The sequence below is a fragment of the Tyto alba genome, unplaced genomic scaffold, assembly GCF_018691265.1.
Source record: "Tyto alba isolate M040663 unplaced genomic scaffold, T.alba_DEE_v4.0 Super-Scaffold_42, whole genome shotgun sequence".
In the NCBI taxonomy this organism is placed as follows: Eukaryota; Metazoa; Chordata; class Aves; order Strigiformes; family Tytonidae; genus Tyto; species Tyto alba.
In genome coordinates, this window is record NW_024881318.1 from 22,165,796 (window position 1) to 22,237,884 (window position 72,089).

A 72,089-nucleotide genomic window follows, 5' to 3' on the forward strand; every position below is an offset into this window, starting at 1 on the left:
ACAGCATGTAACCTGACTGGGGGTTATTTTGAGGAGGGCATAGTGTTCCTTCACCACTGTATTGAGTAAAACTATCACATTCTTTAACATCTTCTAACAACTCCGATTTTTTTGGTTTTTGGACATTTTCTAAATATTCTATTTAGAAAATACTCTGCCAATATATATTTCAGTAATTTACTTCCATGGAAACAGAATCATTAATCCTTAAGAATTCCAACAGCTGTTTTATAGAATTCATGTTATTTTCCTGGCACCACAATCCTTTTTGCAGAAACTAATTGTGTCACCAAAACCAGCATTCCTGGTGTAGTTAATGCAGTGATGGTCACAATCAAAATTTAAAATACTATGTAGCAGGCTGCATTTTAGTAGAAGATTTGATGTCTTCCTTCCAAATACAGAAGGTGCAGAAATACATGCGGTCTCTTCCAGATCCAGTATGCCAGTGCATAAGGCAAACAGATACAGAACTTGTAATTCCTTATCCAAAGTACTCAGCGCCAAAGCAAGCATAACCCAACTGGGTTGTTTCAATCTCTTGATTTCAGATTCCAGTTGCTATAGGGACATCGATCTTTCATTTCTATATGGACAGTCACAGATACTGCAGACTTTTTGGCAGCTCTCATGAATCTTAGACTCTCAAGCTGTGCACTTAAGAGAAAACTTAATTTTCATTTTACCACAATGATCCAAAATAATGTTCATGGTTCTGCAAGGTAATCTGAATATGCAAACTGGGTAAACCAGAAAGGCCCAAATGTCTGGAGGCAACCCATTTTTATTTTTAATTTTTTTAATTTTTTAACAAACTCATGACATTTGGGGCCAACTTCTCATTTCTGAACAGACCGGTTTTGCAATGCTAGGTCTATAACAAATGAATCAATCCTCACACAAGGTATACCATGGTCAGCCTTATGACCTGATGGAGACCTGGGGATTTCCATGGCAGGGGAATCCCAAAACTGCACAGTGCTGAACATATACTGTCCTCTCCCAGATCACGCTAGATAGACAAGCTGTTTGTGGTGTGCTGCTAGTACGACAACCTGAACACCAGCATGCTTGGAGCAACACATGAACTCCAGCACAAAGACAGCTAGAAGTAGCACTTTCTTCAGCCTGGTCAAGAAAATAGAAGCACAAGGGCAAATCACATACAGATTGCTGCAGCCAGGATTAAAAGCAAAATCACTCTTTAAAACCTCTTGCAAATTTTATAGCACAGCAGTTAGATTCCTAATCTTGTCTGTGGTTTTGAACTGCAGAAGTCCAGGGTCCAGTTCGTGCTTCAGTTTGTATGAGGTGGAAGCAAGCAGTTGGCCTTGAAAGTCTCACTTATATGAAAGTGAGGTGGGGCTTATTCAAAATTAGTACAATAATTTAAATAACCCCACACAATACATGACTGGTTTATGGTGTTTACTGCCACAGAATATTATCAAGATCAAAAAAATGCATCTTTAAAAGAACTTTTATGAGTAGGAAAAACCCTAATGTTTAAGGATATTACTTAGGATGAGAACTCCAGTGTGGAAGACTCAGTGTCATTCTTGCCTGCAGTGTCCTCAGAAGCATCTAGTAGTGGTAACTACTAGGGACTACCTTCGTGCTAACATGAAAGGACCTCAGTCTGATATAGTACTGTACTCTTAATATATTTCTGTTCTATACTTTCTCATAAGGCTAAAGCAAATTTTTTTCAAATGTATTTTAATGGACAGCCCCATTACTTCATCAAAATACATTTTTTTTTACATATGTTCGACTATTTCCTGCTAATCTCTCAAAAACATTAAAAAGCCTCTTCAATGAAGCTGGTGCCACTTGGTACCTATCTGTAGTTGATGCTATTCAAAAAATAGGCAAGCTGAATAAGTGAGGGACTATTTTAAGCAATCAAATTTCTCTTAAAGAGCAATGGTTCTCTGAATAGTACCTCTTGTGAAATCTGAACTCTAAAATGAGTTTATGCACCCAGATGAAGATTAGAACAGTGAGAAAATAGCTTCAAATTGCACAGAGCAAAGAAAAAGAAAATAAAGTCACAAATCAGAAAAAAAAAATGTTTCAATACTATTCTATATATTTAACAATTAACCAAGTAATCTTTCTCAGAATTTATTTTCCTAAATTCCAAAATGCATGTATTTGTTTTAGCTTGCCTATGTTCACTGTTTTCATAAGGAATTAGAATACATTAGATATCAATATTTGGGAAAAAAAATCACTATTTTTCAATAATATATGAAGAAACATTTCCAAATTTTGAATAAGAGGGAAATAGAGTTCAGAAAAATGGTACCTTTATTGCACTACATATTATTATTATACATTGTTTTCAGCAACATTAAAGACTGCCAGTTTTAAATACTTTTATTCCATATTAATCACTTCAGGGTTTTTTATCCCAAATCCTATGTATTATTTCACAAAGCTCCTAAAATCTCACCATCTGACTTTAGGGTTCAAAAACTATCCAAAAAGTCAGGTATAGATTTCTACAACGGTTGGCTAGAGAGGAGCCTTCTGATTTTTGCAGCATGAATTGGAAGACCAACCACCAGCCAGAGTCATACTCTGTCAGGACTGGAGAGAAACATTTACTGAAGTCTTAAAGTTCCAGGAACCTCTGGAAAAAGCAAAGAACTAAGAATGAGTATCATTAGCATTATCAATCAAGGACCTGGACAGCTAAAAGGATTAGAATCTCTAGAATAGCTCTCCTTTTATTATTCTAAGACTCTCCCACTAACAAATACTCAGGCACACCCAGGATCTTTCAAAAATCATATGAGAAAGCAGATGGCTATAAAAATTCAAAGACTAAAATCTGATTTACCTCCAGTTTAAAAAAAAAAAAAAAAAAAAAAAAAAGAAGTAGAAATTACCCTACAGATGTTAATAATTGTCTGGGGTGGGAGTTGGGGAAGGGGGAGGCTGGCTTCTAAGTAAACAATGCAGAAAAAGACAAAGAGGTCCCTGCTGATGTAAAACAATAAAAGCAGTTTTCTCAGCAGTGTCAGCTTAGCAAGCCTGTGGGTCTGTATTTTAAAACCCAGTGGCCTGACGTCACTCACCCTGATGGTGTGTGTGAAGGAAGCTATCTCTCTGCGATGACCGACCTGAAAAGTGTTTTCAAAGCCCAGTGGGCTAATGTCACTCACACCGACGGTGGATGGTGGGATCTCTCAGGGTGGCAGCCTGGGGGAAGTGAGCTGCAACACCAGCAGCCGACCATCACTCACTCTGATGGCAGGGGGTCAGCTGGGATTCTTTGGTGGCCTCCCGGGCAATAGCTAAAAAGAAGATTTTGGTTCACATGTCAATGTCTAGCTTGAAAGCAGAGAGTATAAAAAGTGATTTTTTTTTAAAATTGTGGTTCACCAGTGGCAGCAGTAGTGTAGCCAGGAAGGGGAGTTTCCCTGCGAGGCCATTTGATTGCATGTGAAGCTTACAATGGGGCTGGCTCTGCCTGGTTTTAATTTTTTTCTCCTGTATGAGCTGAGATGTTTTATTCCCCCATACTAAAAGGGGGGGAAAAAATTAAATCCAGACAGCTCCAACTGCACTTTAAATTTCATATGCAGTCACACAGACTTTGAGAATATTGTCAGCTTCCTTACCAACCTGGCTGCCATATAGAGAATGTAAATAAATACTAAAATCCCAAAACACCATGTTCTTATGCTAACTCATCTTTTAATGCAGAAATTGACATTTGGGAAAAAAAAATATCCCATTAAATTTATCTTCACGCCTAAAGTATGGTAAGGTTTGCAAAGGACTGTATAAGAGGAATAGCCTTTGTCCCATTGCAAATACTCAAAAAAACCTCAAGTATAACTGCAGCTGATACTGCATGAGCAAAAGAAATTATTTTGGACAGAATGGAGTCAAAAGAGTCGCTACTTACAGAGTAAGCTCTTATAAAGATAAAAATTTCAAAATAAAAGTATTTTAAAAACCAAGTTCTGGTCCTATAAAACTTAATTAATGTGAATTACTTAATGTATGCTAAGCTGTCATGCTTTGATCTCTGAAAGGTCAGAAACTGAGACTTATCCAACACTGAAATCATAGTTTCTGTATGTAAAAGCAATATAACCGTCAAACAAAATGGAACTGGGAATACATACAGCTAGAGCCAGCATAACTGGTTTTCTTGTAGGTTGTAGCCCTTTTCTACCAGTTCTTTGCCACATTAGACTGTCAAGATCCTTGAGACTGATGCTATCGTTTCCTACATAGTTCCTCTATATCACCCAGAAGAAAACAGATCAATTCAAAGCAACAATACATTAAGGAATAGCTCTAGAATTCTACTTGTCACTGTTAACTGTGGTTTATTCAAGACTATGAAATTATTTGTAGAAGAATTGATTTGCTTGGGCACAGAGTAAAGCTGTGCAATCACTGTCTCACTGGAAAAAAGTAAAAAGTTAAATTTTCCTCTCCATTTCTCACAATGTGAGCAGCTCACATATGTGAAAATACGACTCTCACATATGTGAAGAGAAAATACGACTCTACTCTGCACAGTTAAGCTAATAAGCTTTCTCATAGAGTGAGACAATAGGAACTGTGAGCATACTGTACAGCACAATAAGTGCTGGCACATGAACTGTTTCAGTCTTGAGGGACAGTGTTTCACAGTGTATCAGTGACAGAAGACCAGCTTGCAGCCAGAATTATGAATGAAAAGTTTAAGCCTTCATGAAAGTATGGACTTGGAATGATTATTCTGCAGTCACCTCAAAAATTGATGCATTGAATTATTTTGGGGAATATGGCACTTAACACTTCATTTTCTAAGACTGTTACGCACACTGATTCACGATTTTAACTTAAGACATCACGGTTTTAAAAGGTGTTGCATTGCATGTGTGAATACATTTACACAAATTTAAGACAATCAGATAAAACAGTATATGATCAATTTAAATGTATGTAGGAGTATCTTACAGGTCTACTTCTAAACCTGGGGAAGTAGTGGGAAACATAAAAATTCGTATCTCTGCCTTTCTCAGGCACCAGACTGCAAGGGACTGTTGGTGCATATTAATTTCACCATAAACTGTGTACTTGGAATTGCCACACGTGCTGTCTCTGGAGAGCTATGGTTATTTGTCTTGAAATAGTCTCTCATGTGTTTGTGACTACTATACAATACTTCAGCAACAAATGCTATGGTTACATTTATATTAGTAAATAAACTGTTCAAGGACCCTTTTGTACCGCTGATGCAGCTCAGCTTACGTGGCACAGCTCGCATCCATGGAGCTAAACTCTCTCCTCTCTTCTCCCCTGCTCCAAAAAAACAATCCAAAACCCAGAATGGCCTCATCCACGCAGCTTATTAGGAACAGTCCCAAGCCCATGCTAGTTTCCAGACTGTGCTCAGACATTGTTTGGGATGGTGCTAATTGGCCAGGGCCAAAATGGTTCCAGAGACTGTGCTAGCAATTAGCAGCACGTTCACTTGTGCACATGCTCAAGCCCATCAGTCGTCGTGATCTAGCACAAGATGGTCCTGTCTCTGCAGCTGCCAAAGGCAGCTCCTGAACTTGGCATCCTCCTTTGACAGATTAATTTAGTAAGGTGGCAGCTTCAAATTCCAGCTGCCTTGTACTACCTCCATCCTTTTCCCACCCAAAGAAGAGGTAGCAGGGAGAGCAGGAGTTCAAAGTGACCCATGTGAAGCACAGGAGCCATCACGTGCTGCCCAAGCCATCAGCTCCATCCCTGACAGCGAAACAAGACACCAGATACAAACCTGGATCTACCCCAAAAGTCTTCAGCTGAGCTATGATGATCTGCCAGCTGATGCAAAGTAGACAGACTCAAACAATTTGCCTCAGTGTAGAGTGGAGCCCTCAAGGGCAACTAGCCTCACCAAACCACAGGTGCCTTTGAATGGTTATAAAATCTTCCTCTGCTTCTAGAAACAACAGAATACTTCTCCTATATGAAGCACCACAAAATAAACAAATTTAGATTAGCTGAAGAAATCTGAATTGGTGTGAATTCCTCCTCTAACCTACCATCACTCATGCACGTGAAAAAGATTTTGGAAGAGAGCAAAAGTCAAGAATTTCCTGAGATGCAAATATTCTGTCAATCTGCATGTGACTGAAAATTTGGTGCAAGAAGTAACATGCATTATTAGGCTCATAACTGATACAGTTGAAAAAAAAATCTCAAAAAACTTTGGGGAAAAGTTTTTTAAGTCTTTTTTCTCAAAATCCCTGAAGAAAAACTGATAAGGTCAGAAGCCTGGGGTATTTTCCCACCTGCATTTAACCAAGGATATCACCTCCCCACATATACCATTTCAATTCATCACTGGTACAGAATTACTCCTTCTGTCTGTCTTACTACATCTGGCTTTGAACACACTCACTAATGATTAAAAAATTAATTTTAAATATTCCTATCTGAAAATCACCAAATTTATAAATCACTGTCCTTACTGTGTCTCCGTATTATGCTGCCTTGAAAGATTTTTCATCTTTCTTTTTCTGCAGCGTTGTTGCTCTTTTGAAAGGGAAAATGGGTCTATGTTTTCATTTTCCCATATCTCAGAAGTGTTTGATGGGAAGAAAGCACAGAAAATTACATATTTGAGAGTGGAAAGTTCTAATACGATGACTTACAATACAAAGTCTTTTGCAACCTTTGCCTAAGACAATGACTATGAAATAATGGCTCTAGGTCTGACATTTAATTAGGATTATATAATACAAGGGTGTTGCTTCTTTGTTCTCATTGAAAATTAATGCTCTGTTGATTTGATAACTGCAGAAGTCACTCGTTGAAAGTTTAACTTTTCATCAGAACTATTCTTCTTTTGTCTTCCTTTATTTGGGGCAGGAAAACACTGAGGCTACTTGATTGTGCAGAATTTTTGTATCTGGCCCTGTCAAACTGTGCTGTCAAAATCGAAAGTGAGGCTGGCTTCTGGAGCAACACAGAAACATTTAGTCAAAACCAGCATCTCCTCCTGTAGGAATTTCATCACTTTCCTGTTTAACAAACTTCTAAATATTTTTTCAGTTTTACAGTAGAATTGAAGCTGAGACTTTAGCCTTTTTCAAAATGTCAACAGATTTTTAATATAAAGGCAATTAGAATAATTTTAAGAATACCGCCTTTTTTTTTTTTTTTTTCCCCTAGAACCAAAAACTTTTCAGTCCTTCACAGTATTACAGATCCTGCTGTAACACCATGCTTTTGCATCACGGATTTTTGAAAACTTTGTTGTCTTAGCTTTCGGCACTGAACACTATCGTATTTGACTAGATTTAGAGCAACCTGTCTTCTTTAACCACGAACACCGCACGATGATGCTTCCAGGGCATAAGTACTTTTATCTACTTCCCTTTTAATGTATTAAAAACGACTCTACTTCAAGAGAACAGGGCTCTTGCCCATCTTTCTTGAATATAGGAAACAAGGCTGGAATTGATCTAGGAGCTAGACAGAGCTCCTGAAAGCACTACAGTATGTTGGAGAGGTACTTCAGTGGTCCAAGAATGTGGATGCGTTTTAGTGAAACTAATAAATATTTTTTTAAAAAAGGGACAGGAAGATGTATCAAGGCTTTGATGCCTTTGTGCAGTGTGCACCATTTTGTCCGTGAAACAGAATGGGAAAGAATGGGGCCAAAAATACCCATCCCACGGCTGTGGCGCCCAAGCCAGAGGAGCTGCCGGAGCAGGGGAGCCGAGGGCTGGGAGCCCGCCATTCCTCGCCACCCCGCCGGCGGGCACACACACCGGCCCGCTCGGCCGCCCTACCAAGGGGACGGCCAGGCCCGCGCCAGCCCTCGCTCAGGCGCTCGTCCCCTGACACTGAGAAGATGGCGTCCAAACCGGAGCTGCCAGGAGACGTTTCAGGACCGAACGCGCAGCTGGGGAAGGGGCGCCGGTGCCCCAGACGCCGGCACGCTTCCTCCCCGGGGCTCCGGGTACCAGGCCCGGCCTTCCCCGGCACCGGCCCCCACGCCTTCCCCGCTGCCCGCCGCGCCCCGTTCCCCTCCTCCCTCTTCCCGCCCTCGCCCTCGCCTTCGCGTTTCCTGTCTGGGCGGAGGAGGTTTGGCCGTGTGACGCCGCCGTCTCGCAGCGGCTGCGGCGAGCGTCATGGCGGCGGCTCTCTCAATGTCAGCGGCTCTGAGGCAGCTCGTCGCGAGGACCGGGGCCGCCGCGGCCCGCCTGCGGCCGGCCAGGTAACGGGCACCGCGGGCCGCTGGCCGGCCGGGCGGCACCGCCGCAGCCAGGGACCCGCCGCCGGCGGCCCGCGGGGGGAGGCCGCGCTGCCGAGGAGGCTGACCCGGGCCTAGGGCTTCGCCGCGGCCGCCTGGGGCGCTGGGCCGGGGGCGCCGCGCAGGGCCCCGCCGCGAACGGGGGGCGGCCGGGCTGCCAGCCACCGCCCGGCCCGAGGCCCTTACCCGGGGCTGTGCGTGTCTGTCCGTGTCTGTCCTTGCTGCCTTCCCCGCTGTCACCGCCCGGCCGGCGTCCTTGCGGCGCCCGGAGGTCGGGAGCTGGTCGGAACGGCAGAGGAGCCCCGCCGCGCCCGGCGCGGAGGGCAGCGTTTGCCTCGCTGCCAGGGAGCCGGAGCGGGCGATGGTTCCTTCCGTCGCCAGCACGGCCTTCCCAGAGACTCGCACCCCTCTGCCCTGTTCGGGACCCTGTAGCTTTTCCTGTCTGTCCCCACCCCAGGGTCTCTTACTTTTTTCGGGGGGTACATAGCTACTTATGACTCATCACTGGGAGGAATTTCACTCACAGAATTCCACTAATGCTAGAAATTACTTTATCATTTTGGTGGCACTTTGCTAGTTGTTTCTTTAGTGCAGAGACCTGTATTGAAAGTCCAGTACATGACCAACCTCTAGTTGAACATGTGTGCATGTGTTTACTTCAGTGTCACAGGGCTCAGACTCACTTCTAGTCAGGAATAAAAAATATAGTTCAGTGTCATTAACTGTGACTTAAGGGATTTGCTTTTCCATGCTATTTAAGTCTTTACAGATAAGCATACATTCAATATGGTTTCAGTAATGTATTAAAATCTGTGTGGTCTTTTTATATATATATATATATATATATGTATATATATATATATATATGAAAGCACACACAGAAAGCTATATTTGCATACATAGAGAAAGAAGGACTATGACCATACTACTTTCCTCCCACTTTTTATGCTCTTACTGTTCATCCTGTCAGTTACTGCTTCCTTTCTCTTAAAATGGCACCTGCTTTACAATGCTGAAGATTAATCCTCAGTCTCATAAAAATGCTTTGCAAGCTGTGAATATGAATTTAAGAATTTCACTATGCTAATGCAGAAACTTACTGTTCATGTTTGACTGCTTGTTTCTACCCTTCGTTTAGTCCTCTGTGGTGTTGACGCAACTGTTGCCAGTGCCATGTGGTAAATTGAATCAGTCAACTGATAAATTTAAAAATAACTTTTTTTGCTTTAAACTTTTGCCACTCTACCTTTTAAACAGTTACTCCAGAACAAATAGTAGTATGTAGTGGGGTGGGAATGAACAACATGGAAATGTGAGGTAGGGACTCTTAAATTGGCACGTCTTCTGGGAAGTTTCTTCTTTGAAATAGTGCTGTAGGTTCCTTCCCTGACACAGAGGGAGACTGAAGAATTAGCATTCCTTAATATTTTCATTAAGAGGGAGGTTGAAGATATTTGCCTGAGGGGGCCTGGAGCTTACACTTCACATCCCAAATGAGAGTGGCCTGATCATAAATCTGCAGGTTTTTTGGAGAAGAGGCAGGGAAGAGCACTATGAATTTCAAGTTTTACACATCTTTGCAGCCATTACATGTTGGAAGAGTGAGAACAAAATTTTCCTTGGAACAAGGAAAAGATGTTTCAGAATAAGAAATTTGGCACTGCGAAGAAATGGTTGAGGCTGTCATTCATTGCATAATTTTTGTAAAGTAATTAATTATTGATGGAGTAGGCACTGAAACTTACATATTTCCTATTCTCAGTTACTATTTTATGCAAAAAAAATCATTAAGCAGTTTCTACAGTCTTCCTACTTGGAAAGGAGAATCAAGGTAGATAATTACAGAAGGGGATTCAGGACTCTAAATTTTGAGTTTGAACTGTCTTCATCCAGCACATAGTGAGGTAATAAAATTAGGTAGAGATGCTTCAGGGAAGGTGTGTCTTTTGCCTCTGTACTTTCTATCGCTTCTTGAAAGCAGCTGTTTGGTTTGTTTTCCTTTGTGGATACCTTTCCTATATACCATATAATCCTTTGTATTTCAGTAGAAATCTAGATCACTCCAATATCATAAATTTCAGTATGGAGGTAGGTGCCTCACAGCTTGGCAGTATACAAGTCCCATTTCTAGCTTTAGTATCTCACATCTCATTTTGTAAAAAGAGGATAAAGAAACTTCCCAGTCTCACAGAATTGTAAATGGTCTTATAATACAAAGCACTTCAGTTTATTTTCTGGTTATAATGATCAGCAGGTATCCAAAAGTGTACTTCTTGGAGAAGCCAATGGTTTGCAGCATATATTGCAGTTGGATATACAGATCCTGCAACACTGGTTTCCTTTCAGAAAAGTATTTTGACAGGTAGAGTTTGGTGCAAGTAGCTTATTTGTTACAACAGATTCAGAATATATTTAAAATCTTTGTCTATCTAATTTGTTACTGGAGTAATCTGTGTATTTGTCAGTCAGTAGAAATACTGCATTATACCAATATGCCAGATGTGTGCATCAAAGTAAAGATAGGTGTTAGAATTGCTAACCATAACAGTTAACACTGTTCTTAGGAGACGACTGAAGGAGATGCTGGAATTGTCAACTCTGAGGGCATTTGAATGATTCTTCCGTCACTTCAGCACTATGATTTTGTTTACTCAGATTCAGAGTAAGGTTTGGTCAAATTTGGTACAACTTGGTTAAATTACAGTTTCATGTTATTTGCCTAAATTAGGTTATGTGAGTAATATAGTTAATTGTTGGAGCACTGTAGAACTAAAGTGAAAACCTTCAAGCAGTAGTTTTATTTGCAGTTTTTTGGAGATTTTTACATGTGACACTTCTGATAGTTCTCCAGTTTTCAGAACTTCAATTACAGAATAGAATAGCTACCCTCTGGTTTTGCAAAAATTTGCAAGATCACTTCCCAATAGTGGCAAGAGAGATTTTATTCTGATTTCCATGAGTTATATTTGGTTCTTACAAATATTATGACATCATCAGATGCAAAGATTGAATTTATCAGTCCTTGTTTAAGCACTACAAAATACGGATGCCCAAGCTGCTTGATGATTCTGAACTGGTTGCTGGTAACACAAGGAAATAAGTGTTTGGGCCGCAGTTAAGAGAACATGCCACAACATTCCTTATATCTTTATGAAGTTCTGTGTGCCAGTTTAAATCACTGAAGCAGTGGTCCATCATTATTCTGTCTGCTGATGAGCCTAGTAGACCAGCAGGTGTCTTGAGCTGATATAAAAGGTAGAAGTGCCTCCTTTGCTTAGATCACAGTTCTGAAGCTTTCATGCTGTGAGATTTGTCAAGGTTTCAGGAACTTGAAATTGCATTGAGCATGCTCTTCTGAGTTTGATCTCATCAGGAGGAAAGTTGTACCTTGTTTGTCTGTCTTACCTAATTATTTCAAATTTTACCTCTTAGTTATATGCAGCCAAAATTTGATTAAGAGGTATAGTTTAGATAGTACAGTTACATTTCTTTAAGTTTCTTGTGAATTGGAGGAAAGCAGAGGAGGGATTCTTATATGTCTTGGGAAAGATTACAGTGTCTCCTTGTATTAGGAAATATGGGCAGGTGGAGCTGGGGAAAGAAAACTTCAAATTTCTACTGAACTGGAAATCAGCATAGTATTTCAGTGAGTTCCTTTAGTTCACAAGGTATTGAAGTGAGGATATAAAGATACTAATTTCTGTTGCAGAAGCAGAGTATTTTGTGTGTGCAGGTGTAATACCTGGCCACACAGTCCCTACATTTCATGATAATGGATTGTTCATGTCACTTTTCAGTGATAGATGGTGGTTCTTCAAAATGTATTACCTGCCTTTTGTAATTCTGTTGTAAAGACTGAGCATGATAGCAAATGTTTTGCTAGTTCATCATAAATGGATACCTGAGGTTATAAAAGTGAAGAATTACGGACATTTGTGTAGTAGAAAGCCTGTTACTCAATTAATGCTATATGTTCAAGAGAACAGGGAAACCTGGGGTGCCATTTAAATCGTGTTCTTCAGTTGTTGGATACATAAGCAAGCTTCCCTCTCAGTAAAAAGAGAGGAGGCCATTTTTATGGGAAAATAAAGAACTAGAAGAAACTAGAAGAAATCTAATTAATTTTCTATCTGGCTCTGTCATAAATAATTGAGAAAATGTTTATTAACTTTTCAAAAAAAGTTTGGTTTTCTTTTTCCCCACAAGATAACTAGTTTACTCTTTTGTGTTATTATTTGCTATGTTGTTTTTTTTTTCTTTCTTTAGAATAGTGTTGGATTTTTTGTTGCATGTTCGTATTAGATCATATGTTAAAATAGGGCTTAGTAGACTTTCCAGATCTAGATCTGGGTAGACCAGAGTCTACCAAAGATTCAGAAAGCTCTGACTGTGTTTTGTTAATAGAAACACTGTTTAGACAGTGTTAATGCTAGCCAGTATGACATTTTTGTCAAGTTTGGAATAAGTAGCATGTTGCAGCAGTTGTATTACTTACTTCATCCAGCTGTAATGTTTGTCTGCTACTTGCACTCATATACTTTATGGGATAATGTACATGTGGTGTTGACAGGTTCACACATAAGAAGCTTTGGTTTTCGTTAATAGAAAAAATAGTTATGCAGAATTTAACTTCATCAAAATTAATTCCAATGGGTAACTGCATCTGCCGTCAGTACCTGGAATAAAATTTCAAGATAAGACCAAGGGAGAAAGTTTTTTGAGGACTTGCGCTTGCTGTATAAATGGTGTTTTTACGTAGTTTTATTTTGGTTAGTCATAGGGGAAAAAGATCTTTTAACATATTTCTTTAACTTGAATTCTACATTTTTATCGTGAATATCTATTTTGGTTTTGATACATATCAGAGAAAGTACACTGAATCAGTCTATCTTACAGCACAACAGTACAACTGTAAACTGAAATGCGGAATAAAACTTCAGGGAGTTTTTTGGTCATCAGGTTGTGATGGTGTGGAGGTTTGGTGCATGCTCCAGGTGAAAGATATGGAGAGGCAAATGGACATAGGAAGGGGAGAAAAAAATGAAAAACACTGCAGTTTCTACACTTAATGAGCATAAGTTTTTTTGAAAAAAGACTCCAGACAGCACCTGATCTTGCAGACAGCCTGAAGCAGTAGTCTGGGAGAAGTAGATATTACCTTCATCTAAGTGTATAATTCATTTAAAACCCATTGCATTTGACTCTGTCCACACACAGTTCAAATAATGATTGTATGGGTAAGAGAGGGTGTAGCAGCCGAATCTTGCATATTCACTGAAAATGTGACTGAAAGCAACATCAGTGGTTATTTTTTATAGTCATATGTCCTTTGATGATGATATGGTGTTTGGGTCTTGTGAAGGAAGGTCCTCTTTCCCCAGAAGCTTCACATGCTTTTGAGGGAGAGAGGAGGAGACTTCTGACAAGTAGGATGACTTGAGTTCTTTTGCAGTACTTTACGTAGAGTCTCAGTTGCTGAGCCATCACCACTTGCTTCTATCCTGTAAGAGTTGACAGGACAACATACTGTTCTATTCATGACTGATACATTGTTCATGGATATGCACCTTTATTATGAGGTCAGAGTGGCTCTGGTGAAGCAGAATGATGCTTTAGATTTCCTCCTCCTCTATTTGGCATTATGGGAAGTAGGGTGTTGGAGTGCTTCCTATTTCCTTTAAAATGGAAGGAGGAAACTTTGGAAAGCCTCCATGAAGGAATGAAGATGTTGGATGTAGTGAACCATTAGAATAGTAGAATGTTGCTGTCAAAGTGAGTAATTCTGTCACAGGTTAGAGAAGTTAAGAAGTGAAAAGTGCCATGTATCATGTAGTTTAGCCTTTTTCTAATGCACTATGTGTCTCTTGGTAAGCTAAGATCAAGATCATTCTTCTTCTTAAAGTTGTATGGGATTCCCATGATGTTTCTTGAAGTTCAAGGACTTTCAGTGTTGGTCTAGGTGAGGAAGAGGATGGGTGGAAAGATGTGAAAGTAAGAAGGGCAGAAGGGGAAAATAGGACATGAGAGCCAAAGTTTGAGAATGGGCGCATGGCAGAGATGTGGTTTTTCTGGAAATTATAATTTTTCTCATGTAACTATGGAGAATTAAGTAGAGCAGGTATTATGACAACAAAATGTTCCTGGTAAGACTTCAGTTGCTCTTCCTTATTGGGCATATAACTTGGAGTGACTTGTTTTAATTTCATTTGGTTCCTTCGCTTTTGAAACTAGAAACTCAAAAGGGGAGGAATTACAGCCTTTTCAGCAAGAGAACGTTTAATAGAGACAAGCAAACAGACAAGGTATGTTTTTGCTGAAAGGTAACTAGTAAATAAGTGATGTGCTTGCTTCTGCACTAGAATAGCTGAAAGCTCTTCTTACAGGCTTTGTGGCAACTAGTTACTGTGGGCTCAGAACTGCAGGTCACTTACCTAAAGTCTGACATATACTTAAAAAAAGCATTATTACATGTTAAAATAAATTTTTCCCTAAACATGTTGATCTGAGAACCTAATAATCTTCTCTCTACTTTGAATATTTGAAGAGGAGTGGAGACATGAATGAAAACTCAAACTGCCATCAAAACAAAACAAACAAAAAAGCCTTGGAGGTTAGAGGTGACATTTGTTGGCACTGCTATCCTACAACAGAAGGATGTAATACTTTCTCTAGGGTCTAAACAATTTAAAATAGGTTCTGACACTGTTTGAAAATGACACTTACTTTGTTTTCAAAACAAAACCCCAAACTTTTTTAATGGAAAAGGCTTTCATGTTGCTATTTCCTAATACCAAATATTTGATATCTCAAAGTTGGAGAGAAATTTATTTGTAGGACTTGTCACAATGACTTCAAGCACATTTTTTGTCAAATAGCTAAAGAAATTGATAGATTATGAAATGTCATATGGATACATGAAGAAGGGGAATTCAAATGACAACTGTCGATAGAATTTCAAATCTATGTTAACAGAATAATAAAATTTGTTTTAGTGGTGGTGGTTTAATATATACTATGCAATAGGTGTGATTTGTGCTGGAAGAATACTACCTTTTTGGATTACAAAAATGACCTCGATGTTGCCTGAATGTAAGTTTGAGCATTATGACTCAATTAACCTTATTATTTCATTATACATCTCAACTTGATGCAATATTTATATATGACTAGAAAAGCCCAGCAGACATTTGGTTCGGGTTGTATTTCAGACTCATAGGAACTATCATTTTCAAAGCCATTCTTCACAAAAACAGGCACTATCAAAATGCAGCAGTGAGATTCAGAAGTTAAGTTCCAAAACCCAAAGTAACTTGAGAGTTGAATTGAAACCATCTACCTCAATAACATGCTGCTTTGGACTTTCACTCGCAACTGGACACAAGCAAAATCAGAATCTGATACTTCTTTTTTGGGGAGGAAATAAATGCAAATCAAATCAACAGTAGGAATTATTAGACTCAGTGTGTTAGACTACTATAATAGGTCTACACTGTGGGAAATCTCACCTATTGTTAAGCACATGTTGCTGAATAGTGTGGATGGAAGCACTAATTACAGTTAATATGGTTGGTATTTTTAACTTTTATCTGCATTCTCAATTTTGAATGTTGTTTTTGGTGATGTCTTTGTATAACTTATTCTATGGACAAATCACCTTAGCATGGTACTAATTTCTCACCATCCCCAATCTTGTGACTGTTTCTGTGAATTTTTTATTTTAAAAAAAATTTTAAAGGAATTTGTGTACTTTAAGCATGCCTGAAAACAGTGTTAGGCATAAGATAAGTTTCTGGAGATACAAAGGAAACGTCACTAGTTCTGTCTGGGAGTAACACACAGTCTTGTTCATAGTTTTATGCAATTCTTTGTGATGCAGGAAGATACCTGTTCTTAAACTTGTGTATTTTTTGGTTCTTTGAGAGTGAACCATGTTTGTTTGCCTTTTTTTTTTTTTTTTTATGCTTCCATAAGGCCTGAAATTAAATTTTTAGTATTTTGAGAAAAACTAGAAATTAGAGACATCTCACCCCACTAGACAGCTATTGATTTTTCTGCTGTTGACAAAATTGTCATAGATTAAACTGTCTGTTGTAAGAAATTAAAAAGCTGAGAGGCTTATATAGTTAGCAGGGAAACTTGAACCTATTCACAAATAGTTTTAAAAACCCCCAAGTTTAAAAAAAATCTTTGAATGGTTTCGGTAAAGCTGTATAATCCTTAAGAGCTTATTGTTTTATATGTTTTATCCATGTACGTTTTCATTCTCATGACAATATAGTGGATTTTTATAAGCTTTTAAAAATTCTTTTGTAAGAATTTGATTCTGAGTGTGTTACAAAGTATACCTCCAAAACTGTTTTAAGACCACATCCTTTATTCTTTGAAATAAAAGATACTGTTAAGCTAGCAGGAGGCAAGGTGAACAGTTAACATTACCTTCTTTATAATGCGTATTTCGTAGGAAATGAATGGCATATTTCTGTCTGAGTTTCAAAGTGCAGTTGTTCCCTCTTGGCAGTATAGTGGTATGTTTAGGTACCATTCTGTTAACAAGCCACTTTCTAGTTGTGGTAATTTCTGTCTGTCTTAATCTTCCCTTGACCTGTGGCTGACATTGAGGAAGTAAATTAATTTTTGACTCAACTAGACAGACTGTAGGCAGCTCCAGAATGTGTGTGGGCAAACAATTCTTGCAGCTGCTTATTCTTAGAGTGTTAACATGGAAGATTTCTTAAACAGCTTCTGTTAATTATTTTTTTAAAATAAGATTTGTTGTGTTTTATATAAAATATTTGGAGACCTATCTTTTATGAATATACACTCTACATGTAAATACTTCTTCTGATGTTGTTGTTTGCTGTCACTCTAATGAGTTAATGTTCTACTAAATGTTAGTGATGCCATATTTATTAAAGTCTAAACTGAAATTTCATTGCAGAGGATAACAGTTTAATTTTTCATCTTTTCTATATATCTCAGTAGTTTTAAGCAGAGATTTTTATGGATATTGCATCTGATGGCAACGATGTTTAGAAGTGACACCTTTCATTATAAAATCAGAGCTGTGTTTTGTGGCTATTTAAAGACCCAAGAGTAAGTGGCTTACTACTTTCACTAGAACCACTATATTTTAAATAAAGGAAAAAAAAGTCAGATCTCTTCATGCAGTAGCTTTGACTGTTTTGTCATATATTCGGAAAGTATTTCTATGTGCTGTGTAAGTTATCTGAAGGGAAATTCTGCAGCAGTGGTGATTTGTCATATGTCAGTGTTGATTGTGCCTACCAGAGAAAGAGAGAAATAATCTGAATGTTGTTGTCTGAACTGGAATTCAAGAATAAGGTCTGCATTTGTGGCACCAGTTTTGCCTTAAGTGTTTATTCCTCTTTAGAAAAGAGTGAGTAATGGCAAGGTTAGCAGTCTCCTTTCAGAGAGCTAATAGATGCTCAGATAATAAGAATATGAAAAGAGACTAGTAAAAGGAGAGTAGCACCAGTGAAGGAGGAGAGGGTCAATGTATGAGTGCAAGAGAACACAGAAATAGGGTAGATGATGAGGTTATTTTTATTTTCAAAGGTGAGTTCTCCAAAAGGGCTTGTAAGGTGTGTTTGCATTAACAAATAGCAGTAAGTGGAAAGAAAGTTAAGTAAGGCAGTTATTGAACAGGGCACTTGGGCTTTCTTTTAAAGTAGACTTCATTTAAGTAACTTGGCAGTTTCATTATATTACTCTTGTAACACAAAATAATTTGTCTTTTGTGAGTTTAAAGAATTGTTGTTCCAGGCCTGTGGAGAAGTACTTTCTAAAAGGAAGTACTTATTTTTTTTCCTCGAAACTACTAGTGCCATTTAATTGTTACTTGCACTTGCATGTGGAATAGCAGTTAAAATTTTGATGCGATAATTTTTTTAAAACTTCCATCAGAGATACTTGCACAGGTTGCTTATATTGCAGCCAACCATTTGTTTTAAGCTAAAGACAAATGTGTATTGTAGAAGCTAATTAATCACACTGGTACCCACAACAAAAAACCTGTGTGGTTAGTATATTTTTGAAAAGAGATAACATTTAAAATTAGACATTATAGAGAGACTACGTAAAAATTAAGTCCTGTGCTTTGGTTGCAAAGTAATGAGGCTGAAAAACAAGTACAAATATATTGCATACACTGGAAAAAACTGAACTTGATAGGAATTAATGACTAGCAAAGTGTCAGGGAGCAGCAAGGCTGGCTGCTCCTTAAGATAAGGCAAACTGGAAGCTGAGGGTGATCCCAGCAGGGACAGTGCCCTCATTGAGCAGGGCACAGTCCCACAGCATCATCTGTGCATGAGGAGAGCTGGGTGCTGGTAATAGGGCACATCAACAGTTCCAGATGGAGCGAAGTCATGAGCCAGGTCCAGGGTCCATCCAGGCAGTTCAGTCAGGAGCAGGAGCCAGAGAAAAGTTTGGAGACAAGCTGACACTTGTCTGAAGTCCATCCATGCAGCAGGATCTGAACAGGACTGGAGTAATTCTGCAGCTTGGGTGAGGGATTTAGCCACACTCAAAGACTGGAGCCAGGGATGGAGGTGGGTACAGTTAATGGTGTCACTTAGGCAACGGCTGAAGACCCAGAGCTGAGCTCTGGGGCTGCAGGCAGGGAGTGTTCAAGGAGGCCCTCCGTGAGGCTGGTCACAGCCATTAAGACCTGTTAGTGCCCTTAGGGTCCTGATGCATGGTCTGACAGTTTGTCTTCAGAATGTTAATATTGGAGCACAAGCTGACTTGGAAACTCAAATTATATTCTCGCATGTAAGATGTCACCATTGGTGTATCTTCTCTGCTTACAACTCAGTAGGAAAAGATTTATTGAAACATCAGAGGTGTGTGAAAAGGAAGTTGGAAGTATGTCAACAAGGCAATGATGTGTACAGGCAGAAGAATTTAAAAAATGGGCTCTGGTGTGATTAAGGTGTATGGTATAATGGCGAGTAGCAAAGGTACCTGATAACTGTGGAATGGCAACAGTTCAAAGAGGAGTTGAGGACAAAGCCTGAGGTCAGGAAAGAAATGGAAGAGTAACGTGGCTGAGACAATGCAAAGTTGACAAAGCAAGGGTGAAATAAAATAATATGTGATGATACTAGCTAGATTATCCCATTCTCATCTAGAACAGCTGTTGAGATCATACCGTTCTGAAAAGTGACCTGCTTCTGTGTGTCTCATTCCATTTGTGAGGCATTTGTTTCTAGGTGTCTTTAATGAAGTACTACAAACATAAATGGATAACTCTTAAATAAATACATTCATCGTAGCTCCCAAACAGCTGAGGCATACTAGCCAAAAAGCTCAGTTGACTTTCGTGAGGCATTATAAACCAAGATGTACTTTTCCAGTTACACTATAAGAGATTCTTTTTTGTACTGTACTTTAGTACAGTAGTTTACAGTTCAAGTGTTTGAGAGCATTAAATAAGAAAGAAGTTGCCTTTCTTTATATGTCATGTTTTACAGACCTTCCTATTAACTTAGATTATTAGAATAAGTATTAGTTAAGCCTGTAAGTACAGTCAAATAGGCTAAATCAAGAGGGAGGGATAGGGATGAAATACAGAACTGTACTATGCCATAAACCAGTTTGCAAACGCAGAGGAATCTTTACTCTTTTTGTTGTTGTTGTTGTTTAATTTTACATGATTCAAAGGCTCTTGTTCAAAATACATAAGCTCCCCTAAGACAGAGGTGGGTTGTGGAACATTAGTTTCATTCCTCACAGTTTTGGAATTAAACCCTTTGACTTTTGTTGTTCTTACTTATAAAGAGAGCACAGTTTTTAGGTATTGTCTAGTTGTATGAATGCCTGAATATGTATGTGTGGGGAGAAGTCTGACATTTAGAAAGCACAAACAGAGCAAATATGTCACCTGTGTATTTTGTCTTTACTCCCTACATAACTTTTCCCTCTTCCTTTTTAACTTTATTAGGTTTTCTAACTAGACAATGTAAAATTCATTTGGTAGTTGATATGGACCATGCAGCATTCCTAGTATTATTTGCCTTTTGGCTGACTTGCCTACAAGAGGTTTCCACTGGGCCATGGGTAACCTGCTGTTCTCAGATTGTTATCTGAGGTTAATTTCTAGGATCGGGTCTTCTGGTTTGGAGAGTAACATGTAGTAAAGTTGCTGACCTGCACGTGTATAGGTGGCAGTAGTTCAGAGCCTCTGTCATCTGACAGCAGTTGGACATTTTATAAATTATGTATTCTACTGCTGTAATAGTACCCCGAATCTCCTTTCATAATGAGTTTTATGATTGCTACTACAAAAATATTTAAATAATTTTTGGTCATTTTATTCTTAATGTGTTAATCCTATCTCTCAAAAGTGTTTGTAGTCTATTTGCTGTAATCTGGGAGAGACCACTGTCATACTTTGACTCGTGCATATTGGGATGTAGAAGCACTGGCATGACTTTGTTCAGAAGTTCAGTTGAATGACTTCAAATAATGACTGAGTTTACATCCAAACACATCGAGAAACAGTCTGGTATCAGCCTGGGACTTGCAGAGAACTGTTTCAGGATGTGCAGCCCTCTCTTGCCAGTGTGATGACTTGATCCCAAGCCAGGTCTGTGGATTTTTGCCTGAACCGTTCCTCAGCTCAAGCTGTTTTCATTGTGTGTATGCTTGTGCCGTGCAGGTACCTGCCTAATTAATGTTCCTAAAAGGCATAGTACTCAAAAGCATAGTGGAGACACCTGTGTAGCTCTGCAGAAGTAGGTCGAGTCTGTCTGTGCTTACTGACAGAGCCTTCTGAAGGGTTGCACTGGTCTTCGTTGTGTGCCTGTTGGTGTCGGCTCAAGTAGCTGGCTAGAAAGCGGCTCAAATGGGCCCTGTTTGAGTCAGGAGCAGTGCAGGGTTGGCACGAAGTCAGAGCTAACCTTCCTGATTCCTTGCTGACCCTGAGAAAGCTGTTTAAGTGAGGGAAACTGATGTTGGGCAACTCAGGCTGTGTCTTAACAGAGCTAACTTCTGTCCCGGGGACTTAACTGGGGTGCTGAGTGGCTATATATAGCGCTCTGGTCCTACATTAGTTCTGGAAGGACTACAGCTGTGTTTGCATAGTGCTGTGGTTCAGCTGATAACTTGGTTGTCTGTAAGTAGGTCAACAGCATTTCCTATCTGTGGGACAATTAAAATAGAATCTAAAATAACTAAAATTTTATTGTTTACTGCTTGAAAATCTAAGTCATGTAATATTTCTAAAGGCAGGTGAACTTAACATTTAGCTTTGAAGATGCACAATAAGTTACAAGCCACAAGACAAATGCTTAAAATTATTTTCGTGTTTATACAGTACATTTACATGACCATTATTTCTTTTCATAATATAGATTTGCCTAACAGAAAAGCACAATCAGTGCCTGCTCTGTTTTCCAACACCTGGAAAATATATATCTATATCTTGCATATAAACTTTCTAGCAAGTAGAAGCAGTGTTTATGTATTCCTATTTAAATTTTGATCTTTTTTGCCACTTAATACAGAAATTTCAGTAGTTTATATTAAATAAATTGGTATTCCTTTCATCCATTCAGAATCATAATTTACCATGTTTATAACATCATAATTTTGTAGTCAAAGGAAAAATTATGATGTGCCAATATTGTCTGAGAATGTAACTATTTATAAATGGGGAACTTGCTTTTCCTCCAAACCCAAAGTTACACATGCAGTTCACACTACAAAATAGAACTACTTGGTCTCCTCAGGCAGTGTTTGGCATTATATTCCATATTTTTTTTATGTTGGGATGTAGTAAGAATAGTAAGCATATCCTGGTAAAAATAAAATACCATTGAATCTGTTTAGTCTTTATCACTTCAATTACAATAATGAATCTAATACCAAGGAAGTATTATCCCACTCTATTTAAGTTAATCTCTCACAAGTTCAACTATACAAGCTGTCTTTATAAAAGTGCACTGTATTGGGGCTGAATTCTGTGATTTGTACTGTAATTGACATCATATAACAGGCAATTAATGCCTGTATTTTATACGAGAGAACATTATACTGATTTGGTTGTAGTTTACTTAATTGCAGTGTGTGACTAGATTGGATGCTGTGGAAGTTCTGAGCTGGCAGTGTTGCCATGTTATTTTTGTTCAGAATTTAATGTTTTTATGGTGGCTGTATGCTGTGATGCTTATATTATTCCTGATAAATGCTGTAATATTTCAAAAGGTTGATTTTCTAAGAATTATTATCTGGTCAGTGTATTCAGTAGTTCATCACAGATTCTTCTTCTGCATATATGTATATTAACACCTACTGGTGCCCTGGTCACTCAGTATCAGAATATTTAAAACACCATTTAGACTTCTTAATGACTGCCTTCATTTTTCATGAGGCATGTGAGGTTTTCTTCAAGACTTTGTTCCACCTCTGTGTTCTCATCTGATTACCTGTGCATATCTCCCAACAGTTGACCAAAAGGGGGTGCTAATAGATCAAACAGTCAGACATGTTGCATAAAGAGGTTAAGGAGCTTTTGTTTTTTGAGCAATGAATTAAATCTCAGCTACTGAATTAGATCAGATAAATACAAGCTTTTATGTCTGGGTGTTGTAAACCAGCTAGTCGCAGCATTGCTCTTCATGGAAGGCATGCCTTGTAAATATGGCTGCTTCTCACCTTCCACAAGGCTTGTGGGGGATTCTTTGTGACATTTCCAGAGGCTCTGTAGCAGGCACTTTCTTCTGTAAGACTTCAATTTATTTTTCCATTTATGTGGTTAAAAACCAGAAGTATATAGAGGTTAAGCATAGGTTATTTAGCAAATATTTAAGAAGTTCAGATTTGTTGAATTGTAGAAATTGAATACAGATATCCAAAACTACCAAGATGAAGTCAGATGCCTTATATCCATGCTGATAGGACAAAAATATTTTGCTGTTTATTTTTTTTGCTGTTTGGTTCCTTCAGTTCAACAGAACTGGTTAATGGCATCAACAAAGCTGGGGCCTCTGATGTAAGAAGGGAAGAGGAGACATAAGTATGTCTCCTGCAAAATGGAACTCTGCTACATCCTTACCCGCAGTGGGATAAGATGGTTGAGAGTCCTGATACTGATGTGACTATTACAATGAAGACCGGAGAACTTCCAGTGTCTTCTCAATGGACCCCTCCATTTGTGTAGCAGAGGTGTGGAACCCATTTCTGACTTTGCTGAAACAGCAGATGATGGTGGAAGGGAAGCACATGCTTTTCATGGTAGACGTGATTAGATGATCACACAGGTTGTTTTTCCAGAATACGTGATAACTATAGAAATTTTTGAACTCCACAAATTCACATTTTAACTAGTAGTCATCATTAATTCATTCTGTGTTACTGAGATAACCTAAGAGTATTTTTGCAAGTCTTTAGTAAGAATACCATGTAATGTAGTCTTTACCAAATTTCTACTCTTCCATCTTCACAGTATAAAAGATATTTAGATTACCCTGAGACTCTAAAATAACAAATCGTAGCCATGACCCAGTCTAGATACAATGTTCAGGTCTATAATGTCTCTAAAGAACTGTGCACTGTGGAAGAAGAAGTGACATTAACCTTTTTTAAATTCCTAACACTGAAACCCAGAAATATCATTAAAGTGTATTGTTTCATAGCAGATATTGAAACAGAGTTCATGCTGAAGCTGGAGCACGATCAGTTTGAAAATAAAGACAACTTTATATTATATAAAGTTACATTTTAAGTAGACTGTAGAAATTAGTATGATGAAAGTATAAGAAGTGATAGAAATGATTAAATGATAATAGTGTAAACTGATGGTACAGGATCATATAGATGAAATTTAAGGAATTTAAATGCCCAACACAGTTTGGGGTGGGGAGAAAATACTGCTTTTGTAATTGCAAAACCAATGACAATTTGAGTGATGGTCTCTGTAGGCAAAGGAGCTACTGTATCTTCATGCCAGCTTATCCATGTTTGTGGAAACACAAAGGCACCTCCATATTTCTGTGACAGACTAACATGTAGAGGACAAAGAAGGAGTCTCCCACTAAGACAGTGACTAGGAGATTTGAGAGAGGGAATGTTCTTGGGGAGGAGTGTGATGCCAGATACATCTGAAGGAAGAGACACAGAAAGACAAACTTGTGCAAGAGGAGAATTTTGCTGTTTGAGTCCCATGGACTAAGTTTGGCATCTTCACCAGCCATAAAACCAGGCCTCCTTGATGAAATAAAACTTCTTAGGGACTAGAAGACCTTGTGAAGGTTTGGTTGTAATCCAGGAAGCTCCAGATTGGATTAGCCATACACATTAATGGGGGGATACTGTGGGAAAGTATCTGCAAGATCATAAAGGATGTGGGTGACATTTTTTATAAAATTTAATTTTACTTTTGTCTCTGTAGTTTTGAAGGGGGTTTTGTTTTAAAAGGCTAACTGTTATAATAAACCCAGGCTTTTACATCTAAAAGCTTGTTTGTTCATCAGTAGGAAGCTCACTATAGGCAAAATGTTTGGGCAGATCCTCAACAGAGCTGTGGCCAGCTCTGAGTCTCATCACACTATTAGATAGTAACTGTGAAGGAAGTTTGACTGATCTGTGTTTTGAATGGGACTTTAATGAATCTAGATGATAGCAGGATTTTTTGGTGCTAGCTATTACATGTAAAACTTTCTGTATAGTTTCTGATCTTTAGAATTGTATTGCTGGTCTATTTATTATTATTTAAAGTATTCTGTGTACAGTAATTTTAAATCAGAGTTTGATTAGTCTTGGAACAGGGTAAGAAGTAGAACTTCCTGCTCTTAAGGCCTCATCCCAAGATATTTTGACAGGAAAAAAGAATTAAATGCGTAAGCAGTCAAAAGAGGCAGAGTGGGATAATGTGGACCCATATTGCTTACAAAGAGAAAGGAAGAAAGCAAGTTACCTTTCCAGAGGTCAGTAGTAGAAGAAAGGAGGAGAACCTTGTGAGAACAGAACTGTAAAAAGTATGTTTTAAACTTCTGCAAGTTTATCCGTCACAAAATCTACCTAAAGGTCAAGATGGATATGGACAGAAGCAAGTATTAGTCGGGAATTTTGTGAGAATTACAGTTGAGGACAGAATAAAAGGTTTAAATTGAGTGGTCACTTAAGTGATTTAGATTACATTTATTTTACATGCAAATTAAATAAATATGTAAAGTTTACACAGTTTCTAAGGGGAAACTTGAGTGGTGAAATTATACTTGTCATTGTGGGAGTTTGAAAAGAGAGGATTGTGTGAAAGAGTCCTGTTGCCTAGTTATCTCCTCAGTTAAGTGCCTGACATTAGGAACAAACTTGCAATGAAACCTGTTGAAAATTAAACAAGCATGCTGGGAATCAAGTAACACTTGCTGTAAACTTTTAAAGAGTAGTATTTCAGATCACATATTATTGCAGAGTTGCTGGTATTTCTAAGATCCAGGTTACTTTCCTATGAGAGGTGTAACAAATGCAAATGTCAACAGACTGTCATCTTTAAAGCAAAACCGTTGGTTTAGGTATTTCTGCACAGACACACCTCCATGGATTTATGGTTCACATTCCTAGTCTAGTCCAAATACCAGTTTAAAACTGCTATTCACATAGGAAATTCTTAAGGAAAGTATGTTCTTTCCAACTCTGCGATCCAGGGATGGACAGAAGGCTGGGCATTTAAGAAATATTCAAGGTTGCAAATTCCAGTAACAGCTGGGCTTTTTCCAGAATGGTGTAGTCAAGAGAAATGGCTTTAAAAAAATAATGAAGAGTAGCAGTCTGTCTGCTTTTGTAGAAGAGCTAAAACACCATGGAAAGCTGTAAGGTGTGATGCCTTGCAAAATTTATCCTGGTAAACAAGGACATCTTGTGCAAAAAAATCAGCTCCCTCTGTATACAGTACAGAGACATCTCAGACATTCTTCTCACTGTTCCCTGGTAACTCTAATGGTATGAAATATCTTTTTTTTTTTTTTTTTTTTTTTTTTTCTGCAAGTACAGGAATTTACAAAATGAGCAATCATCTGAGTAAAAATTATGTCAAACGATACAGTAGTGAGTGGAAATAATTTTGGAAGGCCATGACATTTATACTTTTCAAAGCTGACTAATGCTTTTCCAAGTTAAAAAAACCCCAACCAACCAACCCCAAAAAACCTAACAACAACAAAAAACAAATAAACCAAACCAAACAAAAAACCAACCACAAACAAAAAAGCAAAACCAAAACAAAAAATCCCAACCAAATTCAAACTGAATTGTACAAAATTTTGTTCCAAATTGCATTTATATTACAAGAAGTGTGATTCTGATCAGCTTTATTACTTAAGTCCTGACATACTCAAATGTTTACAAACTCATCAGACCTCTCCACAGAGCAAGATTCAGAGAACTTCTTGATTTATAGTTTAGATTATTTTCTATCCAGAAGGGACCAATTTGATTGCATAATCCAGTGTTCTTCTTTGACCATTAAGTAGTGTAGTGAACACTGTATCATGTGATGTTCTAGAATACCTGCAGAATACTACTTTGATACTAACATTCCTGGAGTTGGAGAGAAACTAATTTTCCTACTACAATGTTTTTGCCTTGTTTAAGGTTGGAAATTTTGTGGCTTCAGCTACTTAGCATTGGAACTCAAGTGTAATGCTGCTGTTCTGGAGGCTTTTAGGATAATTTCTCTCTTAGTGTGTTTTTGACGAAGGACCATAGGAGAGCCATTTCTTGTAGCATACTGCAGTATTAGTCTATTCTGATTTTATGATGTATTGTTTTACATGTACAAATTTTAAAATGACAGCTGTGTTGAGCCAGAAGCTCTCTTGGACAGAGATTTTAAGCTAAGAGAGTAGTTATAATTTCAATGTTTATGAAATTCTGGTACTCCCTTGCACTTGAAAACTTCATGTTGTTCTTCAGAGGACCCTTCCAGGCAGATTTTGTCATTTTAAGTAGGAATAGATGTTTCTGTCCATGTCAAAATTGGGTGATTCTATAAACTTTGTGCTTTAAGTTTGTTTTTCATGATGTGGATATTTTTTGAAGTTGTTATTGGCAAATGGAAGGTAATGTAGTAGAGCGTAACCTGCATTAGAAGTATAGATTTGTGGGAATCTGGATTTGAAATATTACTCAACTGAGCTTTGTTCCAGTTCCTTAGTTTCACAAGATTCTTGTGGCTTTCATTATAGTCATTAATTTGAAATTCCTTTCTAGTGTAGGTTTTACCTCCTAAAAACTTTACCATGCTAATGTTGCCTGAAAACTGAATGTTTGTTTAGTTAATGTGTTAAATCCAGTGCAACCAGATTAATTAAATGATCAAGTTCATATCGTCAAATGCATTCTCACTGGAATTCACAAAAACTAGGGAGGGATTTGAGATTAGAAGACCTGGTAGATTCATGTGTTATGGAGACTGTTCCCCCAGCTAGGTCTTTCATGTTTCCATGGCTTAGTAGAATGTGGTAGAAGATGAGCTTTTTTAAGGGTAGATTTAGTTTAGATGTAAGGAAGAAATTCTCCATGGTGAGGGTGATGGGACACTGGCCCAGGGTGCCCAGAGCAGCTGTGGCTGCCCCCTCCCTGGAAGGGTTCAAGGCCAGGCTGGACGGGGCTGGGAGCAACCTGGGCTGGGGGAAGGGGGCCCTGCCCGTGGCAGGGGGGGTGGAACTAGATGGGCTTTAAGGTCCCTTTCGACCCAACCCATTCTGTGATCCTACGAGTTCTACAAGTTTTGAATGATTGTGTGCATATTATCTTGTCCTAAGACACCTTTCATGTTATGGACTGTTTAACAGTTATAGTTTATGTGGGGAGGGTTTAGTTTGGATAGTATTGAAGATTTTCTGAAAGTCTTGGAATTTGGCTTTAATAGCTGTGGTGTTTTTAAAGGCACTTGTGGATGGTTTCCTCAGAAATTAGGTAAATATTACCAATAGCATTAAATTACTAGAAGTATGTTTATAAGCATGCCATAGGCAAAATCTCAAAGTTAATTTGCATCTGCAAGCATGTCTGGCTTCCCAAATCAGGTAATCCTCTGAAGAACAGCTGAAATGAAAGTGGTTTAGTCCCTTACTCTTCAGTTGTCTGTATTCTTGCATTTTTGTGCCTCATTTGTTTAAAATTACCTTAATTAATTGTGAAACACTTAGAGAATCGAGCATTTTGGCTTGTTTCACTTGCTATTGCATTATTTTGACAAAAGATGATTTGTACTCACAGGGCCCCGATCCTGACATTAGTGACATAACACAAATTAAGGGCAAATTTTACTTCTTAATTCAATGATGTGGAATTGTGTTCTGTGTTCCCATCAGTACCATACAGGTTTACTAATTATGCAGGAAGATTTATTGGAAATGAATAAGCTGACCTGTACTGATTTAGAAATGAAGCAAAATACTCAAAACCAGAAAATTTGTTTGAATTATCAGCTTAGGGTTTGTTTTGTTGTGTTTTCGTTGGTTTGGGTTTTTTTGTTGTTGGTTTGGTTTGGTTTTTAAAAAATATATTAATATTCTGTTAAAGTGTGGAACTGGAGCTTTACCATTACAAATAGATTTAGGATTCTTTTCCTCTGATGCCATCATTTTAAGGATCAGAGTTCCAGAATGCTTGCAGCAGTCTTGTATTTTTCTGTCTGTTCGTGACAAACCAGCTACTGTACATTCATATAGAGCAGTACAGTCCTTGCCACTGGCAGTCTCTCTGTGACAGAGAGCCTGTAGGCTGACATAAAGTGCAGCCTGTTGTGAACTGCAAAGTGGGAGTCTGCCAAAAACTCAGCAGACAGAACTAATTGGGGAGAAAAAGGATTTTTGTGCCCTCAGCTCTCCCTCTTCAATTTTTTTTACAAGACGGATATTGTTAAAGTAACTTGTTTATGTAAGATTTGTCTGCCTCTATTTTCTCATTGCATGAATCATTTTTTAACTTCAAGTCTTGCACCGCAGGTCACTGAGCACTTCCACATGGCGGCTGGCACCAGACCAAACTCAAGACACGCAACTCATCACAGTTGATGAAAAATTGGTAAGGGTTTTCTACTGCGTACTGCTATGATACAGCCTTCAGGGTTATTTCTGCACAATAGGCCTTCAGTATGGTATTCTGTGTTCTTCTAGGAAAGCTGTATAAATGTGAGCTACAAAGCAAACATCCCTCATACATTTTTAAAAGGGGAACATTAGTAAAACATAAGTATGTGAAGGAAATATGTCATTCAAATTGTTAAGCAATATAAGATTATGACCACCTTGTTTGTTGTTATTATGTTATGGCCAAGGACCAGTACGAGCTGTAATTTATAAGTAGTTTGTTCTTTTTGAAATCTGGGTATATTTTCTCTGTAGTGAAATTACACAGAATTTGCCAGCTTCCTGAAATTATCTTCATTAGGACCCATATTACTAAAGAAGCTGTGTAAAGAAACATCATGCAAGATTATTGTTTCTGTGTTCATATACTCTGACTTTTGAATATGCATGAAGGTTAGATTACAACTAGGAACAAATGCATAACATTCTTCTGCTAATCAGTAGCAGATCAGAAATTTGGCAATCTTTTCTTGTAAGTTCTTCCATAATGTGTGGTCTGTTACTCTAGATGCAACCTGACACTTATGTTTACATTATTCAATAGTACAATTTTTGTAAGACTTCTGGGAGGAATGCGTCACAGCAGAAGCATGCTTTTCATTGGTATTCATATCACTTTTGAATCTTCAGGAAAAAAAATTCCCATCATATGTACCAGGCAATTCATATTGTGTATACTTTCTTGAATCCCTGAAGCTATATTAACTACTTAAGAAATATTTGGAAATTTTATTTATAAACTGAACGTTTGTAATGATAATTACAAGTTGAAGTTTAACAGGTTATTGGGAAAAAAACACACCTTCTTTAACAACTCTGTTGGACTTTTTTTTTCCTCATGCTTTGTAATGTAGATGTAGTAATAATAATTACAGGTAAAAAAATAAATTATTTTGTAAACTATTTTATTAATTTTAAAAGTAATAGTATAATTTTAAGTTTAAAAGCAAGGGAAAAAATTAATATTGTAGTCTAGCAAACGTGATTATCTTGCTAATCTGGTTACATAACTTGGGATTCAGGAGATTTCATTTAATTTAGAAAACTTCATGAGTCACTCTGTGAATAAGATCCACCAAGTCAGTAAAAGTACATTTCCCCAAACGCATTATGAATTGCATTTGATTATTGTAGCGCTGTTCTTTAACATTAAAAAAAAAGTCTAAATGTAGAATTTTTCTATTTCCTGAATTTACGGTATCGCATTTCTCTCTTCTGAGCTTGGGTGATAGATACATAATTGTGAGAGAGACTAGAGTACAAAGACAGACCCACAAAATAGTCTTCTATCTTCTCCTTTGTATTTAAATGTGCATTATCCTGAGTTAGGGTTATACATTACCCTGTCTAACCATGAGAGTTTATACTTCCAATTAAGTTACAGTGATACTAATATGAAATAAAACTATTCAGTTCTCTTAGTGTTAATTAATTGTAAGTGAAGTGGTTATTTCTAATATTATTATATTTTATCATCAAATTGAAGACTCTCATATCATAGTTGCTGGAGGTTTTTTTGAGATCTTATAGTAGCAGCCATTGAATAATTCAATTTTGATACAGTGTGTCTGAATTATTTTCTTACTCTCAGATCTTTCAAGTATTAGGTTAAATGTCAGACTGAATAGTATTTTCCCACAATTTTGTGCATGTAGGTATACATTCTAGATGCACAAATCTTTTTTTTTTGGTCCAGATTATTGTAAGACCTGAAACAAAATGGTAGAAAACTAGAATATTATTTTTAAATTTTAGTTCATAGATTTAATTAAGTTTTTGGAAAAGTTTCCATAATGCCATAAAATACCCAATATTTGGTCTATTAGTGGGCAAAAATTTATATTCCATTAGGAAAGAAAATCTTCATAAATAGTTTTGATGTGGTTTTCAACTCTTTCAGGATTAGAAGTTCTCTAGACACCTGTTAAACCTCACGGTAAAATAGAGTACTGTATTAACGTATTTTAGGCTGTTGCAGTGTATTTCATAATTTTGAGTAGGATTAATTGCAACCCATTAAAACTAATTTAACACATTACATAAATTTTCTGTTTTTTAAATAATGTTGCTAAGCATAATAAAACTGTTTTTTCCATGCAAGTTGTAATTAATTAAACTGTATTCCAGAAGTTGGTGCTTAACTTTTTCAACTAAAAGACTGCCCTGCTCTTGTGCTACCGCCACATATATGCATCTTATTGTTCGAAATCATTAAATGCTATTTTGATGGATTTGTTGGCTTTGTCATACTTTTTTTTTTTAAGCCTGACATTGCCTTATGGGTGGTTTCTACATGCATATCAGAAAGAAGAATCAAGAACAGATGGAAAATGGGATGTGGTTATCCTTGTTTATCTTACTCCTCTTGTAACTTATTTTGAAACTGAACTCTTCTGTGAGTTGATGTTTACAAGGCTAGTAGATTAACACTGTGGTTATTGAAAACTTTCTACTGCATACTGTAGTTGAATTAATCTGTCAATTTCCAGTGCTTTTATAGACCTCATATTCCTGTGTGTACATGCATATGCTAGAATGGGATCAACAGGTATTCCTTTGAATTAACTAGAGTCCCATTTGGTTCTGTAAATACTAAAGTATACCTTGTCATCAGAAACACAAATTAAGTTGAAGGGGTAAGAACATCCTGACATTGAATCATTAAGCAGTAGTTGGTCACCTTTTTACTGCAGCTGAGCATGTGTTAAATACAACAGAAAAATTAGTTGTAACGAAATAGAAGAAAATGCAATAGTTTAGACCACTTTCATTTTTCATATTAAGGCGAAACTTTTAAATATAAAAGGAGTTAAATGCTCAGCTTGTATAGAACACATCCAAGAAATTGTGTCTTTGTCTTAATTACTAGCTGTTTTCAGTGAATATTGAATAAAATAACTTTTAATGAACAGTTAAATCCAAAGAAAATAACATACAAAGTGAACAAAGCTAAACATAAATATAGTTCTTGCATCACATTTTGAATCTCTGGCCACCAGTTAGGTCATTCCAAGAGTCTGGACAAATAGCTGTGTGAAAAGTAGTCTCTCAAGACCCTGCTTGCATTAGGAAATTTGGGCTATAGAGGACAAAGGCTGTCAGCAGCAGATCTCCCTCATGTAATGTTCCAAATGATTTAACTGTTTGTGCATACAGAATAACATAGCTTCCATCATCATTATAAAGATCTTCAGTGGCTTTGCCTAAAATGGGCATTTAAACTGTTTTAAAATACTGCGATTTGTATCAGTCATCACTAGTTGGGTACATCAGTACTGTTGTAGCTAAACGTTGTGCAGTTCAGCATGTGTGCTTTAAGCAGGTTTTGCAGTCAGTGCTGGTAACGCTGCATTGTGGGTGTCTAGCCCAGAGTTTGTACAGGCTAGGCATTGTTTTGAAAGTTGCTGTCTACAGTTGGAAAGTATCCCTAAATATTTGTCAGTAAAAGGACTTGCAGTGGTTAAATGATATCAATATTGCAAGAACGTTTCAAAATTAGAAGAACTGCCAGAATATGTCCTTTGCATTTCTAAAGCAGAATATTCCACTAATAATGTATATGCTGTAGCTCAAAGCAAAAATTATTGCAAGAGCAGTCACAGGATTTAGTCACTGGGGAGATGCTAGAAACATTGTGGAACTGTGGTTAAGGATCAGCTATTAGTTGCAGCCATCTCACAGATGTTTATATTCTATATCAGGCTAAGAAGAAATAGGATGAGTTACTACACAGAGTTAAGCATTCAAGAGCAATGCTATCAAGTGCAATCGAAATGGTACTAAAGTAGGTTTTTCAGCATTGTGAGAACATGTAGGGATGAACTCTATTATAAGCACGACAGGCTAACTACAGTGATGCTAGTGACATTTCAGCACCGGTCCTGAAATTGTTTTGTCTATAATGGTAATTAAGCTTTTTTTCAGAAGTGGTTCAGAAGTCTCAGTACTGAACCTCAGCAGAAGGCCAGTTCCCTTGTGATTGTAAACAAGCTCTACATAACTCACTAAAGATAACTTGCATACACCAGATTGGGCCCAGAAGATCTGAACTGCTTTTTGAGGATGAGCAGTTCCTACTTTTCAGATGATTTTCAAGAGGAGCTGTAAATGCAGAATCCTAGGCCAAAGCAGATTAATAAGTGGACTTAGTGGATGAGGGAAAGGATGTGACTGTTGTTTCCCTGGACTTTAGTAAAGCCTTTGACACTGTTTCCCACAGCATTCTCCTGGAGAAACTGGCGGCTCATGTCTTGGACAGGTGCACACTTTGCTGGGTGAAAGACTGTCTGCATGGCCAGGCCCAAAGATTTGTGGTGAATGGAATTAAATCCAGTTGGCAACTGGTCACAAGTGGTGTTCTTCAGGGCTCAGTACTGGGGTCAGTTCTGTTTAATGTCTTTATCAGTGATCTGGACAAAGGAGTTGAGTGTGGACCCTCAGTAAAGTTGCAGAGGACACCAAGTTGGGTGGGAGTGTTGATTTGCTTGAGGGTAGAAAGGCTTTACAGAGAGAGCCTTATTATTCTACAACTGCTTGAAAGGAGGTTGTATCAAGGTGGGTGTTGGTCCCTTCTCCCAAGTAGAAAATGATAGGACAAGAGGAAATGGGTTGGATATTAGATAAAATTTCTTCACTGAAAGGGTTGTCAAGCATTGGAACAGGCTGCCCAGGGAACTGGTTGAGTCACCGTCCCTGGAGGGATTTAGAAGACCTGTAGATGTGGTGCTTAGTGACAAGATTTAGTGGCAGTGTTGAGTTTATGGTTGAAATCAATGATCTTAAGGGTCTTTTCCAATCTAAATGATTCTGTGATTCTAATAACTATTGTGAAATTGGTATCAGGAGTCTTAGCAGCTTCCTCTTGGCTCTCCAGAGGGTAGCAGTTAGTATCTATTGTGTTTACTACTGGATAATTCAGGAGTAGCAGTGTACTAATAGGATTTTCAGAACATGAACCTCTTCAGCAAGAAAGTTGCAGAAACACTCCAGTCCATTTTTTCTAAAAGACTGCATTATTAGCAAACATTACAGTGTTTTCAGGATCGAGTCATAGTTTGTTCACCATCCAAATCCCAAGTCTGGCTAGACTTAGAAATTTGTGAAATTGTATAATCTTTGTTTGATTAGAGAAGCATAGAATTTACTATAATAAATAGTGATAATACTGCAGCTCAAAACAAAATATACAAACAAGTGAAAAATAGACTGGAATGATGAAACTTCTTAAAATCTCAATCTGATAGTCTACAGTGCTGTGAAACAAAGAACATAGCAAATTAAGCTTTAACATGCATTTAAAACTGTGATCATTGCTAGCAGCCTTTACCAAGAACCAAGAGTTTATAATATACTTTATGCTGAAAACCAAAGCAGTAATGTGTCATAAAATTATGTGCGAGACAGTGTGACATTGCATTTTAAGACTGTGTATAGGAGCTGTTTTCACAACTCGGTGAAGAGAAACACTTGGCAAAGTATGCATTTATTAAAGACAGGCTTACTAGATTTCCTTTTCTTGAAACTACTATTCAGCCAAGAATTCTCCAAGCATTACCACTGTGTTAGATAATAAGGATATAGTGGATGTCCTGTGTTTTGATTTTTCAAAATGCTGTTAACCCCTTGGGGTTTATTCCCTGAGGGTGAGTTCAAGCTGTTCCTAAAGTAACTTAATGGGATAAAAGAATTTAGAATAATCTTTTCTTCATTTAATCCACTCTAGCTGCAGTATTTATTCAACTGGTTACCGTAAAGTATTCAGTTCAGGACAGTATTCCTCTTTAGATGAGGAATGTAACTTACAAATTTTTGTGTGCCTTATTGGTGTTGCTCTTTGATAGTGAGTTGTCGTATTCAAAAGATACAAGGTACCAGGATGGAAGTCTGTGTGGGGCTTGAGACAGAGTTACCCATTCCCCAGCTCCAGATTTCTGTCTTATAGGTTATATTCCTTCTGTTTAGTTTTTTCTGGAAATTAGATCAGCAACTTGCATTTTGCTTCAGAATAATGAAAAATTAATAAACATCTTCTGTAAAATGAGGGTAATAAAATGTTTTTTCCACCCTTTACTTTTCAGATGTTTTGAAAATGTTTCTAGCTTTGCCCAAAATGTCTTTGTATGTGAAGCCTGTGGTGTGGAGAAGTACTTTCTTCTATCACGGTTATGTCAAGTAAAGAAGTGACCAGCTTATTTGAATTGTGTTGTACTTGGGATTCCAGATAAAAGAAAGTTTGTACACTGCTAGTTTATGAAATATTTAATACAGTGCGTCTTGTCCTCTTGTTTCACTTCTTATGCAATACTTAGTGTTTAGTTTGCATTCAGTCATCTGCAGTTGTGATGTTTGACACTAGAATGATACTAGTTTCCAGTGGAGAGGGTGTTTAAGGTATAAAACCACATTCTAGAATTATTTCAATAAAAGTGAAATGTTCAAAAGAAGCAAGTAAAAATACTTACACACCTACTTTAATGAAAGTGTCTAAGAGTGGACTTGCATAGCGTTAAATACTTAAAGGCCTTTTTGTGGTCACTGATAGTTTATTTGTGAATCACCATTTTTGCTGCAAAACATAATTATTAAAAAGTTCTTTTTTTTGTTCTTTTTATTTCCCCCCCCCCCCCCCCAGTGAAGACCAAGAAAGACTGCTCTGGGAAGGAAAAACTGTCTTGGACAACTTTGTCAGGCAGCTAATACAAAATTTAATATCTAAACGTTTTAATGATTTTGGTGATGATGATAATCCTCACTTCATGTACACCACACTGGTCTGCCAGATCATACATTTATTTCTGAACACCGACTTTTTTTGTTTTTAATTTATATAATTTAACATTTTCTTCTTTACCGTTTCATCTGGTAGTTGCATTTGGTCTTAAATACAGTACAAGCTCACATGTAGTGGTGTGTGTAGTTACCAGGTAGTCTCACTATGTACACATTTTTCGTAGTGCAAATTCACTATATTGTGTTCTTTGTCCATTAAATCCCTCTTCAGTTGGAATTTCCTAGCCTATACTGCTTGCTGCAACTTGTTTTTGTATGCAGTTGTAGTTTGATGAAGTTTGCAGTGGTTTAGAAAACCCGGTTGGCTGGATACCAATGAAGAGCTTTCTATAAGAATGTCTGTGGGCAACAAGTTACTCCCCATGATAAAGAAGCTTTCTACAGCCCTAGCAGTCCAAGTAAAGAAATTGCCATCACCTTTAGCTGTCTTTTAAGAGCAGTAAATATTGCTATATTAATAAATTTCAGCTTGAGATAATTTTGTTTGTCAGTTTAGGAAACTGCACGTTTTCCAAGTAGCCCAGAATCTTGTATAAAATGATACATAATTATATCAGTGAGAGCAGTTGCACTATCATCCCTCTGTAGGTTTAATTAGGTTTTAGGATAGGGTAAAGGACTTGGTTTTCTTTGTCTGAGAGCCTTTTCTTTTAGTGCATGGTAGTGCTATCTCTGCTGTGTATTATTGGAAGGAGGAGTGTCTGAGATTGAGGTTACACAACCTTCTAACATCTCAAGTGTCTGTTTTGTCTGGGCTTCCTTCGTGCGGCATTCTTGTGCAAAAATTTCAAGGCTTTAGTCTGGAGCACTGGGTCAAAGAAGATGTCTCTTTGAGGGGTATGCAGGCGATTTTTTTTTTTTTTTTTGTTTCATTACATAGTATTTAATTTTCTATCAAAGAATACTGGTTTTGAAGAGCATGCTATGATGGCTGCTCAGAAAAAAAAAAAAGGAGTATCATTGTGTCATGTTTTATTTGTCTGGCTTCCAAAGGGTTATTCAACATGCAAATACTTGTTTGGTTTTGTAAGTCTAAATTATGCAAGCAATGTTTCTAATCTGCTAGAAAGAATAAAAGTAAGCCATTGATACAGTCTAGTAATCAACAGAAGTAACTTCATTTTTGGAGCTGTTTGTTTAGTAATTTTGCTTTTTAAAGTCTAGGTAGTATTTTAATGTTCTCATAAAACAGTACTATTATCTGAAGCTTTTTTAGAACACCTAAGTTAATACACCCTGCTATGAAATATTTCTGTAGATGTCATGAATTCTTCTTGTCCTGTCAGGAATAATGAATAAACAATTTGTTGTAGAGTGCTTTCTTTTCTGTTCATTCAAATGTGTCTTTCTACATTTTTGTAGTATATGTAAGTTGTACATTTAAGACACAAATCCTAGTCTAATTTAACAAAGTTCTATGTACAGACTTGAAGGCTGTTTCTAGTCATGAAGTTCTAGCTGAATCATTTTATGAAGTCAAAAAGAAAAAGCTTTCCTTGTCTGGAAAGCCCAGTAATCCTTGAGCATCTTAATCATGCTGCAAGCTTGATGCTTCTTCAGTACTACCTCTTTCTACTCAAATGATCAATGATGAAATGAAACTAGATGCTCTTCCAGTTGTTGATGTCTTGTTTATGCGGTATCTTTGAACTACTTTAATGGCTGCTTTCTCAAATTAGGAACATTAACCTGTGTTGAGGACATGAACCATGGAGGGAGCATCTGATGTTAGATCCAGAGTTTTAATATGCAATTTAGTTCTTATGTTGTGCAGCATAGACTAGGAAAACTGCTCAATCTCTTATGTATCTTTTTGGTATACTTGGTTCTATTCACTCTGTAAAGCTCATTGGCTTACATTTAGTGCAAAAGAAAATCCTTGTGTGATGGGGAAGTAGTTTTTATTCTATTACCTGTTAGCCTGAAAACTGGGTTACCAAGTGAGAAGAAGCTGAGCTATAAGGAATTTCTACAAAGTGCTGATAAGACATACCAAAACCAGTATATTTTTAAAGATGTTATATTGCAAATGTTTTTAAAAAGTAAGACTATGGTGAGTAATTCTGGTTACAAACCTCTGAAGAAATTGATATTTTTCCTTACAGATTTGTTTTGTAATTGTACAGATACATTCATGTATAAAAATAAATAGCAGTGTTTTTCTGTATAGGCCAACATCATCATCATAAATCATATATTTTAAAGTTTTCACTGAGTAGCATGTTAACCAGGCAGAAGCTTTTTTAAGATGAAAAAATGTAGTTTGCGCTAATATTTTATTGTTTATTCTTCTGTTCTGTATTTTTACTTAGGTGCATTTTCCTAGGACCACATTTTTGTTGCTATGTCCACTCCATTTGACAGCATTCTTGGGTCAACTGATTCTGTTTCTCTGATATGTCAGAAGTTGAATATGTTCTGTAATCTCTGTTTCCAGTACAATTTCATACTTTTTTATCGCTGTTTAGTAAACACAATTGGATGTTGTACTCTCCTTTGATATTTTTTTTTTCCTTCCCACAGTAGTAGAAAACTGAAAGATGTAGTGAGTGTATAAGGTTGAACTACTGAATTTAACTGGTGACGGATTTCTCTTTATTGTGTCAGGAAGTGTAAGACCATGATTTCTGTCCTATAAATAACCTTACAGGCCAAGCATATAAAGGCCAAAGCACAAATTGCAGGGACAGACTTCTAGATAGAAAAAGCTAAAAACCATTTGTGAAGTAGCACTAATACATTCTAGTTATGATTTAGCTTCTTAGAGAAAGATTGTAGAAAGCTTCCATTTTAACTAGCTGTATAGATAAAGAAACCGTTTTGTCCAGTGGTATTAAGCTGTGTATTTTATTGATGTTGAAATAGTTGAAGCTTCATCAACCCTATCCCCACTAGGGAATCATGACTGTGTTACTTTTAGAGAAGAACCTTCTAAAACACATTTAAGGCTTAAAAGCTGTATGCCCTAATTAACAAAATACAGTGAACATTTAAGCTGTTAATAGCCACAACACCCCTGATGCATAGACCTTCAGTATGCTAACACTGCATAACAGTTCTCTATTGTGCATCTCTTTAACGAGGGTAACTGTGTCAATTCTTTTCTTGCTTCACTACCTGCTGTGTATGGAAATTACGTACACTATTTAGCACTTGCTTTCAACTTTTAAAGACCATGCATATTACATAGAAGCATTATATCTTGCATTAGGGTAAGGGACAGCTTTTAACAGGTCTGGCTTCCTTGTAATTTTGTAAGTGCAACTTCTCTTCTAAAAAGTATGCAACAACAGTGATTTTGCTGTAAATTTTCATTTCTTAATTGGGGATGTGCTTCTGTTTTTCTCCCCTACTTCTCACAGCATTTGTTACTATGTGGCAAAGATCTGATACAGAAATCACTTTTTTTTATGAAGGAGATGTAAAGAATAGAGAAGATGCATCACAATGAAGACAGGCGTTGGTTTACATAAACTCAGGATTTCTCAATACTGGTCTTAGTAGCAGGCCATGCATTAGTGTGACAGTATTGTCAGGTTAAACTTTGAAACACTACTCGCTTTTTTCCACCCCCACTTTTGCTGAATGTTAAATTTTAACCCTTAAAATGAAATGGTGTTCTACAGCTACCATTACATAGGGAATTAATAAGTAGTTGGGAGGTAAAAGGGAAGAACACTAGAATGCATGGTAATGAAATTTTTAAAAATAGTATTTCAGTATTCTTTGCTCTAGCTGTCAGCCCAGGGAGATTGTTAGCTAGTTAAAACTGAATCCACAATGGATGTTTCATGCACAGTAGTGGTAATCTTTCTTACAACTTTGTCACAGGAAATCTTACTAGAGTTACCAAGTCTTAAGACTTTGCTGTACATCCAAATTTGATCTCAACAGCTCAGACTTTAGGTTATTTGCTGTCCAGATTAGAGTATGAATTGGCCAAGGTGTTCCTGCTTCACAGCAGCATTTACACTGCTTATGTGCAAGTCGTGTGTCAGTTCACTGCCGGTCCCTGAATGTCAGCTCCTTTGCATCTTTTCCAGCTTGAACTCATAAGGGAGCTTTCTGCAAAACTAAGAAAAGGCACCCCAGCCACACACTTAACACAGATGAGACTCCTTCCCCTCCTAAAGCTGAAGATGATGAAACAAGTAGTGCCCATATTTGGGAGCTCTACCTAGTACTTATTTGGAAAATTTCTTAATGGATACTTTAAAGGAAGCTTTGTAAGGTTTTCAAATGGACATAAAACAGATCTGAACTGTTAATTTTCTTGTTCCTGACAGAACACCTGAAAAACAGTAACTTTGTAAAATTAATTTAAGTCATATGCTTTGATTTGTTTTTTAAATACAGGTAACTTTTAATGAATGTTAAAAATAAGGACTTTACTAACATGGCATCAGAAACACATAAAAAATACAGAAATTATTCCCAATGTGCAAGAGTAGCTTGAATGTTGGCTCTCACTTGAGATATAGAAGACCTCACCATGAGCTGCTCGTTGGGGCTTTGGGTGTCCATGATCAAAACTACATTTTATAGACTGTAAGTTCAAAAGTCCTCTTCAGTGAATAATTCATCAAGATACTCTTGAAATACTATGTTTAGCTTTGCAAGCCAGTCAGCTTGTTGTGACTTATGCTAGGAGTATAGCATAGATAATCAGAACTGCAAATTGAATTAATTTAGTTTGAAACAATATACTATCACTGAAGTACAAGTGAACTGCAATATACCATTTATTTTATAGAATATACAAAATTGAACCAATCAAGGCAATCAGTGCAAAGCTGTCTATTCTAGGTGGGCTTGGCTGCTACCACTTTTGTCTTCTTTCCTTTAAAGCTCCTTCCTACCTTTTATTTCTGTTTTTTTTTTTCCAACTGAGAGAACAGTTACTTATGGTAATAAAGCAGTAGTGTTTTCATAACTAAATTATTCTAAGAAGAATCAGATTATGTCAATTATTCAGTTACTCTCTCTCTAAATGCAAGCAAACTAAGACTGCAACTTCTTTTATTTGAAAGCTTATGGTCTAAAAACTTTTCTGTAGTGCTATTCTTAACTAATGTATTTTTTGCATGTTTTTTAGTCTGAGGATTATGAAGTTGTTGTAGAATACTTGAAGGTTATGCACTATAGAAAACAGTATTTTTAAATGCCTTGCAGGTAATAAAAAAAAACCAAAAAAAACAACAAAACAGCAGCCACTTGTGCGTGGTTAAGCAAAAGATTTTCTTACGTATGACTTGAATGAGTTATAGAAAGTATGTTCTCTCTAAATCTTGCCATGTTAGAAGAAAAAGTAATTTACAAGACCTGTTGTAAGTAATTCAGACTTTTTCCATCTTGAGACAAGCACACTGTTTATCATTTCATCAGTTTGAAGGATGTCATGACCACACTGAAGTCTCTGATGACTACTGGTAGCAACATCAATCTATTTTTATGAAATACATTCTTCTCCCCTGACCACCCCTACCTTCCTCCATTTAATAATGATTTTCTTAATTTTAGTTATAGAGAGAAACTGTCAAGTGTAAGCCCAGATATGTGATTCACCTTCTCTTTAGTTTCATGATATTTACCCAGACATTTACAAAACTAAGACATACTGTTACAGGAAAACAACCCAAATTATTAATAATTAAATAATCGTTTTGTTCTTTGATTCTTTCTTGGCAGAAAAACTATACTGAGCATGAAATATCTGTCTGTGCTGAAAGTGGGTCTTGCGTGTTTCGAATGTTTCATTTTTAATTTTCTAAAATGTTTTAGATGCAGGCTGAATGATGGGTATTTTTTTCATGTTTGTCAAGAAAAATGCCTCTCTGTTTTGAGACTTGTCAGGGCACTGAGAGGTTCAAATCTGAGATTTTTGTTTTTAATTTTAGTGTTATGGTTTAAACTAACAAAAGCATAGCTCAGCAGCTTTTGACATAACTTTTGCCATTAATCACTTTTATAAATCCAGTCTTTCAATGATTTTTGCAGGAGATAAAGATTAATTCAAAATTTGGGAATGTAATGCAGACTATAAGTAAAATATTTTAAGATGTGAAAGAAGGGTTGGTGAGGAGGAAGTTTTCAACTTACTAATGTGAAGTTACGTTCCAATTTGTAGAGAGTACCGGGAATTTTTAGAAGTCAAATCAATTATTCCTGTTTACTCTTCCATAGTGTTCTCTCTGAATAAATCCAGGTGACATTCATTTAATGGTGTGTGGGGTGTGTTACGCCATTATGTTTGTAGTAGCTCATGCAAGCAAGGTGGAATAATACTGGGTATGCAAAATACTGAGAAAGTGGAGTGAGCTTTTGAGCAGTGGGATGAGGGGGAAATTCTCAAGGAGGTTTTATGACAACAGTGAATGCTTAGCCATAGTGGCTGTTAAGAGTACTAACTCAGCTGTGAAATACAAACTGATAAATAGAGTTTGCTGAAGCTAACAGTACTTGCAAATGTTGGACTGTTTTGGATGCTGACACCTCTGCATGATGACAGTCAATAGTCTAAAAAGGTATTATGATGGACTTATGTTGATTCCAGTACTGTGACAATTTCTGCTTCTGTTAGACCCACTTTTCAGCGTATACTTTTCTCCATACCCAGTTTCTCTTTCATGTTTTCTGCAAAACTGACTATCGAAAGAAATTTTCTTTAAATAGAAGCTTTCATGCAATCATTATTCTGGAATCCTGTTTCCTGATTAAAATGTTCAGTTTTCTTTTTTAAAATATGGTTCTTTCATTGCTTTTCTCAACTTCTTTATTAATCGTTCTACAGGATGGTTAAATGGGAGAACATGTTACGGGTAATAACATGGTGTTCACAGATTACTGTGATAATACAAAATGATTATAAAGCCTGAGAGAAAACTGTATTCTGTGTGATTGAGTTTCTTAAGGGCAAATATGCTTTTTTTTTCCCCTTGTTATGTCTGTTGCTGTTAGACAAATGTTGTCTGACCACATTTAGTTCATTCTGCTCCATTTTTCCACTTACAATTTGCATAGTAGATTCTGTTCTCTTACACTTGCTTCAAAAATACTGTATTGAAGTGTAGAAACGTAAATGTTCTTATCTTGACTTACAGCCTAAGCAGCTGAGCACACAAAATAAAAAGCTTCTTTTGCAGCAGCTATTTTGTGGGTATTATGCAAGATGTTCTCTGCTTTGATATAGCAGCTCCTAAAGAAAGTGTATTGCAACATGAATGTATAGCAAAACTTTATGCACTTAGTCTGGTAAAACATGTTGGAGGTAGGGAAGAGAGCAAGCTGTTGTAAACTCCTATAAAGTACAGAAAACTTCTACTTTCCCTCCTTTCTAACAAGTGTAAACTGTTGAGGTTAAGTAGGTGGGGCAACCGGAAGTAATTACTAAGGCCAGTGGCATTTTTGTGGTTTAATAAAGGCAGAAGCTAATTATTCAGTTTTTATTTAAGTGAAATGATGCCAAAAAGGAGGTTCCTACAGAGCAGCTGCACTCCTTCAGTGTTACCCTAATTTACCACAGACACAACTGTCACAAACAGAACTTTTAAACTTGATATATAGCCACGAAAGTAAGGAGCCCTTTGTCTGGAGTGCATGCAGAAGAACTCCTTTATACAAATCAACCGGCAGATGACGGACAATGATGAAAATTTGATTCTTTGAAGTCATAATGGTCATTGAAATGTGTGAAATTCTGGTATTGAAAAGAGAGCAGCTATCAAGACTCTAAATCCTGGGTGGTTGCTGGAAGCTTGCTGGGAGGTTTTTCTGTGTTTTGACATCAACTTCCCATTGCTTGTTCCCTGTTTCCTTTATTTTTTTTTTTTTTTTAAAGGGGGGTTGTGCTAAACAGTAGATAGTTGATAGTGGTTATGTACAGTTTCTGTCTATGCATTAAAAGAAGTGTCATAGGAGAAACACGACACCCTTATGCACACCTGACCCATCTATTCAAAAACACTGGTTTTCAGAGATACTTTCAATCATTTTGTCTCTTTCCCTTGAATTATAGAGTTCCATTTCTTGTCCCCTTTGGAATTTGTGCTATTAGTGGAGTGCTTAACAGTAGGAAATTCTCATTTCCTTTAAAAGTTATATTCATGCTGAATACTGCTTTCATTGACACCGCCTCTGTGAACCAGTTTTTCTCCTTGCTGTATAGCACATTTATCATTTCTTACTACTCTCTCCAGAACAGCTTTACGGTGCTTTCCACCATGACAAGTGTTATTAAATAGTGTAAGTTATAATAAAGACAATATCTCCTCTTCATTTGTAAGCAATTCGATGTGATTTCTGCTTTAAAAAAATTGGTTTGTCCCTCTCAGCTTATTTCAAGAACCAAAATGCTTCAAAATGAGTATTTTAATATTTTGAATTGTAAAAGAATTCAAAGGTTGCTAGTAAAAATAAGTCTTTATATATACTAAGAAAAACATAATATCAGAATGCACCTTTTAGATGATAAGCTGTGTTAAAAGTGAAGCAGGGTTGTTAATTTCTAGTAAAGCAAACCTATAAATTTCAAATCTCAAGTCTTTACATTGTCACCTTATTATTTAGAATTTTGAATGCTGAACACCTCACTAACATTTTAATACACTAATATAGCTAAATTCTGCAAGGAACACTTCAGGAAAAACAAACAAAAAAAAAAAGTAATGTGAAACCAGCTGTCAAAAACATCTTTGTTTTGGAAAGTTGGTTCGCAGGTAGTTTCAATGAGAACTTGAACTCAGAACAAAGCACTGAAGACACAGTAAAGAGTTCAACCCAGTGCAGCATAGTTCTTTTCAAGTATTATATTGTTTTAATGGCATCTTGGAGCGGGAGCTTTAGCCCATTGAAATGTCGCTTAAAGGACAGGTTCTTCTGTCACTAGCTGGAGCTCTGTGGATGAAATGATCACAATAGAGTGTTGTAATGCATTTTAAAAGTGTGAGAAATCAGTTTGTCTAGACTAAGAGTGCGCCTACAGGGAATAGGAATTTTAGAGCTTCTGTGCTCTTTAGGTGTCAAGTATGTGATAGATGCCAAGCTTTTTTATTCCATATCTTTGGCAACAGTTCAGCTATGCTACAGTACCCTGCATGTCTACAGCAAGCAAAACCAGTGATTTTATGTCAGGACAACTTGGGCTTCAGAAACCAGAAACTCATTGTCCTAACAACTGTCTGTTCAATTGCCAGCTTTAAAATGGGGAAGATATCAATAAACAATTGCTAGATTCCCAGAAGGCATGGAAACTTTAGCTGTAATGAATCAAAGTATGAAAAGCTAGCAACACCATGTAGACATTTTAGTTTCACAAAGCAGGCAGGTTTTAATTTTCACATTGGAAATATTTTTATGAGATGAATCCTATATTATTAGTGAAATAACTTCAATTTGGAGCCAACTGAGTGCCTGAAAAAACATGGCTTGAAGGGACTTACAGTTTGTCTGGGGGTTTGGTTTTATTTTCATCCAGATGGACAAGTCTAGGCATTTCTTTACCATGGTTACTTAATAAACATAGCATTTCCTGGTTTTTAATACTCTTCTTGAATTCTGTTCTGTATGCACTAATGTGTAGTATTTTTGTGATTTTTCTGGTGTGGAGGCTTCAAAAGAGGGAATTGTATATGTCCGTAATGTTATTTAACATAGTGTCTTTTTTTAATAATTCCAGATAGTTCTGGAACAGTTCAAAAACCTCGAAATCAGAAGCACTGAAGCACAAAACCCATAATGAACATAGGAGTTGCTGAGAATAATAATAGTAAAAAAATATTATTGATCATTTTGAAGCTTGCTTATTTGGGAGGTATTTGATGATAACAAACCTAGAATTGTTGCACATAGCTTACTATTTCACAGGGGAAAGAATTTTTTGTTATTATTTTTACGTTTTCTCAGTAGGCATATTTGTTAAATACAGAAAAAAAGGCTGCTAATAGTAGCCTATTCCTATAAAGAGGCAAGCTGAACCATTTAAGCCCCACTAAACATTGCTGCAGGTAAAAACCCCTTTTTGTTAAACAAAGCACTTTGCCAATTCAAGTAAGAAAACTTTAAGCTCTTTCCATCTAAAACTATGGTTTAAGTTTCAACAGTCAGAAATGCCAGTCTGTCAGGAGGTGTTTTACCTATATGTTGCAACATTCCAGTGACTGGTAGTGTTTCTTTTTCATACCACTGCTAGAGTCATATTAAAAATGAACATTACTTGGTCATAATGAAAGCATTTATAATGGAATTGTTAAGGTATTTTTGACAGTTTCTTTTAGTAGGCTGGATAGGAATGTCAGAAGTAGGAAAATTAGTGTGCATGCTTGTTTGTTTCCCCTGCTGTTCTAATTGTATATAAAAGTAAAATTATTTAAACTTGCTCCTTTGTGTAGCTTAGAGGGATTGATCTCCCAAAATTTATTTTATGAACTAAAATGAAAAATGAGACTTTCCTCATTTCAAAGGTTGATCTGGTGACAGCATCAAGAGCTTTGAAGTGTGCCACAAAACAAAATCCCACAGAGTTAGTAGCTACAGACATGTAAAGCCACAGTGTTTTATTTAAACTTGTTTGCCTTTTAATTGAAATAATGGCAGTACTGGTGAGATGAGTTCAATATACGTGAAGTTTTGCTGCACTTTTTTTGGACATTTACCAGTTTACTATTTGTTCCTGGAGAGAGGAGGGGAAGGGAGGACACAGAGGGAGACCAAGGAGCTCCCACTGGCCTTTTAAGTATGTAAGGAACAGAAGTAGTTTAGCATCCTTAGAGATGGATTTGATGTTTGATTTCACTCTTTACTAGGGTGAACTGACAGGTTAATTTTATGTAATTACTGTTTAGTTTTTAGCGAGAAAGTTCACTTTGATTATATCAGATGCTGCTGAGGGTAATTTTTCACAGCAATTCTTGTGAAGTTTTTCCCTATCTTATTCTTTGTTAAAGTCAGTTAATATTTTTAGCCTGATTTTGTGACCCTTTAATATTTACCTTTGTTAGGTTTATTTGTTGAGGGCTCACAAGCCAAGCCTTAGTAGAGGAGGGCATCTACTACTGACTATATACAATGTTACAAGCCTTTTTTTGCTTTGAAGGTTGCAATCTCCTGAATCCTTTTGTCCTTCACAAAAATACCAAAGAATGTTACCAGTATAAAATGTTCTTTCTTGATCTTGTACATCAGCAGATGAATTGACTCTCAAAAGCTGTTATTTATAGCTTGAAACACGACAAGGGGGTCAATTTTATGCGATAACTAATGATTAGAGAAATAAGGGAGCTGAATTCTAGTACCTGCTCTGCAGTCTCATCAATCAATAGATTTTTGTGGGAAAGATAACCTCTTGCCTCTTCCTTCATGCTACGCATAGCTTCTTGAGTCATTGTGGATGTTGGTGCCTCTTACAGACAGATTTAAGCCCAAGAGAAAGCACTTACACTGCAGCATATAGTTGGCTGGCTAGGATTTTGGTGAGTAGTCCTGTTCATATGAAATTTAGGCTCCTTATGGTAATGTAAAATTTCAGGATTTGTCATTGTTTCAGCCTGTGCTCTAACACTTTCTTTAAGGGAGAAAGAAGAGTTCATACATTTCCACATTTGCTTCAGCTAGTGCAAATTAGAGCAGTCCTAACATTGCACCTGTGGTCAGAGGATGGGAGAGAATGTCCTGTCCCTTCTCTGGCACTAGCTACTGTGTAGGTGGGAGATGAGCAGGTTCACATAACTGATCCATGCAAAATCTAATTCAGTCAGGGGAAACAGAACGATAGCAGCCCCAACATGAGTCAGCTTCACTTTTGTACAACTGGACTCATAACATACTTTTCTGCAATTTTTCTCTTTTTTTTTGTAGCTTCAAAAATAAAAATAAAGCATGAAATTATGTAAAAAACATAAACAGTTTTATTATAAAAGCCTTTTATGTGTACCCATTCTAACAAGTTCTGTTGTGTTTTTCATAGGATATCACTACTTTAACTGGTGTTCCAGCTGAGCACATCAAAACCAGAAAAGTTCACATTTTTGTTCCAGCACGTAATGCAATGCAGGCAGGAGTTAACAATACAAAGAAATGGAAGATGGAATTTGATAACAGGGAGCGCTGGGAGAACCCATTAATGGGCTGGGCTTCTACGTGAGTAGTTACTGAATTTGGAAATACATTTCTTCTATGTTTGGCTCTTACTGGTCCTGTAAATTTTAAGTTTGAAATGTCCTTTCTACCTGTAAATCTATTTGTGTTTTAACAGTCCTTACAGTAAGTGGTTGGGTTTGTTAGTTGCATGATTAATGATATGTTATGTATAAAAGCAGATTTTAGCTCACAACATGATCTGGGAGAGTTTGAAAAAGATTTTAACAACCAGAACTTTCAGTGATTACATATGCGGTGATGTTACTGTATGGCAGCATCAGAAAAAAGGGGTTCTTACTTACATGAAGCAGTAAATCCTCAGCTCTCAGCTGCATCTTTTAAATTTGGTTAAACATAAAATAATTATATTTAGTGTCTGGATTTTTTTTTTTTACAGTTTTATAAATATCCTGAAGATCTAAAACAAGGAATATAACTAATTAAAAAAACAAAACCAAACCAAACAAACAAAAAAAAACCCTGAACAACCATGTATTTAAATGTTACACTGTTTGTTTCAATGTAATGTAGTAAAAACTCTTAAATATGACAAAATCAAGAAAAATAATAATCTTATCTAAATATGCTATAGTTTGGAGATGTAAGTATAACTTGGATGCAGCTAGTTTTTAATTCTTTTTTTCCTATATAAATATACTACCTGTATTTTACAGTGTGGTTAGGATTCCTATAACCTGTGAGGACTATGGCAGCAATTCTCCTGAAAATATTGTAATTTTGATTTGAAGATGTCTTGTTTGAGGCATATTCAAAGAAGTTAATTATTGTACATAAACAAAAATCAACCACTAGAGGTTATTTTTCAAGCTTCAAAAAGGATACAGTGTGCATTGAAAATGTCTGGCTGCCATCATATTAGCACTTACAATCAAAGAAAACAAAATTCTATGAAAAAAATCTTAAAACTGTAATTGTGAAATAATCTGAGGACACTTTTTAAGATTTATTAACATTCTAAATCTAGTCACAGAATGAATTTCTTTTTTTCTTTTTTTTTTTTTAATTTAGAAAATAAACGTATCCAGAAATTTATCCAGAAATATTAGTTCAAAATTACTGTAAAACCAAGTCTTGCTGTTATGTTGGTTTCCCATAAAAATGTGAGGAGACTCAAACCTGTAACATCTGGGTTGCACTTGTACTGCAAAGCGTTAGGGAAGCCAAGCTCAACTATCATTAGATGAGAAAAAATACTGAATGTGAATTAAAATACTAATTAATTGTGTTAAATTAATCTATTAAAATACCTGTTTTAAAACTTTAAGCCTGTGTATAACAGTGACCTCATCTTAAGCACATACTGGGTTTTTCACCATTTCATTTTAAATATATTTAAATTGCTGTTTCAGAGATTAAGATTTCAGTGATTTAATACATGTATGCCTTGGATGACTCAACTACTGCAAGTAGCTACTACAGCTAAAAAGTAATTACTAGGTTGTTTCACAGGGCCTAAATCAATTAAGTGATAGCCTGTTGACCAGCAATAGCCCTTTCCCTCCTGCCTTGTGTGCCCTCAAAGTGTCTAGCCACTAAAGTATGTGTAAATCTGTTTATGCCACTGCACAGATTGTAACACCGTAGCAGGTGTCAGTAACACCTGCTTTAGTTCAGGTTGAATTTAACATTTCTTCTAATCAACATTTGCTTTTCAGCTGACTTTACCCTCCCCCAGACAAATTATTTTCTGGGTTGGATTTTGCATGATCTCAGCCAAAACACTGTATTTTAACCTTTCTAACAGTTGTAACTATTTGTGCTAAATAAACCACCTAGAAAAATAAGCCATGGTATTAAGGACTTACCTGTATGTTAAATTGTCCTGAAGTGAGTTTATTGTGAGAATTTAAAAATGAATGGCTGTTTTGAACTAATCCATCTCTACACACATTTTTATTTTGGCATAGGAAATGAAGTATTTCCTATGTAAGCAGGCTCCAGGTAGGCCAAAAGCAAGTGCTGTGATAAGAATTGACACAGCTAGGTTAAGGGTTTTGTAAACTAGTTTGTATCTGTTAATTTTTAAAGGAATTTTCATAAAAACTACTTGTGGGCATTTTGTTAATTTCAAATTACTGTTCAACACCCAGAAATACCTAAGAAGAGTTTCTTCTCTTCAGATTTAATTGCTGCAAAGAACAGTTCTTAGAAGTTTTCCCATTTACTTTTGAATAATGTAATAGGATTGGTGGATTATAGCCCTTTTCCTCTGAATTCAATATACATATTTACCTATAGGTCTTTGCATTATTTTTGTCATTTTACAGTCTTACTTGCTTTTTTGAATTCATGTGTTGTTTCTTGGATGTAGGTTTTTTTCAGTGAAAAGTATTCAGTTGAATATCTAAATAAAATGGACCCATAACTTTTTTTTTTAATTGGGAGATTTCATTACAGGAACGCCTAAGGATAGTTCTTGAGTATATATTTTAATATAAAGCTGTAAACAAAGAAACCTGGGAAGTGCATGTTTTCCATTTTACAAGATCTCAGAAGAAAATGTGTAATCCCAGTTTGTAGTGACTGATAAAACAGTTTAGGGCAGGCTCAGGAAATCCAGCAGCACTGCTATTGCTGACACTATCAGGACATCATGCTGGCTGTCCTGAATTCCAGTTTGCTCACAGATTATCCCAAATTTAAATATATGGATAGCTCATATATGGAAATAAATCAAAAAAGCTGTATTTAGACTGGATGAAAGATGAACCCATATGAAAACAGAACAAGTAATTTCTGCACAATCCACATTTCCAAACTGCCTTTATCCTGGAATGTTTTTGCCAAACTTGCAGTATTGCACAGGCACTTGATCCCTCACTACACTTCAGACTTAAACTTCTTTGTTCCCATTTAGCAGTGTTGAGAACATTTTTCCAACCCCAATCATGGAAGAGAAGAATGATAAGTAAAAGTTGTCACAATATTGGAATATATTTGGGTCACTTGATTCTCCAGTGATCATGTCATGGACTAATTCTTAGTTCCTATTATTCATTACTGCCTTTGTAAAAGAAATCTTTAAATGTCTTTAACAGAACCCATCTTAGTGGCTTGTGAAAGTATAATTTCTGCCTTTATCCTGTTTGGGTTTTGGTTTTATTTTATTTTTATTTTTTATTGGGGAATATATTGTATATATAGTGAACTCCATTTTTCCATGCGTACATCAGATAAAATTACATTGTTGTCTTTGCTGGAAGCTAGATTCCCCTTCTTCCCCTCCCCCTCTGCCAGTCACAGTCTTTGTCTTTATTGTAGAGAGTTCAATGTATCTTTGGTTGCTTTTTCTCTTCATTTACCCTTCTAGCTTCAAAGAGAGAAGAGTTGAGAGGCAGCTCCTTCAATAGTTTGTTGCAATTTGGTCTTGCCTTCCCGGTTGTCTCCCAGGCTCATGTGCAGTGTTGTCTCAGGGCAGCATTATCTCATCATTGTGCTGCTACAACCCGTATCTTACTTCTCTAAAAGTTTTTTAGGTTAATTTTTAGAAAGCTATTTTTTTTCATCCTTTGTCATTATTCTTAAATTGAGTTTTTATAACAACAGATAAGGCAGGGGTTTTTTTAACTGAGATTTTAATTTGTCTCAAAAAGCCTTTTGCTGTTTGATTCCTTTCCGAAATTCAGCCGAGGAATAGCTGATCATCTAAAACTAACCACTGTGTATTTTGTTAGCTAGCAGTTTATGTCTCTGAGCTTCGTTTACAGTGGTGGCCTGTGATCTGCTTGCTGTACTAGGATAATTTGGGGAGATCATGTGACCTCAGCCAAAGATGAACTCTTGAGTTTTTTCATGTAATTTTCAGTCTCTGATTAATTTCTGCTCACTTTGATATTCTGCTCTTTTCTGTATAAAATGATTCTTCCCCTAGCTACTTTATAGACTCCTGGTCTCTTTGAAATGTTCAAAATTACCTTAAGCCTCCAGACCATCCAGAAAGAGAGGGACTACACAGCTTTAAAAATTAATAAGGTTGTTGCAGAATACTTATTGTAACCTCAGCAGGTGGTTAGACATGTTTGTCTAATAGAAAACTTAAAACATTAATTTCCACAATGAGTTGGAGGGAAGTTTTACAAATGGAAAGAGTAAAACAATACCTTGCAGAAAGCAAGCGTTAATCCTGGAAATAATTAAAAATAAAGGGATTTTGAATGCCTTGTGAGGTGGTATACTACAAAAAGCTGTGTAATACAGCATTTGGCTAGCATTTGAGATACAGATGTAATTATTTTATATTTCAGATGTGCTTAAAATTTGTCATCGGATTTCTTACAGAGCTGATCCTTTATCCAACATGGTTCTTACTTTCTCTACTAAAGAAGATGCCATTGCCTTTGCTGAAAAAAATGGTATGTATTGTATGTATTATGAGGGATTCAGCTTTCTATAAGCAGTCTTGATCTCAAAGTATTAACAGTAAAAGTAAAGAAGTACCTTCACTCTATTCCACAAAACTAGTAGACCATTAGTGCTCTAGTTGTGAAGCAAGAAAACGGGGCAGGGGGGCGGATATTTCTGAGGGTCCTTAGGACACTGAATCTGGAAGAGTGTTCCAGCCTTTTAGCACTACTACTGCAATGCTTTTGGAAGTATTTGTGTTTTGAATGAGAACTGAGCCTTACTCAGGTCTTGGAGGAAAATTAATATTAATACTTCTATCTTTAAGAGTATCCCAGGCTGGAGGCCCTAGTTACATGGCAGTGAGATTTTTTCCTGAAGGTTTGACATGAGCATCTGAATTTCTAGTTAAGGAAAGACTGTCAGAACCCTTGTAAATGTTTGATAATCAGAAAAGCTGAAATGGACTACCAAGTAAGCACACTGGACTTCAGTTCTGGCCAGGTTGCAGAATGGGATTTATCATAGAATCATACAGTATCTCAAGTTGGAAGGGACCCATAAGAATCATTGAGCGCAACTCCCTGCTTCTCACAGAACTACCTAAAACTAAACCATATGACTAAGAGCATCGTCCAGACACTCCTTGACAGCCTTGGTGCTGTGACCACTTTGCTGGGGAGCCTGTTCCAGGGACTGACCACCTTCAAGTGAAGAGCCTTTTCCTAATGTCCAACCTGAACTGCCCTTGACGCAGATTCATTCTATTTTCTCGTGTCCTATCTCTGGTGTCCAGAGGGAGGAGATCAGCACCTCCCCCTCTGCCGACCCCCATAAGGAAGTTGTAGATTGAGGAAGTTAAACCTAACTCTTCACAAGTACAAAACTATACACATGATGATTGTTTGTATTTGAGAAAAAGATACTAGAAAAGCCAGTATCATTACTTAATATTTTTAACACTAGTGATGTATTGGAAGGACTGTATCTGTAAACTTACTTGTTTTTTAGGCTTGTATTTTCTCACAGAATTGTGGTACTGCAAGAAATATCCATAATCTCAGCCCTTTAAATATCCAGCAGACCTTTTTTGTATTGTTAGGAATTTTTCACTGCCTTTTTTTTTCTTTTTTTTTTTAAATTGCGTTTTCCTTAAAGAGCTAGTCTTCATGCTCAGTGCTCATGGATGTGAGAAAGATTAACTGCACTGAGTTAAAGCCAGGAATAGTGCCCATGGAGTGTAAGTTTCTTCGTAAGTCTTCCCTGTGGTCTACAGCTTTCAACTATGTTTAGTCTGGTGTATATAGACAGTAAAGTTTCTTGGTCAGACCAAATTGTGCAGAGTTGTTAGATGACTTATGTTGTACACCTAGAAAACAGGGTAAGTCCGTTAACTTATACAATTAAGAAGCTAAACCATTTAATGTGCAATTTATTTGTACTTTTTAATTGTAAAGGCTAATATTTAATTCCTGTATTTCTCTTGGAATAGATCTTTCTTGTTATTGTAATAGTCTTAATTTTATTGAAAAATAAATTAGTTCACTAAGAAATTAATAGGATCATCATATTTGCATTGGATATACTAATTACTATGCAATTTCAATAGTATTTTGTAATGTTTTATGAACAGATATGAAATTTGGGAGTCTCTGGTGTTACTTATGCTTCTGTATTATTCATGCTATTTCTGTTTCTTGGGAAATTCAGCCTGTAAGAGAAAAAACCTGGATCCTGGCCTGTATATCACTGTCTTAATGTGCTGCTTATGTCATCTGAACATGTTATATTTTGTCCTTTCAAAATGCAAATTCAAGTAAAATACTTGATTTTTTCACTGTAGGTTTATGCCTTTACTGAATTAGTAATGAATGTCCATTGTGTGGGAAAACTACAAAGAAATTCTACCAACTAAACTAAGACTGTGACTTAGTATTAACATTATTAGTTCAGTATTCACTTAGCTTGCACCCTTAATTTTACCATAACTGACATGTACCAAACTTTTCTGCAGATAGTGGCTTGCCTAAATTATTATTCCATTTTTATTTAAAGTGGCTTAGTTTTATGCTTTATGATATGTGCATAATATTTTTTGTAATAATAGCTTCGGTATCAGATGTAGCTGGAAATAGAAATTTTACAGTATTTAGTTCCACTTTTAGAAAGAAATGAGAAATCAGGCACACATTTACAATGGAACTTAGAAGCTAAACCGAGGTGTTCTTGAAACATGTCTGTGTCTAGGAACACAAATATTTACCTCACTGTCTTTCCCATCTGAACCACCCAAGTTTTCCATTACAAAATTCCTTAAGTACCTCAAGTTTAATTTCTGCAAATCCTGGATATTGCAAGTATTTTGATACAATTGGAAAACCTAAAAGTTCTTTCTCACCTAAGAACTTCAGGAACCTGAGGCAAGCTATCTTTCTGCCTGCCCCATCTGATTTTTTTTTTTTTCTAATGTAGGAATAATAGCACTGAATACAGCAACAGGAGACATCTCTGTCCAAAATATGACAGCTGAGGATGGTCTGAAGTCAAGGCAAGGAGGAAACACTTGTAACTGGATGAAACTGAAAGTTTGCCCTGTGCCTAAATTATTTTTTGTCTTGTCTGACATCACCCAGGGAGTTGCTAAAAAACATACAGTTTTAGTAACAAAGATAGAGGACTTTTCTACTCCACAATAACCTTTAGTCAGGTGATGAGGATGTTCTTCCAGAGATGATGAAATCTGATTTCTATCCACTTGGCTTGTGTGGCAGGGCAAGAATAACTTCCCACTCCATCGTGGTGTTTTTATAAAAGTGACCTCTGGTCTCTGTCATGAACAACTGGAGGTGCCTAATTCAAGGACACTGTTCCAGAGTGTGAAACCTTATCAAATATGGTGGCCTCCTGCAATCCAAAGTTAGATGTAACTAACTTTGTGGATTTTGGATATCTATGGCAGCCCAGGTCATTGTGCTGGCAGTTGCAAATCTCTTTTAGAGGCACTTGGCTCCTCGCTATCTAGTGTATAAAAAGGTGAAGCAATAACTTAGGGCTGTTGATTGCATTCCAGCAGCCAAGTGCCTCAAAGTTAGATGTTATGATGCTGAATATTGCAATACCAGAGTCTGTCTCTGGATCTAGCTCTGTCTGTTTACTCACACTTAATTTTTAATCATCATAGGAGACAAAAGCCAGTGTGCTCCCAGATGGAAAGTATATGTTTTTAAAACCTCTGCTCCAGTGTTTCTTACAGATAATAGTTAACTTGGAAATTAACATTGATGCAGCCTCATAAGCATGAAGAAAATGTTTGTGTGACATTTGTGGATACACAAAATTCAGACATAGTGACATGACAACTTGCACATTACAAAATATGTTTTGATGTGCAGATTGTCTTGAGTGTTTTCTGTGAACATCTTAAATGTAAAAATGCAGATATATGTTAAACCTGTTAGGGCTTACCAAGTTTTTGTTTTAAAATTAAGGAAGTATCATCTTATTAGTATCAGTTAAAACTGCATACTTAGCTACTTCTGGCTTCAACTCGAGTATCTCAACTTTGAGTGAAATGTTGCAGCAAAAGAGACCAAACTTTGGAATACTGAGTGCTACCCTGGCAACATTCCAGGCACCTGGAGTCTGCAACCAATTTGCATTTTGATTTACATAAACACTAATGTCTCCACCTCTTCTTTTCTGACATTTTTTAGCATTTCTCTTGCTTAACTATCACGTAATTTACTTGTCTTCTATCATTTCATTCCCTTTTCTATTACTCCTAATTTTTTATGTTCTTATAAAAATGTTGAGTATAAAACTCCTTTCTAATGCTGAAGTTTTTTCTTTGCTCTTCCTTTCTTTGATCCTCCCACCCTTCTTTTTTCCTCTGGCTTTCCAAAGTCTCCATTCTCTCCTGACCACTGAGATTGATATTCTGTATACTATTTTTTTTCACCTTTCCTTTATTTGTATTTCCTGTCTCAACATACATAGAGCCTTAGTGCTTCTGTGATGCTATGGAGTTGTGGAGCCATGAACTTGAAGGACGGTCTCTGTTCCCTGTTGATCTTTTCACTGATGACTGTCAAGTTTTTTGCAGAAGTAAAGAAAATGGAGGTGCCTAGTATGGTGAAGTCTTACCAACTGAGAGAACGGGCATATGTCACATGGCATTTCAGTATTCTCTGCTGCCAATTACTAAGGAATAAACTACTGGATATCTATGTGAAGAAAAATATACTAAAGTTAAAACAGTTAGGTTGCATTTGCTCTATATTGTATGGCGAGAATATTTAGAATTCTCTTTGTTTCTTGTCTCCCCACCATTTCCCCTGTAACCTGCAGGTTGGAGCTATGATGTTGAAGAGAAGAAGATTCCGACACCTAAATCCAAGTCTTATGGTGCAAACTTTTCTTGGAACAAAAGAACAAGGGTGTCTACAAAATAGGTTGGCATTGGCTGTCTGACTGTGAATGAAATCAGCTGTGCTATATTTATAGACCATTTACAATACATCTCTTAATCTCCTAATAAATTTGACCTTTAAACTACAGATGCATCTTGTGATGTCTATTTAAAATGTTTTTGATGTCTCCAATTGAACCTGTTGCAAACTTCCCTATAAATAGAGGAGATTTGGAGTGTTCATACTTCTGAAAAATTGCTGTACTAGGAATCTATCAAAAGGAATGTTTGAAATCAGCCGCAACTGTAAAGAGTATGGTTTATCTTTGATGGTAATTTTATATTCTCTATCATGTTTAAATTTATCAGCTTTGCCTATACAAATTTTCTCAATATAAGGTGGGTTTTTTTCTTTTATACAAGAGAAGTTTGTCAATTCAAGAGCAAAGTATGATGTATAAAACTTAACATTTGAGTACAGGTATATAGACTATTCTGTATAAATGTATACTACATAGCCTTCTTTTAGCCCAAATTAATACTGTTGCCCAGATTTGTTTCAGTCTTAACCAGCTTCCCTATACTCTGGCTAACATTTGTTTAAAGCATTGGTTTTGCCCCACTTTCAGTGCAGTCAGTCTGCTGGCTGATGTCACTATTTTCCTATCACAGGCATTCCAATGCATCTTCCTATTGAATTTTGAAAGCTGCATTGTGCAGTAGAGCCTAAAGTCCTCCAGGAACGCCAAAGTGCACCAAACTGGAATCTCTAACAGTCCAGAATCTGCTGCATCTCTTTGTGTTCTGGCTAAGCTTTAATATGCTGATCTTACTAAGGAGACAGTAATAAGAAGAGCCATTCAGTTTTGATTTGTTCGGTGTGTTTAGCTTTTGTTTTTTGGTTTTTGTTTTTTTTTTTTTGTCTTTTACAAGTGAAGATCAGCAAGATCTTAATTTAATGGTCTTCAAGCTTTATAAGATTTTCAATATTGAAAAGTGCTTGGATATCAAATACACAGCTTGGTTTTTGAAATTATGTAGTCCAGGGAAATGACTGATAAGTGTTAGATACCTAACATTATCTTTGGACACCTGATATATAAAATCGCTCTATGTTAATCTATACTTCTTGTTACTAAAATCAAGTTTCACATAGAGCAATTTCTTCTGTTTCTTCTGCTAAGATAATGGAAATATTCAAAGGAGAATTTAAGTCCCCTTCCTGAGGAGAAAGCTTTTTCTTTTTTTTTTTTTTTCTTTAAATACATATGTTCATCATGATTCTGTACTGTACACCCCACCTTGAAGTCTTTAAGTTATGTTTGAGCCCAGACCTTTTCCTCTGATCACTTCCCTTAGGACTTGGGATGTTTTTCTCCAGTTGGATGGCTTCTTGAGAATAAGCATGATGACAGTGGAAGAGAGTTGATTATCATCACTACAGTCTTCAAACCCCAGAAGTGAAATTGAGTGCAAGACCTTGCAGAGCACTAGTGCCAACAGGAATATATTTTAGAGATCAGAAAATCAAGTAGATGCTAAACTTCATTACACTTTCATTAACTTACCAGAATACTACAGCAGTAGGCTGGATCTGAAATTGTACAGGATGATCTGATCATCTTTACTTAAGTACCTGCAGAAGCAAATGTTTTATCAGTGAACTCCAGCTTCTATCTATTCTGCAGTGTGTTATGACAGGTAAAATTGCTCCCAAATCTACAATACGTCAAAACAAAAGGCACAACAGGTAAACTGCCATAATTACGTTTTTTAGTATCCTCAACCACTGACCTGAAAATGGAAGTCTAAAGTGATTTTGAGGACTCGGTGCTAATACAAATGCTGAACGGATTAGAGATACATCTTTGCAGTAGGTGTAGCTGCGCTGCATCCAACTAATAAAAGCTTTTAATTGCAGTAATATTTCAAACCTCTGGAAACAGCAAAATCATTAGTGTGGAAAGAAAAAGTTTAAAGCTCCCAAACAAATAGAACATGTTCTTTACCCTGTAGGATTTGCATGCATCTGAGGTGTCTTACCACCGTACATAGGAAAAACAACCAAAAGAGTATGAAAGAATTACAAGACAATTGTGTGCCAGCATTGCAGAGAACCTTACATAGATCTTACATTTACATTCTTTTCATTGAGCTGTGTAGATTTGAGAGGTATTCTTTACAGTTTCGTAGCTTCCATTATTGTGGAAAGTCTAATGCCAAAAATTAACCAGCTGATCTGAGGTAGTTTACACTTAGACTTGTGTGGTTATATTCTGTGAAGTTCTGGAGGCAGAATTCAGCTACAGGACAAAGTCCTTTCCCAGTTCTAGCAAATTAGTCCATAGTATTACCAGTTTTCTGGAAAAGTCTCATTATTCATCATTGCTGTCTCAGCCAGCTACATGTCACAATGAGATTTGGATTATTCCTGTTGACTCTCAGTATGCTACTACTTTTATTCCCATTAGCTCTACAAGGTATGTGGCACACTTTTTTTTTTTTTTTTTTTTTTTTTTAATGTCTCTTGACCACATGAAAATTTTCATACATGACAGGTTGGCCACTCCAGTACTATAATTTCTGTTCAAAATCAGGAATGTTTCAGTGAAATTTTAACTTTACTAATAAACCCTTTTTTTTTTTTTATTTTACCTCACATTCACATTTCCCCCTTCCTGCCACTTTTTCCTCCCAAGTTCCTTGCAATTAATTCTGTTCTGTTAAATGTATGCCTGTTTACATCAACTCAGTGATGAGCCACAGAAAAACAAAACCCAAACCAACCATGTTTAGCTGTCTTCTCAGTGCTCAGAATGGTCCTAAGCTTTATATTTTATGGCATTTCTTTTCTCTAAGCCTAATTGAAATCAAAGTAAATGCTCCCCATTCTGTTGCTGACTACAGATAGCAGTATCTACTTTGCACTATAGGACCCCCTTACAAAATGTGGGTGCACACCTGCAAATACTTCAGTAGATTTTGCATAGCTCTGTTGTGATAAAATTACATTTTCAGGATACCAAATTATTTTTAAGATTGGCAGCATTCATAATTTCAACAAACTTTTTTTATTATAACAAACTCTCAAAATCATGATGTTGTAATGGAACCTAAAGACTGTCAGGAAACTAAAAGCACAGTTTCAGAATTCTAGCAGTGTATTCTTTAACTGTGCAGTTTGATGGATAATTTAAAACAAACCAGACTATTAAGTGATACTATGGAATGGAAATTTTAATTACCCTTATCTGCAAAGTTTTGTCATGTGGTAGAAAAAGAGAAGCTAGTTTGGACTAATTTTAGCTTTTGCCTGTAATTTCACACCAAGAACGTGTGTAGTTTGGTTTTGCCAGAGATACAGTTACCTGACCTTGTTACTGGGCATGACAACATATTTTGTTATTCCAAAAAGAAAAAAGTGCAAATAAACCTGAAGTAACCTGAAAACATAATTTTAGACAGTGGTATAGTAAGTTATGGTACGTCTGGTAAGGCAGATTGCTTTGATAAGTTCTTGTTCTTATTCCTACATTCTGAGAGGGATTCCTTTCTAATTGTTACTTGATTAATGCTGGAGTATATCACCAACATCACAGGATTGCTGAAATAAATGTGCCTACAGCAACTTAATAGAACAAAAAAAGGCAAATTATTTTGAAATGCTATTAAAATATGGATTTCAGTTGGATTTAAAATACTGATTCTTCACATCCATTATGAGGGAAGGTAGAATGGTCCCTGTCTTGAACCCTTCCTGCACAGAAAATGTGAATGAAAACCTTTCTGAACAAGTTGTTGAGAATAAATACAAAGTTCAGACAGTAGTCTTGTGAAACTCCTGAAGGAATTCAGATTTGAAACTGTAACTACTGTCTGTGGGTTAAACATTCTGCTTAAACCTCTCTTTCCCTAAATAACAGGTGATGGAGTTTGTTTTTTTGGTTTATTGTGTTTTTGGTTCCTTCCTCTGCCCCTTCCTCACCCACCCACCCCCCCAACACCCCCACCCAAAAAAAAAGTGTAGATAGTGCTGTGAACATATATGATATAAAAATGGTGCATCAGTTATTTTAGGCGTAATTCACTTTCATGTTCTTCAGAGGGGTTGGTGAATATGGAGACAAGGTGATTCAAGTAGACAATAATGGACTTCAAAAAGGTCTCCTTAAGTTACAGAAAGAGGCAACAGCGTAAGTATCTTTTGTTTGAGGAGCAAATCTGTAAGGTGGAATTGGCTCTTCAGTCTACAGGAGAGAGAATTGAAGATGAGTATGGTAATGGTCTCTAAAATCACAAGTGGTCATAGTGTGTAATTATTCACTTTTTCATAGAGAGGCTGATCAACAAACTCACGAGGATGCAGCTGAAAAATAAGTACATTTTAACATAGCAGATTTTGAAATTCATTGGCAACTGTTTGACTACAAAAAATAACTTTACACTAGCTCAAATTCAACACAAGAAATGCATGCAATAAAACTTTGCATTAAACATAAAATAGTGTCCTGTGTAGAAAAATCCCTGAGCTAAAGCCTGCTGACAGCTGGGAAAGGGTATCCTTGGACTAGCCCCATTTTTGTTCTTTCCTTGGCAGTCACTATTAGCCACTGCCAAAGTTTGTTTGTTCAGGTGGATATCCTGATCTGGCACAGAATGGCTGTTCTTAGTGTGATTTGCCAGTATGGTGTTCAAACACTTCATGCTATTGTGTTTGTCAATGTTTTGTGATTAATTAAATACATTCTTTACAGTAAAGAAATGACCACGATTTCCCCCTTGAAACAAATGGAGATTTACTACTGATGATCTTCAGTGATCGTCGTATTTTTTAAAACAAGTTACCATACTCAGGTACCTACATGTGGCTAAATTCCACAGATTCAAAATTATTGTCTAAGATTGCAGAAAAATTTAAATTAATACTAAATAGTTTTAATACTGCATGTACAGTTTATCCTTCTACAACAGGCCAGTAAAACAATGGCTTGACTTGATAAATAAGTACAATTGTTAAAAAGGTAACACTAAGTCAGAAGTGAAGAATTCTGTTTATTCTGGTATGGTGCCTATAAATACTGGAAGATATTTTTTCTGTTATTAGGTAGAGGAGTTGAGAAAATTCTTAGCATGTCTGTCAAGTAAAGCAGTCATCTTTTAGCATGCCTTGGTTGTCTGCTACAGGAATATGTATGCAAAGCTGTAGTCAGTCCACTGATGATTTTTCTAATGGAATGCAATCTTGTCATTGCTGCCTTCTGCCTTATCTAGCTAAGGCAAGTAGAACATCAGACTGAGAAATACTGCAGATTTAAAACCAGAACATACCAGTGGCTAATAATTCCCCTGCTTATTACAGCACCTTTTCTGATAAGTTCTTGGCTGTTTCACAGTTTTGGTTTACATGTGATCTGATGTTATTGCCAAATAGGTGTTTTGTCAGAATTACAGAGCTGCTTAGAAGTGAAATTTGGTTTTGCTTTCTTCTTCTTTCCCCCACCTGACCAACCACTTTTATTGCTTCACTTGGGATGTCTGCACAGTGCTTGAGATGATATTTTTGAGTGATACACATGGCTAGTGAAATGCTGCAGTTACATTGCAGACGGTTTTATTCATTAATGTATTGCATGGATCATTCAAGTTTTAGCTTTCTGATGGTGCATTTTTTTCTCTCTCTGGCAAGGCAGATTTCCAGTTTATTAGTGGAGTACTGATAACAGACTTCCTTTACCAGTCAAATTCCTGAAGTATAGCCTTCAAATATATAAAATACCCAACAACTAGAACAGACATAAAATCTCATTTATAACAAATGAAGACGCTTCACTGAGACACTGTAAAAGAAACTACTAAATATTTTACCACTTCGACTAAGTAATTTCTACTTGCACAATCCTTAGTTTGCAACTGCTCTCTACACCTATGCATAAAACAGAACGTGGGAGAAAAAGGTATGTTTGCCTAAACAGGGGAGTACTGAACTACATCATTGAGAATGGGTAGTAACTAGATTCCACGAACTGCACTTCCACAAGTGTAATAGTTATGTAGGTAAAATTTAAAGAAAATTACTTTAAATAACTTGGTTATAAAAAAGTAAAACCTGCCACTGTGAATATAATCCAAATTTTTAAAATAACAGTAAATTGGAAACAACTTTGCTGCTGCCCTTCAATGTAGCTTGGTGTAAAGTAGCAAATGCCAGTATCTCGCAGGATCTGCTTTAAAGTGAGTTGATGTGCGAACTGCCCACCTGTCCACAATGTGGATATCCACATCTAAACTGGATTCCTTTAATAGCTGGTGGATTTTGATTCATTTAGCTGATGTAGAAATCTGAGGAGCTGAGGTGCACTGAGCTTTAAAAGTACCTTTTTGTCTTTTGCTATGGGCATAACGTGAATGCAAAAAGTGTCTCAGGGACTAAACAAGTTATCGGGGGCTGGGGGGAGGCGCAGATATCATTAATGGTTATTAAACACACAAAAGCCACCTCCAGCATAGAAGTGCCTGAATCAGAAATGTCTGGAGGCTGTGAAAATACTCAAAGGTACGCAAGTTGGCAGGCAGCCCTACAGAGCTAGATGACTGTCTACATTTGCTCCCCATCAGAAACAGGACCTGGCCTAGATGAAGCCACCATAACTACCTTTATGTTTTTATAACCACCTACATTACTATAAACAGAGACTAGTTAAGCTACTGCCATCTCCACTGTAAACACCTGAAGTTCAATCATCAATACCACTCATGTCTGAGAAATAATTTCTGATCAGTAAATATCATCTAATGGAGGGATGTTGAAACTATTGAATTTATATCTCTGTATCTGAATCTCCTTAATATGCACAATTTAAGATTGAATTACATACATAGTTTTATTTTGTCGTATTATCTTCAGTTTCTTCAAGGTTTTTCTTCTGCCTCCTTTAAAATGATGGCTAAAGCATCCACCTCTCTACAAAGAGTGGCTAAGAAAAGCCTTTTTTACCTTTTTTTCCCTCTCTTGACTAGTAGTTTGATTCAGTATTGAAGTCCTAACTATGTCTCAAGATGCCATGTGCTTTCTGAAGGAGACATAGATGCTACCAGTGAGTGCAATAGAGTGGAGAGAGTTAGGTATACCCACTTCTCTTGATAGTGCAAAAATAGCATTGTCATTTTCCATCAGTTCCTACCTCTGGATTTCAGACTGATTAAAAATCACGGGAGAGAGAAATTGCAGAACCCATGTTTGAACTTAAGCCTTTATCTTCCTGAAGAGAGCCAGAAGACAATACAGAAATCCCATTTCAGGAAGGGCAGCTGACTTACTACCTGAAATATTTTGAAAGAAAAAGCTGAGATCATTTTCAGTTCCTCCCCTGTTTGCTTTCTGTCCACTGGAAGGCAGGTTATGACGAAAAGCAGGTAACAAATACAATTAGCACTTCTGCTGATTTTTACATGTTAGAACAGGGTAGAAAATAATCAGCACCTGGCTCCCCCACCCACCAATCACAGAGTGCACCTTAGGAAATTGTCTCAATACCAGGTTTCACTTCTTGCCTCCTTTTCCCACACTACATGATGGCTTATCTTCAAAGCATTCCCATTTCACTATCTTCAGATAATTCTGTTTTGCAGGTGGAAGGCAGCTTTTTGTTTTTCCTCAACTTTGATCATTACCATATGGGCTTTCATACGTGCTCAGGGTCTCATTTTTCTCTTCCTGGACAGTTTTTCTGACCAGGTCTCTATTAAAAAAAAAAAAAAAAAAAACAAAAAACAAAACACAAAAAAAAACCCCAAACACAAAGTGATGTGTTTCTTGGGAGTATTTTGGATTCCAGACAAAAATAGTTGTATGGTGCCAGGGACATAGATCTGTGGCCTGGCCTGGGGATGAATGTTATCAGGTATGAGGTCTTATCTGAGAAGAATGTTAACCTAAGATGCAAATATCCATAATGGAAAACAAATGGTGTCACAGAAACAAAAATCCAGTTCTTACTGGCGCCTGTTGGGCCTTTTATTCTTTTCCATAGGCATTGCCTTAAAGATTCACAGTCAGTCTTTGAGTGATGTGGTTATGTGTGCTCCATCCTGGTGCTACGTTTTCTGGAGTTTAGAATTTCTTTTTTGGCCAGTAGACACAGCAGCCCACATCTGTGCACTCAAATGACCTTTACCATCTCCTGAGGGCATAAAATGGCAGAGTGTAGCCAACTGTGTCATCCATGATTAGAATTGCTAGTCCTGTCTAGGTGCTTAACATGTTTTATCTGTGGCATATCATTAATCTAGTACTAGACTAGCTCCAAAAAAGGGGGTTTTTAGGCTTTATTTTCAGGTTTTTTAACCTGTTGGAGTCTTGTTCTTTGAGTTGTCAGCAACGTAAAAGTTCTCTGAATCTTGGCAGCTTGGAAATATTCTGTAAAAAATTAAGTAATATTGAGAAATGTTGAGTTATTGAAATTATTGTGATTTCTGGGAAAATTCTGGATTAAGTACACATTAGTTTTGGAATATTTTGCAGCCAGTCATAACTTCAGATTAAAACCACTGAACGTGCATGAGAGTAGCCAATAGCAGGGAATTACAATGTCTAGGAAGGCAGAGTGGAAGGACTGGCACCTGCTGCTGCTACATCCCAGGTGAATTCCCTTGTTGTTAGGCTAAGGAATTCCTGTCCTTTTTGCTGGCCCAACTAATACCCAGTTATCTACACAAAATGGGACTGCTCCGAAGAAGTGACTGAAGAAAAGACTCTAGATACTGTTAAGGTACTTGTCTTGTATATGAATGACACAGGCCCTAATGTCTGATCTGGAGCCAAAACTTCAGTCTGTCTCCTAGGTAGCTGCTGTGACTGTTATTTGCTCTAGTTTATTTGTCTGTTGCTCTTTTCTGTTTTTCTTTGCAAGGAACTTCAAAAGCTCCAGGTTTTATTTCCAGGCAAGGTCCTCAGGGGTAATATTTCCCCACCCACTTGTAGTTAATTTGCAGTACCTTCTTTGCCAGATCACAGACAGAATATGCTGCCTCTCAAACCTCTGCCAAATTTTGTCTTAGAATGACAAAGAAGTAAAATTTCTAATACCATCTTGCAGAATAGAATTTAAAAATTTTGCATTTCAGAGCATCAACAGGAATTAGTAAAAACTCACTTCAATTTTAGAGAAATCCCTAGTCAATAATAAACCTGAATCTGAGAAAACAGTCATGTGCCATTGGGCACGTCCATTTCTCTTGAAGCCAGATTTTGCCTTTGTTATATGCATGAATTTCTGGCCTGGCATCCTGGTTCAGAGACTAAAACATTCTAGCATGTCTGGTGGAAGGATCCTGTTACATGTAAGGCTGTTCTCACAACCTTCACCTGCAGTGAAGTTCATAAAAAAATTTGCAATCTATGTTAATCCAAATAAGCTGTCCTACTATTTCCCTCAGACATGGGGAGTCTAATCAAGATTTCTTTGTACTTAGCAGCAATCCATTCATCTAGTTACAGTCTCAAAAAAGCTGCTATGTGTAGTCTGCAGTTATTGAGCCCTTCCTTTCTAGCATCATAAGTGAAATGAACGGGGACTGGTTTCTGACTCATTAATTTTGTTTCTTAAATTATCTTTGCGTAAATATAGGACCTTTTATGAGCATTTTAGTTCTGCTTCTTGAGAACCAATAGAAGTCCACCTTACCTTAATTCCCAAGCAAAATTTCTCCTTTGAATAGTTGCAGTTTTCCATGTCAATCACCTAGTTACTATTAAAAAAGTCTTCATGTACTGTATATGTCAGAACACCTTTCAGTGTCTTGAATCTTAGCAAAACATTCACACCTGATTGAGGTGACTGGCTTTGGTGAAAGAGTTAAAAGAACAAACCATTTTGCAAGCAGTGCTACAGATTTTCTCCCAGAATGAATCCATATGGATTGCTAACTCAAATAAGCTATGTTAAATGAGAACCTTCTCCCCAGTCAGATAAAGATTTACTCCATAAAAGCTTCTGCAACTTCTTTTGGAAGTATTCCCATCTTTGGAGTATGCGCTATGCCACCTGTTTATGCATTTATGAAACACTGCTCCCTGCGGGACAAGTCTGGGTTGTATGCTTATTTTAATAAAATGGTACTTTAATCTTCAGACACTAAGCAATTACCTGCTGCCACTGAAGTAATATCCAAATGTAAAATATATGATAACTTTTCTCTCTCCATTGCATTATTTCCACATATTAACTGTTCATTGTATTGTATACATGTATTCAGTACTCTGCTATTATAAAGCTTTTAACAGATTTGTAAGTGAAGGAAATATCTGGAACTACACTGAAGACCATCTAGCAGCTCAGGATTACGTATTCTGACTGTGCATGTGTGGCATATGTACAACAGGTGCAGATTTATTGCACAGATAGATTTTTATAAAACAGCAACCATAGGAGAACCTTGGTCTCCTTTGAGTAAGTGTTTATGTATTTCAGTGTTGGTACCTTGCAAATGTTAATTCAGTCAGAGGAAGAGATGCTTACTATCTAGCTAAATAAAGATTGAAATGCTGCTTAATCAAATAAGCTTATGTTCAAATGTTTCCCTAAGGGCATCCAACTGGTTTGATTTCTGCATATTGTTAACCAGCGCTGGGTGTCCTCTCTACATCCCATCCTACTTTATCCACAGCTGAGCTGTAATTCTAGATGGCTGCTATTCACTCAATAAGGATACATAGATGCTTTTTCTTTTAAGGGATCTTCACAGTTCTGCTCAGTGAATGGATATCATATTAGCTCCAGCAGGGTGGTTTTCCAAGACTGATCCTTTCCTGAATAACAGATCTGGGAAGTCACCATGTTTAGCAGAGAATGGTCTGTCAGCATGTTTAACCGATAATTCATAATACATTGGAAAAGCACTTTTAGCCCTATCCAGAGTTTCTTATGTTCTAGGAAGAACAGGGTTTTCTGTTGCTGTGTGCACAGCAGCACCATCAAGGTGCAGATGAACACATAGAATGAGCTGGGTTAGTAGGAGCTGCTGTTCTTTCTCCAAATAATAGCTCACTCATCATAGATCTACTTGTAGAACTAGAGATTGACTTTTTTACATCTAGAAGCAATAAACAAAGTAGCCTGTAGTCTCCCAGTGTCAAGACTGAGGATAAGAGGTGATGAGTGACATCCTACAAAGCTGAGCAAGGTGCCTACTGTAGTTAGGCTTCTTTCAAAATGTTACAAAAAAATAACGATAGGTAAGCTGCAGAGATGTTTTTTAGGCCATCTGGCATGTAATGGTATGACTCTAACATCACATCTACAACATCACTATGCAAAGAACAAATCCTGCTATGTTGCCAACATGCTTATTCGATGGAGTTAGAATGGAATCCTGGATGAAGTGACTTACATTACAGCATCCCCAGAAGCTAGAACTTACTCTTCTAGCAGACAAACCTGTGAAACAGAGACTAGGAGGTTTTACTGCAAGAACATAGGAGTGCCTACATTAAAAAAAAAAAAAAAAAAAGAAATCACATCTCCACTCAAAATTTCATATTCTCACTACGTTCAGGTAAAGGTCACATGGAGCAGTTAGTTCCCTATGTTTAATATTCTTAAGGCCTCAAACATATTCCAGCCAGTCACAGTTGCAGAGATTCAACAACTATTTGGTGAACTTAAGTACTAAGAAACATAGGTCTTTGGAGGGACCTGAAATGAATCACAGCTAACCATGAAGCGATACTCCACATCTGTCTACAAAAATATCTACTCTGACTGCCCTAAGTATGCAACCACGCACCTACCCATGAAACCTCAAAAACTTGTATAAAAGTTTCTACCACTCTATAAGTAACCCAAAATATTCAGTATAAAGACAAAAAAAAAAAAATCACAGAGGATAATATGCAAGGATAAAATACACCACATAGAAAGGAAGAAAACAGAAAAGACTACTGTGTTAATACATAGAATATGAGGAGAGGAATCCATGTGACTCCAAACCCAACAATCAGGGTCTTCCTAAACAATTGAGCAGAGGCAGGAAAGTTGTTTTGTTTTGTTTTGTTTTTTTTCAATATTGCAAAAATAACAGTGAATTCTGCCCCAATATCCCATCACTTTCTGTGGCCATTGATGCTTCAAAAGAAAGTAACCTTGCCCACCTTAATTCCCCAAAAGCCAAATTATGCACTGAGTGCAACTGCAAATCTCTCTGGCCCCTGCAGGTAAACAGCTGGCAGTATTAAATTATGTAAAATATAGTGCAAAAAAGATAAATGAAAACACAGTCCCCTTTCAAGCCTCTGTTACAGGAAGTTAACCACCCAAAGATACAAATCACAAGTTTTCTTTTTTAACAGCAGTATCAATTCTATCCTGTCATCAGATCCCACTTACACACTTCTGAGTGGCTAGCCTGAAAGATTACATTCCTTGTGGTCCTTACTGCATTTCAAAGGCCAGTCCAGAATGGCTCATCTCTGAAACACTGATTTTTCTATTCTTATTTCCAGACTAGTTTTAATTATAACCAGTTCATATGCTTTTCCACTTATTTACCCAATACTCCCTCTCTGGTAAGTGCTTTCTGAATTAAAATACCCAATCAGATTCATTTTAGCCTTTGATTACCAAACTAAACACATCAAACTCTTCCTTTAATCTCTCATGCCAATGACTTGCCATTTCTGAAATCATTTTAGTAGCCATTGCTGTATTAAGTTAATGTTTTTGTAAAATACATGGTGAGAGCTTTGGATGCCATTCACTTTCAGAGCATTAATAATCTTATAGCAGAGTATATTTGTCTTCAATATGCTTAAAACTAGCTATTTACTACACAGCAAGACAAGCACCACCAAGTTGAGCATATACAATTTTAGCCACTGGCAATTTTTTCTTTTGATGAGAATTTTCTCCAAGCAATGTTAGAAGATAAATGTATTTATAAAATATTTTTGTTTTCTAAGGCCATACATAAAGAATGAGCCTCTTCCTGTATTCAAAGTATGTCTCAGCACGAAGACAAAAGGGAAGGCTTACCTGAAGCTTTCTATTCAGCCAGTTTCCTTTCATTTGTAAATCATGCTCATTGCAAAGCCAAAACATTATTCAGAATGGGAATAGAAATTGATTTGTTGTCATTAGAGCTGATGATGCTCTGGAAATGGAAGAAACGTGTCTCTGCCACAAAGTACGGTTAACCCAAACCAGCGTTTGATAATGTAAGTACGAAAAATCACAGCCTAAGAATTTCCTCAGAAGTAGAAAATGTCTGAAAGTTGGCAGTGACTTACAAATTAGATCCTGAACTTGGGTTGTAAGGAATCCAAGTACCAGTCTGGTCAATCTATCAATTTGAGACACTGAAAATTTTCAGAGAAGCACTGGGAAAAAGCAATTACTGTTCTGATTTTTAATGTTGTTTTCAAGGAAATAAATTTTAACTCATTAACAACTTGTAAACAAGCATGGGATTGATTCAGCCAGTAGTTTTGAACTGCTTTCTGATGGCACTGAAATACTTCGGGTTTAACATTTTTTTTTCAATATGTGAGACATTTCCGTGGACCTAGATTAGGCTAAAAACAAAAATAAGAACTTTGTCTTAAAACAGAGAGAAATTTAGAACATTAAAAGTACTGAGGCTAGATCTCCATTTTCACTTTCTTTGTTGATTTGGAATTTTTTTCAAAGAAAATTCTATCATCAGTTGTCATTAAAATGTTATCACCTCTCTATAAAACTTCCTCTTATAAACTTCAAAACAACAAGGTAAAAGTCAGCTGAATATAGTCAACAAATAACAAATGGGAGTTGTTTTTTTACTAGAACAACAGTGCCCATAGTGGTGATTGGCCTACTAGTATTTACCTTGCATTTGCAACACAGTTTGCTAATCTGATGATTATTTGTGTAGTCACAAATAAGATAGATGAAGGAGAAAGGGAAGTTATTCATCAAGACTGCAGACTGCAATGTGACAGTGGTCAATGTGTATCAGGATTGCAACTGTTGAAACAAATGCTGATTTGTTAAGCCCAAATTGTTTAGGAAAGGCAATGTGTTAAGATACTCGTTTGATAGCCTTACTATTCTGTTCTGTATCTGAAGACTAAAGAAAAAAGTGCTTATTATAAAAAGCGTGAATTTTCATTGAAAACACATTGCCTTACTCATGCAGCTAAATGAACTATAAATTAACTTAGAGCTAAGAAGAATGCCGTAACTAAATTTGTATGTTTGGATGAAATTAATATTAACAATTCAGTTAAATCATCAAACTGCCTGTCTCCAGTGGATCGAGACTTCAACTTCCTCCACAACAGTAACAACAGTTTCTTCTAAAAAAGGAAAGAATGTAAGCAAAGTCAATTTTCATCAAATTTTCATCTGAATCCAAGCAAAGTCAATTTTTCAGGCTGCCAAACAGAATATGAGCTTTAATTTGAAATTCCAAAGTTCTGTGGCAAAATTTATTCTTCAAATTTACTAGTTCTCAAAAACTGACAACAGTGATATACTGAATAGGTTACTATGTAGCACGTAGTTATTTTAATTTGACAGTTGCTTAACTGAAACAGCTTTCAGGAACAAGTCCTTTATATACATGGCAGTGTAATGACTACAGGTAGTTTTTTACAGAGGGAGATGCCACATGAGATCTATTATTCTAGCTTGGATAAGGGAAAGGGAGAGGGACGTGTGTAAAGAGCTGAAATTTGGCTACGACCACAAGAAGTTCCATCCTACCTTGGCATTAAAGTGGTTTTGGAAACTTCCAATCAATCAGATGGTATTAGCAACAATTTTGTTTTGTGTGTCCATGTTTTCAAAAATCTGTGTCAAGAAATTAAGTGGTTGCTTATCACAGATGTAAGGTAATAAACTTTGTTTCATGATACTGACACTGAACACTTTGAAAACCAATTAAAAATAAATGCATGATGAGATATTTGTGCACTCAAATTTGATTTTTTTTTTTTAAACTAAAATGAAGTTGTTATTTTTTGCCACAATATGAT

General features: G+C 36.7%; 1 protein-coding gene across 1 annotated transcript; it reads left to right on the forward strand.

The window, feature by feature from the left end:
* Positions 1-8,072: 8,072 nt before the first annotated feature.
* NDUFS4 (NADH:ubiquinone oxidoreductase subunit S4) lies at positions 8,073-57,227 on the forward strand. The gene is made up of 5 exons (XM_033009030.2): positions 8,073-8,233; positions 29,245-29,323; positions 48,137-48,309; positions 52,609-52,682; positions 57,019-57,227. The coding sequence occupies exons 1-5, from the start codon at positions 8,148-8,150 to the stop codon at positions 57,120-57,122; spliced, it is 516 nt and encodes a 171-aa protein (XP_032864921.2). The 5' UTR covers positions 8,073-8,147; the 3' UTR covers positions 57,123-57,227.
* Positions 57,228-72,089: the final 14,862 nt, after the last annotated feature.

Bases quoted from the DNA above. Each gene is read 5' to 3' on its own strand.
- NDUFS4 (XM_033009030.2), top strand. From the start codon at position 8,148: ATGGCGGCGGCTCTCTCAATGTCAGCGGCTCTGAGGCAGCTCGTCGCG. The intron at 8,234-29,244 runs GTAACGGGCACC...CTTGCACCGCAG, and splicing joins GCCCGCCTGCGGCCGGCCAG to GTCACTGAGCACTTCCACAT. The intron at 52,683-57,018 runs GTATGTATTGTA...TGTAACCTGCAG, and splicing joins TGCCTTTGCTGAAAAAAATG to GTTGGAGCTATGATGTTGAA.